The following is a 60,948-nucleotide window of genomic DNA, read 5'->3' on the forward strand; positions in this document are numbered from 1 at the left end:
AAAAATTTTAAAGAGCGCCACCTTACAGCACTCTGGTGAAGCAGACCACCAAAGCAACAGGTGGGTCTCTCAAAAAGTCTGAAACAAAATCGAATCAGTAAACACACCAGGTATTCTATGCATCTTAGGCGTCACCAATGCACTACGTCAAGTCGAAGTCAGATTCCTAACTTTACATCGGTGCTTTTCTTATTTTTTTCCATATTCTGCGTGAATATTCTATGATTCTGATGACACGATCAATAAGAAATTTTACGAATAGCTGAAAATTATTCTATTTTATTCATTCAACTGAATTGGATCTGAATCGCCACGGAAATATTAGTATTTATTTTCCAATATCCTTCTTGAAATTTCTGTGTTTCTGATGACGTGATCAGCTTGGAATTTTCAAGAATTTTGAAATTTTTATTGGTTTTGTTGTCAAAGAAATTTTTCTTTTTCGATAATACTCTTGAATTTTCTATGGTTTTGGTTTCGCGATCCACATGAAATTTTGGCCAGAAACTTAAAATTGTTATTTTATATCCGAATTCAAATTTTCATCTCGAATAATTTTGCAGTTTTCAAATTAGCAATTCAAAAAATTCCCCAGCGTAAAAAAAATATATAAGACGATAACAATATGCGAAGATATCGAAACTATGCAGTTGCTATGGTAATGTTTCGAGCAAAAATTTCAGCTTCAGAAAACAAATAGAAAAGGCATTTCTTTGAATTTTTACCCCTAGGTTTTTAGACGAAATGAAATCCTGAATATGCTCATGGAAAATTTATATTGATAATAGGATTAAATGTTCAAAAGGGTTCTCGGTTTTTAGCGGCACTTTACAAAAGTATAAGTGCGAATAATTTCACGATTATGACGTAAGAAAATGAACATACTTTTGTGATATAAAAAAAAAGTTTAAATAAAAAATTTTTTTTAATCTTTAATGAATTCTGTGTTCAATTATTATCATTGATAGAGAAAAGCTCTTTGTTGCACCTAGAGGACTGCAAATATAAATATTCTAATGAAATTTTTTATTCCATCGAACTAAAATAGATACTAATTAAAGATCAAACAGCATAACTAATTCAATGTTATTTGTTATTCCTACAGTAAACAGTGTTGGATAGACTCTTCATTCAACAAGTATGTTTGAAAGATAGATGGTATTTATTTCCATTCCATCTTTAAATTTCAATAATTAACTATTTCAACACGCGATTTATAGTGTGTCTTTTCCTATTTTGAGATAAGTTTCAACCTGTATAAAGAGATTAATTGGGGCAACATAGAAATGCCATTAGGTAGATTTCAAAATTTTCATAGTTAATGTGTGTCGCGTCTAAAAAATCATTTTATATTTCTATTTATTTGATTTTGATAAATAAATGGAATTGAATTAAATTTTTATATTTGAAAAATTCATCTGCAAATTTGAACGTGGGAAATATGAGTTATCATTTAAGTTTCATTATATGTTGAAAAGAGATGTCAAAAGTACTTCATATTATAGAAATCCTCCCTGATAATTGGTTTATTTTGTAGTAATGAACCTCCTAGATTCCTTGGAGGAAAAATCCCTCCCAATATTTTATAGTTTATTACTTTCGAGATATACCTATAGAATCCAAAAATTAAATGAAAAACAATTCAAGGACGGCGCGAGTAACTTTGGCGCCTGAAACAAAGAATTTTTCGGCGCCCCTGCTGAATAAGCGTCAATTACAATATGACATCCCTAATAACCAACCCTCCAAAAAAAAAAAAACCCCAATTGCTCCGATGATAATACAGAACTTTCTTCTTCCGATGAAGAATCTTGTGGTAGAGCATGCAGAGTTTCAGCATTGCTTTTGAAAACTAATTGGGATTACAAACATTTGGCTGAAAACATTTGGCATCTAACAGTAACTCGTTTCAAACGCAAAAATCGTTGAAATCTTTCATTTGTTGAATGTGTGAGCATTGGCTTCCAAATAATTCGAAGGTACCTAGTGTTGTTTTCCGTCTTTGTGAAATAATAATGATTTTTTCCCTCTTGCGATGAGGGTTATAGGGAATTCTAATTATATTGGTTGGGCTGCCATGTGTCATTTAGAATACAGGCGGCTTAAAAGAGGCGGTTTGGAGATGTTTATTGAAGGGAATGTTGACAAACTCAGCGAAGCGGAACAACCTTGTGTTGTGTTTGAGAATGAAGGATCAAATACGGAAAGGCGACCTGCAAACTGGTCCGAATTGACGCCCCTCAAATAGAGGCGGACGTTTCTCCTCTAACTCTAAATATTCATATATGTAGTTTACGTTTTGGAATGTCTAGAAACAAAATCTGAATGAAAAAAATCCGTAAATCTGCCGTCCAATGTTTTTCTCGAAATATTTGACAGATGTTTTCCATGAAATTTATCACAATAATCGACTGCTACTCTGATACTCCTGGCTTGAGATGGATTTTAAGAGGCAAAAAAATATTAAAGAATCAAATTTCGAAAAATTTATATTTCCAAAAATGGAAGAAATCGAAATTAATTTATTGATTCTTCTTGGCGAACTTGTGTGGATAGTATTTGCTATCATTCAACGTTCTAAGAAAATAATTCAAGGGATCTTTTTTTTCAATGAAGCTCTTTTGATTTGAGAAATAAAACAATTTTTTCGAAAAAAAAGTGGTGTAGATTTTCAATAAGAAAAGGATCATTGCACCTCTTTATCTACGCCACTGGATAATTTTAGTAGGTACACCTAATTCGAAACATTACATTATCAAAACTTCAATACAATACACACTCTCAACCTCACGAAAATAAAACAATAAATGTAATAATACCAGAGTTATAATAAATAAATAAATTTTTTTTATGTGATGCCAAAGTTATTTCACTAAAATCTGGAACACATTGTATATTCATTCCACGAGTGGAGACATTTTCCTTCAAAAGAAAAAAAGAACCTTGATAGATAGTTCATAATTTGCTTGGCTTGGATTCAAGAGTGTGAAAAATTCAAAAAGTTCATTATCAAAAATAATAAACTGAAACTCACGAACCTGTAAGTCTAGGTATTATTTCTACTAGTATTATTTGTGTTTTTCAGTTAACAACATGTAGGTACCTCCTCATCATTCATTTGCTTCTTACGTAAACGATAAGTTTGTTGAATGAAAGATACCTAAAATTGCATAACAAATTATATTGGCCAACCAGAAAGAACTTAATTTAATTGTTCGAATAACCTCAACTGTCTTGTAAAACTGAAAAAATAGGATCATCATTTGACATACAAACAGCGGTCAGTTTATACAGTATATTGATCTTGATATTGATTCAAATATTTCAAATCATAGCAAAATCATGATTTGAAAGTCAGGTGGTTTTGAACGCTATCTTATTCATGTGCCAATTGCACCCTTGGAGACCACGTAACTGCATATAGGTTTAAGTGTTCTCCAAGGATGCATTAGCTCACGAATTAACGAGCGCTCAAATTCTCCTGAATTCACTTCTATGCTCTACTCATTAGTCATTTTTCTTCAATATTCTGCTATGGTTCTGATGGAATTATTATTCATATATAGGGTGTTTCTTGTAGTCCTACTTTTTTGTGATGATTATACCAAGTAAGTCCAAAAACTTAATTAATTTATTCATCATAGTTCACTAACTGCGTAATAATTTGGATTTTCCTGATGATTCCTACTGGAGAATTGTTTGAATTTTTTTTCTCGCAATTGGGAGCAGAAATAACAAAACTACAAGAGAGCCAAAAGTGTATTATTGAATTATTAGTGAACCCAAGTTTCTTTTCAAATTTTTCTAAACTTCCATTGTCCGAAAAAATAAAGTTCTGTAAGAAAGAAGTGGCACCCTGCAGATTTGCATTCAAAATTGGCATATCACATGATGAAATCTATAAATTAGAATATCTATGCCAAATTTGAATTGAATATATTGTGAAGGGTAGGTATTTCTTTTCCAGGATTCTTCTTGAGTTTTATATGGTATTGATCGTAAAGACAGAAGAGATGACGCATTCTTCAGTAAAATTCTTATTTGTTGTGATACAGATATTCAGTGTTTGAATGAAGATGAATATACCGAGAACTGATGAGTAAGAGAAAGATAATTAATAATAATCTTCCCATCAAATGCTGAACAAAATATTAGGCAGATTTTTTTTTAATATTAATACTGATTTAATTTTATTTCTATGACCTTTTACATGGTTGTTCGTTTTTGGCTTAGAATATAGATAGATAGATATTAATGTTCTAAGGTTTTTGGGAATAGGACCCATAGTTTACCCAAATTTGATCAACAACTCAGTGTGTGAAATAGAATGTCGTAAAGTACTTATATTCAATATTTAACTAATAATAATAATAATAAACGCAATTTATTGACCCAAGGGCCAAATGGCCATCGACAGTATTAGTCCTACAGCCAGGTAAATTTACAATAACTGAAATATAAGATTAAACAATGTTTGTAGATAAATAGTTTGGAGATTTAACATTTGGACGGAAAGCAAAAAAAAAAAAAAACATTATATTATAGTGGTGAATCAACTAGATTTTGAAGTGGTAATCATTGATTGGCATCTTCAGTGGGCAGGACTGTCTCTGAACTCCTCAAGATGTTCTCTGATGGTCTTTAGAGGATATTTTGCTCTGGGCATGGAATGCTGGTTTCGTTGGATTAAGTGTGGTTCCAGGATTTCCCAGTTGTTCGGCCTTTGGGCAAATTTCATGGACAGTTTCCTGATTCTGTCTGCTATAGGCTCAACCTTAAGCAACTTATACAGCAATGGGTTTGGAGGATTGTGTAACGGATTATTCGGATGGCGAATTTTGGTTATTTTTCTCATTGCTGTTGTTTCTGCCGTTTCAAGTGGTCTAATATTTAACTATTTAGTTGTGAATTAAATTATGATTATGATCTGTACAATATCCTCATGCAAGTACCTAAGTCAATTTTAACCTGGTTTCGGTTTTTGTGGTATTTATCATTCACTTTTTATAGGACAACTCAATCAATAAAATGAGTTATCCACAAATTCAACTATGTATGTAGCTTGACTGAAAAAAATAATCAAATTTTTCTGATTTAATACGACGGAATATCTTGGAGGCCGGACTTGTTTTTTTCGATTTTCTTAATCATTTATTTTAATGATTCAAAGTATTGTCCATCGCTGGCTACTACCTCTTCCAATCTTTCGGGCAGCGTACGAATCTCGCGTTGAAAAAGCTGGTCATCTTTTGAAGCGATCCGGAAATCGATCCAATTCTTAACTTCTTCATAAGACCGGAAGTGCTGGTCAGCCAGGCCGTGTGCCATTGATCGAAGCAAGTGATAGTCCGAGGGAACAACGTCTGGAGAATACGGCGGGTGGGATAGGCCTCTCCATTCCAACATTTCCAAGTATGTTTTGACCACTTTCGCAACATAATAAAATGTGGAAATGTTTTCATGAAATGTCGTGGGATTGAGATTTTGACTATACTGGTCTGAAAAATCAACCGGACGGAAAAAAACGCTTAACAAACCTAGAGGAAACAGCTCCAAACGATTTCCGATAAATGAAAGGAAAGTTCAGTTTTTTTTAGAGTGACTAAAACATAAGTTTGGTTCTGAAATGTGATGAGGACACATCAAATCGCAAAAAATACTAATTCGTACCTATTCTATTCGATTATACAGAAAAGTCAAGGAGAAGCTGAAGGAAATTGAGTCGGATCGAGTCTTTATAACTGTAAATCCCTCTTGGAAGTCAGACAGAGAATGGTCTAAGAATATTCCTGTAGTGTAGGACGGAATACAATGAGCTCCTGGCAGCCCAACAAGCAACCATGCCCAAAGGTGTCATCTAGCAACATCGAATTTACTAGTCAAGCAAAATGGAGTGAAATCGACCAGATAATTAATTAACTCTGTAATTGTTTCGTTACACAGTTACTTCTTCAGATTTACATTTTAATAACAATCGAGTCTCCTTTGATACGTTTGTTCTGATAATGCGATCAACTCGAAATTTTGCAGGGTGCTTGAAATTGTTATTTCCTATCAACACCGAAACTCTAAACTCGGTTTTGTATCCATAGAAATATTAGGTAAATTTTTTCAATATTCTTCTTGATACTTTCATGGTTTCGAGGTATGAACTGAATTTTCAAGTTTCTAGATCTTTCCATTCAAGAGTTATTCGAGCAAAAGTAAAAACAATCTGGAAAACAATTTTTGTACCATAGACTCCATACCTTTATTGTTACTGAGAAACTCCCTGTATGGTCAGATTCTTTATTATAAAAATCACCTCGAATAGTTTGAAGAATATTCACAAGTATAGGTACAATTATTCGAAAAATTTAGCAATTAAGTAAGAATGTCTAACTAACTCATAAAAATAATTGTTTTTTTAGACTTTGAGTGTTTTTCTATGATCATCTATTTCAGTTGTTCGTGAACTTTTAAGGCATTAAATGAACATATTCTCTAATAATATATTGTGAGATTCCTTTGTTTCAAGGAAAATCGAATTATTTTATTATCTAATAATATTCCTTTCAGGTACGATGTTACAATGATGCCTTAATATCTCTTTCAGATAATTGGAATGATTGAATGATATTCAAATATTTTGTATAGCATAACTTTGTTTTTCATTGAATAGAATCATTTATAGTGAAAGAAAATATATCAATAGGTATCAATTATGACATTGTAACGGGATACTACATCTACTATTTTATGATTTTGTTTAATACTCACATACTAGGTATACAAAGGTTTTGAATTGAAATGGTAAACAAGTATCAACAAAATATTTCATAAGATTTATAACCAATTTATCATTTCTGTTTTGAATAATAATGGAGAAAAATACAATATCTATTATTTGCGGTTATCTAATTTAGGTCCTTCACTAGACGAATTGCCTCAATGTTCCTATTATGTGTAAGCCATTTAAGATACTTATGTTATTTAAAAAAAGAGATAGTCGAAGTAAATTTTTCGAGAAATTGGATATCAAAAAGTGTTTATAAATCACTTTTGGTAATAAATTATTGAAACTATCGATTTCCTCTTTATTTTAAAATTATTAACTATTATTAAATACATAAGCTTTCCTTTTTGTAACTTTAGACCAACCCATTAAGTAGTCACTAGGAAAATACGCCTACTTGTAATTAAAAGAAGAAAAATTGGCGTGAAGTCCATCCTTGGAGATCACATATCTGTCTATACTATAAGTATACAGGGTGTTTCCTAAACATGCGGCAAAAATTCAGGGGGTTGTTCCTTGGACTATTCTAAGAATATTTTGTCCTTTGATGATTTTTGAAAAACCTATTTGTTTCGAAGATATAGGGGAAACAAAATTTCAGATAATAACATTTTATTATGAAAAATTACATGAAAATTCAACTCAACCTACAAAAACTGTTGAAAATGACCACCTCTAGCCAGCATACAAGCAGACTATTTGACTATTATGAATCTAGCGATTCATAATAGTCAAAGATAAAATGTTAATTGCTAATACATCACAAAACGAATTCAAATGAAAACCGTGTTTAATCTGTATTCCTTTACCATCTGCACTTATCAATTTTTAGCCAAAAAACTGGCCGTTTTTAGTAATTGGAATGTTGTTAAACAAATTTAAAAATAAATTGTACCTACTTAGTAAACACAGTGCGGTACGCATTTTTATTTAAACTATTATTAATTTTAAAAATATGAAAAATGTTGTTCGCCCTGTATCTTCGAAACAAAGAGGTTTTTCAAAAATCATCCAAGGACAAAACATGCTTAAAATAGTCCAAGGAACAACCCCCTGAATTTTTGCCGCATGTTCAGGAAACACCCTGTATATTTGGTCTCCAATGGTGCAATGATGCATGAATGACGAGAGCTCAACAAATCCTGACTTCACTTCAGTAATTTCTTTATTTATAAAATAAACACAATCTCAGAACAAATTATTTTGCTTTTCACCATTTTAAAAAATTACAAGGTTATGCAACAAATCAAACTCACATTGCACAAAGGACAAAGCATTTCATTGGTCAGAATGGTCGATGCAAAATAGAAGTACCTAGCTTGACATGCAATTTTTCTGAACCATCCCGAAAAACATATGATTGACATAAACAAAGGTTGTAATAAAGATTATTCTGTGCATTAGTGAAGAGCAAATCAGTGATTTCTAAATCACTTTCGTCATTTCGTGATTTGTTCAATAACTTCTCTTTTAAACGGTGATTGTGATCACTATTGACCTAAAGCGAAGCAAGAGAAATAATAGAGAGTTATTGCAACGCACAAATAAGCGATCTTTTATTAAAGGATCCTGTAATAAAGGATCCTCTATCGTGGACGTTAAATGTGAACTATTGCAAGGTGCTTTTAACGAGTCAGTAAAGTGACAGATCTTTAAATTTGACATATTTATATTTTGTCACCTTTATTTTGTATTCTGATAAATAAAATAATTCATTTGGTAAAAGTTCAAAATCGAAAATGAAAGAACAAATAGCGTTAGCAATTTTAGCTGGGACCATTATTGAGGAATTGATTTTTCATAATAGATACAGTTGGTGTAGAAAATATATCAAAACCAATTCAAACAAATCGACTAGTTGACTTGGAAAATTTTTACTACAAGTCTCGCAATCATTATCGAAGTTTATTTTTATAACTGCAAACTTCATTGTGGAAAATCATGGACACTTCTAAGATAATTTGAATGCACATAAGTGGCTTTATAGAAATAGTTATCAGCTCTAGTTATAGGTAAGCTATTAGCTTAATTGAAATTAAATTATTTATTATATTACCTTAATTCGTTTTTAGTCTACCAATTCGTCATATGGGAGGAGCTGTACCAAACTACTGGGGTTTTATCGATGGAACTATTAGAGAAACTTGTTGACAAAGTATCATCACTATGTAAAATATCAGTCTACTTTATGTACTTGTTTGAATGGAAGTCAATCAGGTATTTCTTTTCATGTAAAACCACCAGTATTGGAAGATTATTTTGTTCAACAGAATTATGTTATGTATTTTTGTACCTTTTCCTACAATAATTTTAAAAAAGTGTACTTAACGTATAATTTTATAATAACATTACTGATAATTAATTAGGTTCTGCATTGTGATTTGCTTTTTTTATGCTATGTTGATCCGATATATAAAAAAGTACTTAGGTAACAAGTTTATTATTTTTCTTTCAAAACAATCCCATTGGTGTTTCTATATTACAGAATAAATTACTTATATTCAATATAAAAAAATAATATTCAGTATGCAGTAGCATTCTGTAACAATACTACATTATACATATAGGTAAATTCTTATTTCTAATAAAATTCAGGATTTATCAGTATTATTTTTAATTCTTTTAGTAGGATCAAATTAAATATGATGTTTTGTTGAGAATCGTATAAGTTCTTGAAAAATTCGTTATTGAGAGCACATTTTTTCCTCGAATGAAATGGTTCCCACAGATGCCGAAAATCAAGAAATAAAATGCAAATTTCTCAAAAAGTTTACTTTGTTTACCTAAACAGCTACCAATATTTTAGGTTAGTTCTTGCTGCATAACGACGGCAAATATTCGGCATAAACAGATATCTGTCAAAATAAAGGATCCTTAAATAAAAGTTGGTCGCCTGTATTTAAATAAAGTAAGGGACGCCTGTATTTTAGATTTAGCAATCCTTAATATCTGACTCAGTGCGCATGCGTACATGTCAAAATAAGAGATCCTGTAATAAAAGATCGCTTATTTGTGCGTTGCAATAACTCTCTGATAGAGAGTTATTGCAACGCACAAATAAGCGATCTTTTATTAAAGGATCCTGTAATAAAGGATCCTCTATCGTGGACGTTAAATGTGAACTATTGCAAGGTGCTTTTAACGAGTCAGTAAAGTGACAGATCTTTAAATTTGACATATTTATATTTTGTCACCTTTATTTTGTATTCTGATAAATAAAATAATTCATTTGGTAAAAGTTCAAAATCGAAAATGAAAGAACAAATAGCGTTAGCAATTTTAGCTGGGACCATTATTGAGGAATTGATTTTTCATAATAGATACAGTTGGTGTAGAAAATATATCAAAACCAATTCAAACAAATCGACTAGTTGACTTGGAAAATTTTTACTACAAGTCTCGCAATCATTATCGAAGTTTATTTTTATAACTGCAAACTTCATTGTGGAAAATCATGGACACTTCTAAGATAATTTGAATGCACATAAGTGGCTTTATAGAAATAGTTATCAGCTCTAGTTATAGGTAAGCTATTAGCTTAATTGAAATTAAATTATTTATTATATTACCTTAATTCGTTTTTAGTCTACCAATTCGTCATATGGGAGGAGCTGTACCAAACTACTGGGGTTTTATCGATGGAACTATTAGAGAAACTTGTTGACAAAGTATCATCACTATGTAAAATATCAGTCTACTTTATGTACTTGTTTGAATGGAAGTCAATCAGGTATTTCTTTTCATGTAAAACCACCAGTATTGGAAGATTATTTTGTTCAACAGAATTATGTTATGTATTTTTGTACCTTTTCCTACAATAATTTTAAAAAAGTGTACTTAACGTATAATTTTATAATAACATTACTGATAATTAATTAGGTTCTGCATTGTGATTTGCTTTTTTTATGCTATGTTGATCCGATATATAAAAAAGTACTTAGGTAACAAGTTTATTATTTTTCTTTCAAAACAATCCCATTGGTGTTTCTATATTACAGAATAAATTACTTATATTCAATATAAAAAAATAATATTCAGTATGCAGTAGCATTCTGTAACAATACTACATTATACATATAGGTAAATTCTTATTTCTAATAAAATTCAGGATTTATCAGTATTATTTTTAATTCTTTTAGTAGGATCAAATTAAATATGATGTTTTGTTGAGAATCGTATAAGTTCTTGAAAAATTCGTTATTGAGAGCACATTTTTTCCTCGAATGAAATGGTTCCCACAGATGCCGAAAATCAAGAAATAAAATGCAAATTTCTCAAAAAGTTTACTTTGTTTACCTAAACAGCTACCAATATTTTAGGTTAGTTCTTGCTGCATAACGACGGCAAATATTCGGCATAAACAGATATCTGTCAAAATAAAGGATCCTTAAATAAAAGTTGGTCGCCTGTATTTAAATAAAGTAAGGGACGCCTGTATTTTAGATTTAGCAATCCTTAATATCTGACTCAGTGCGCATGCGTACATGTCAAAATAAGAGATCCTGTAATAAAAGATCGCTTATTTGTGCGTTGCAATAACTCTCTATCATCGTCATACATTTCGTTAACCTGTTATTATATTGAACGTGATCACGACTCACGGTAATTACTAGGGATATACGGTAACGAGACTCTGTTATTTGTGGTAACGAGTGGAACTAGAGCGCAGTCGTGAAGCGTGGAGGTGATTTCCGTTATTAAGAAAGAGTGAAAATCACAGTCACCGTTGTTTTCAAGAATTTGATGATTGCAGTGATCGGTGATTTAAAACTCACATTATTTGAATCACAGGTGGGAAAATATAGGGATGGGCAAGGGACGGAAAACTATCGATATATGTATATATTGTATCGATATTTTTACTCCCGTGGACATGGACTTTATCGAAATATTCAGTGAGAAGTACACATTGGGCAGTTTTAAGATTATTTTTATCATCAAACACACAAAAATGATTAATACTAATATTTTACTGAAATTGGTACCTATTCATCCGGTATGAACATGAGAAGCACTCTCTGCTTGATGTGTTTTCCTGTCAATCTCTTCCTATTTTTCAGTACTGCTTCTGCTAAATTCACAGCTGACGCAATTCTTTCTGACGACACTGAGGAAGCTTGCCATATTAAATATTTCAGAGCTATTTATTGAAAAATCACCCAGAAAATTAATTGGATCAGACTTATTCTCTAGCAATGGATGGAGCCATAACCTGGAATTTTATGGGTACCAGAACTACGAGTCCGAAATATTTCATGTCTGCTCCAAGACTTATTAACCCCTTCTGTGACAACTTTATTGAATTTATTTGGTGAACATTGGCATCTATTCCTTCGTTTTAAACGAATTTCCAATTTCGCCATGCTATTGGAGAATTGAAACGGATCTTTTTGAATTAAGAATCCAAAATGGTAACTATAAAGGGAAAAAAATCTCTTATGGCGCTAATTTTTCTGGGATCTTCTAATGGAGCCATTTTTACTGAAATCAATCTGATGCCAATATTTTCGATCACAAGGAACTATGTTTTATGTGAACGAAATCATAATGCGAAATATAAAAGAATATCGATAGTATTCGAATTGAAAATATCGATATTTTTTGCCCATCCCTAGGGAAATAACCTCGTCTCTACTGTGTTCAAACTTCAATTCCATCTTCCATTAAAATTTGTTATTTGTTTCCAGGGTAATATTATTAATACAATAAAAAGTGAAATAAGATGGCTGTAAGTACATAATAAAATATTATTTTGTTAATTAAAAAATATGGGAGACAGTAAAAAAATCCTGGCATAGCTTGTTTTCGGTAGAACTTCAAGATAACCTATACGTTTGCCGCATAATATCTCAACATGTTTTTCTGATTTTCAGGCAGTAGCAGCAGCGAAAATCGCAGAAGTGCGTGAAACAACTCGTGTTGAACGTATTGGAGCCCATTCTCATATTCGAGGACTAGGATTAAATGATAGTCTTGAAGCTAGAAATGTAAAAATTCGAACTATACAATGATTTCTGCTATATTAATATTTTGGTATTTTTTCAAGGTTTCTCAAGGTATGGTTGGACAACTCACAGCTAGAAAGGCTGCTGGTATTGTCCTACAAATGGTTCGAGATGGAAGAATTGCCGGAAGGGCAGTTTTACTCGCTGGACAACCTGGTAAGGCTTTAATATTATTGATCAAATATTCTCATACATTTTCTACATTGAATTTAATCACTTAATTTTCATTGCTATAGGAACAGGAAAAACTGCCATAGCTACAGCTTTGGCTGCATCTCTTGGACATGATACCCCATTCACAAGTATGGCAGGATCTGAAATTTATTCTTTAGAAATGAGTAAAACTGAAGCTCTCACACAAGCAATAAGGAAGAGTATTGGAGTACGAATAAAGTAAATATTTTTCTCATAAACCATTTTAGCAAATGGATAGAATAGAATAAACAAATATATGATCATGATACTAATGAGTCTGCTACATCAAATTTGTTGCTAGATCGAAAAAATAATATAATCCCATCATCAATAGATTTGGGTCTGGTAAATATGAGAATTCAATGATAAAGTAGTTTTATTCTTTCAAAATTGGAAATGCAAAACAAACTCTGTTCAGTTTGATTCATGTTCTGCATCTACCCACAACTTTGAGTTAAAAGGAAATTCAGAGAGTGGATATGCATTTGTAGAACATCCTCATCATGTGTATGTGAAACTGCTATCCAAGGAATTACATGGTGTGTGAAAAAGAAGCTTGTAAAAAACTTTACCACTTATGAGTTCCATCAAAAGAACAACTTCATTAATAGATCGATGCATGTGGTCATGCAAGCAATGAAAAATGTTTGTAACCATAAGGAATAACTTCTTCTTTAGAAGAAGCAAATTAAGTTAAAAACTGATATTAATACTGATACACAGATTATTGGATAAATTATCACAGAAATTGTGAAACAAGCCAGAATTGAAGGATATAAATCGACAATTGATTGAAATTTCTGTAGATAATTGCATGAAACTACTTTATTGTGAAACATATGATCAATTATCCAATCTGGCAACAAGTGCAAATTTGATGTAGGAGACTTGCTGGTCTTAAGGCTCTAAATTTTTACCAAAATTTATATTTAATAACTTATACTATAACAATAATTCCAATATTTTTATAGAGAAGAAAGTGAAATCATAGAAGGAGAAGTGGTTGAAATTCAAGTAGATCGGCCAGCTACTGGAGTGGGATCAAAAGTAGGAAAACTTATTTTGAAAACAACAGACATGGAAACAATATATGATTTAGGTGGAAAAATGATAGACAGTATATTAAAAGAGAAAGTACAGTCCGGAGATGTTATAACTATTGACAAAGCCACTGGTAAGTAAACTCTCAATTTAAATTTCAATCTCCACAGCAAACCAGCAAACTGTTTTAGGTAAAATCACTCGTCTTGGCCGTTCTTTTGCTAGAGCCAGAGATTACGATGCTACAGGTCATCAAACCAGATTTGTTCAGTGTCCAGAAGGAGAATTACAGAAGAGGAAAGAAGTAGTACATACAGTAACTTTACATGAAATTGATGTTATTAACAGTAGAACCCACGGGTTTTTGGCCCTGTTTGCAGGAGATACTGGTGAAATCAAACCAGAAGTTAGAGAGCAGATTAATGGAAAGGTATATTGTGAATTAATAGCAAATTGATTATCAATTATGGAAGTTGATGATTTTGATAAAGTGTTTTATCTTTCAACTTTTTAGGTAGCAGAATGGAGAGAAGAAGGGAAAGCCGAGATAATCCCAGGTGTTCTTTTCATAGACGAAGTTCACATGTTGGACATTGAATGTTTCTCCTTCTTGAATCGTGCGTTGGAAAATGAAATGGCACCAATAGTCATCATGGCTACCAACAGAGGAATAACAAAAATCAGGGGTACCAATTATAAGTCTCCACATGGAATTCCCTTAGATCTTTTGGACAGGATGATTATTGTGCCTACTAAGCCTTATGAAGAAAAGGAATTAAGGGAGATTTTGAGGTATATTTAGAATAGAGATGAAAATTGTTAATATTTTAAAAATTAATAAATAATTTATTTTGATGTACTTCAAAGTTTAATTGAATCAACTACTTTCAGCATACGCTGCGAGGAAGAAGATTGTCAGATGACAGACAATGCATTAACTGTTCTCACTCGCATTGCTAAGGAGACTTCCTTACGTTATGGTATGCAGCTTATAATGACATCCCATTTGATCGCAAAAAGAAGAAAGGCTCCTGAGGTTGATGTTGATGACATCAAAAGAGCCTATACCTTATTTTTTGATGATGGAAGGTCAGTACAGTTCTTGAGAGAATACCAACAGGAATTTTTGTACAGTGCTGGTAAGTTTAAGTATATTTATCTCTTTTCCTCAACCTCAATTTTCATATTATTTCAGATGACGATTCACAAATGGAAATTGAGGAATCTGATCAGTAATGTTAAACAATTATTTGAGAACAAGTTTTCCCTCATATTAATTACTTTTTTTGTAAAACAGGCATTTATGTGTAATCTCAATTCAAAATAAATTTCTTATAAATTGAAACAGGCCTTCAATGAATAATTAGAGTCTAGTCCCAACCTTCAGGTTACAGTGTAAATCTGTATACACCGTTCTCTTTATATGTATGAGTACATGTTATGTAATTATATTATGGCAGCAATTCGCCTTTGGCCTTCAACAAAATAATCCCAATTGCTCTGATCAGTTCAAAAACTATTTATTGTGCATCTTTAAACATTTAGTATTGGTATTAAATACTTGACCAACATTAGCAATAAAGCTTGATTTAAGTTGCACTGTACTATTGAGTTGTTAATACTATAAAACTTTTTGATTTCATTCATTTTTTTTGTACATTCTACCTTTTTTGAGCAAAAAAATTTTGAAGGATTTTCTGGAGTAATCAGGAAAATGAAATCTTTCACAAAAAAAATATTTAAGCTTCAGCATTTTGGGATAAATTAACGTTCCACCATAATATTTTTTGTAATTCACTCATTCTGTAGCAGAATGATTTATAAAAATTTGAAACACTAATAATCACCAAAGAAAATGTTATTTATTTATTTATTTACTTCTTTATTCTTGACCTCTAATACAGTACAAGTACTGGTGACAAGGCCTATTTAACAATATACAAAAAAATAATACTATATAATAATCAAAACAACAACAAAGTTAAACTAAACAAAATAAATCTTTCAGGTACAACTTAAGCTTAATATTAAAGTTTTTTTTAGTTCTTATATACTTTATTTCTGGTGGTATTTGGTTAAATGCTTCTATTGCTCGGTAAATTGGGGACTCCTGGGCTTTCCTTGTAAACCTGAGTTCACTTCTGATGGTACCTCTATCTAGGGTGTTATGACTATGCACATCCTGTACTAGTGTAAATATATAATATGACTTTATATAATTGTTCGTCATGCCATGAATCAGTTTAACTTGTTCCAATTTCTTTAGGTTATGAATGTCCAAAAGTTTAGTGTCCTCATATAATATTGATGTAGGTGTTAACATGCCATAGTTCAATGATATTTTTATAGTTCTATTTTGGAACACTTGTAGCCTTGTTAATAATGTATTTGATGCATTTCCCCAACAATTAATGAGGTACCTCAGTCTGGAGGAGATCAAGCTGTGGTAGATCATTTTTTTGTGTTGTGTACTGAACATAAATGAGCATCTTCTCAGTGAACCCACCACAGGAGTTAACCTACGTATCATGTATTCTATGTGTTTTTCCCATTCAATCTTTCATCAATATACAACCCTAGATATTTGTGCTGTTTCACCTATATTATACCTACTCAATTCAATGAATAATCGAAAAATATAAATAAAAAACGAATTATAATGGAAAAACCTTTCAAGTCTTTCATTACTCTTATCTCTCATTCTTCGAGATATTCGCTCTCTACGATACATCTCCATTTCAAACTGATGTACTACCTATTCTTAAAAATAATTTATTCTTCACAGAATATATTCAATTGAGATATACTCTGTGCTTTTTTCTTGATCCGTTCGGTATTGACTGAAAACAGTAATCTCTGACTGACTGAAGTTACAATTTCTACAAAAAAAAGGTCCAATCAAACGTCATAATTTATCACAACCTCACCCATTGGGTCGTCCAAACATGGACGAATACATTATCTATCATTTGATATGATAAGAGTTATCAATAATCATCAACCAATAACCGATTATTTAGTAGGATCCCTGCACAGATTCGGTATTATTCTAGAGCACTTTATGAACGAAGTGGACCTACATTTTGTTATCTCAAGATAACAAGTATTCCTCTACTGATTCCTATCTTTCAATCAAGAGCATTATACCGATTATAAATAATGGGGAATGAATGAGCTTCAAAAGCTTCCGACTTTCTTCAAAGCTTCTCTTTTTTATAATTTTTACAAAATTTTGTAGACTTTTATGCCTTAAACTTGTTATTTCAATAAATTGTAATTTAAATTTAATAAATTTCATTGTTACATTATAACGGTAATAAGCAACAAGAGGCATTAGTGAATCGGATTTCTCATTAAGGAATATGATACAGCTTTAAATATTTTGCTGATGAACATGATCACTGTAACCATTTTATATTGAATATAACCAAACAGTTTTGAATAAGAAAGGAAGAGGAGGGTGAAATGATGGAAATATTTTTGATTGTCATCAATTAGTACAATAGCTATGTACAGGGTGGGCAAATAAGTGAGGTAAGCGGCTATATCTCAGAATCCACTCAGATAGAGACTTGCGGTAAAAAATTTTACCACTAAAGTGTACAAGAAAACACACTGGAAATTGTTTTCAAGTTCATACATTCTCCGCTAGGGGGCGTAATAGCTATGGTCGAGTAGAAATATGAATTTTACTCGAAAATGTTTCATATCAAGTAGCTGAAAAAATATCATCACTGTAATCCTTGGAAAATTCTGTATCTTTTTAAATTATCACTTTCGATTTCACGACATCAAATAAGGGTAGGGAAAAGGGAGAAATCTGACTGATTGAAATGTCTGTAACTTCAGTTTGGCTTAACATTTTTGAGCAAATTAGATCTTGTTTGAGAGATAACATCTTGTTGTTTTAGCTGCCTCCGATAAGGGGCGCTAAGTCAGAAGTTCATTGTTTTGTTCATTTTTCTCCGAAATTTCAAATGTAATGATAGAATTTTCTTGAAAGAAATAGAAATTTCATTGAATTTGCATGAAAAAACCTGGAGGTCGCAAAGCGATAGCTTCAGGCGTTCTGGAGTTATGGCCGAAAGAAAATATTCTTCAACGGATGCACTGAAAAACCAAATTGTCGATTGAGGTTCTATGGCCCCGCATCCCAGAATTAAAGAAAAACTAATACGTAATTCCAATTCATTGTCTCAAATGTTCAAACTGTCTACAGTCTTTTTGCACACAATGTTCCCATCAGAGGAGGAATTATTTTTATTCTGTTTTTATAATTTTATTTGCTATATTGGAATTGTCTTTTCTTAAGTCAAACTCGATCATAGGTGGGGTATCTAGGTCGCTGGAGTCTGAACATATGATGTGGCATTATCAGATAATCAAATTATTGAATAAAACCCTTTTCTGCAATTGTTGTTTAGAAGATGGTGATAAAGAAGTATCAGATGATGGTTCCCAACACCACAACAATGGATGCTACACCAAAACAGCTCCGCATAGTACTCTGCATGGGCATAACTAGGTGCACCACCGCTGGCCCCCACTGTAAATAGGCTGGTGTGATGTGCTACGCAGTATTAGAGCACTTGGGTACAGCATGCTAAAACAGCCCTCAGCCTGACATCTACGACGTTGATGCTGATGACGAGTGAGGAAAATCTCACTTTTACACCTCTTCTAGACATGTCGATGGACCCCGAAACATAGGCTATGACGACGTGCAACAAATTGTGGGTGGCTCCAACATATTTCTGTACATGAATTGTATATACCTATGCTTGCATAATTGTATGTACTACCATTATTCTCATTCCAATCATTATTTTCAATTAATTCTTCATTATAATTTATTGATTTCATCTAGTTGATCTGATTATTCAAGTTCGAAATAATTATGGGTTGATAGGAATTTACAGTAAGGTGATAACAGCCACAATAACATTGAAATATCTACACTTCACAAAAACATAGGCTCTTAGTCAAAGCCACCCCTTCTCCTCCTCCCTATGTTTCAATATGTCGATATTGATGGGTAATTACAATACTTACCGTAGAACCGATGGTACTTAATAGTTAGAGGGTCGAAACCTTAATTTTTGCCATTTTGAGAGAATTCCTCTTATTTTGATCGGATGTATCTTGGTTAATATTAGATTTAGAAAAAAGTTTATAGATACAAAGTTATAGGGAATTTAATTATCTTAGTACAACTTTAAAAATGAATGTTTCGTCGAAAACTAATTAGGTTAGAAGTTATGAGCAATAAACCGAAAATAAAATAGAAAATGTTAAGGTTCTTCGGCCCTCCTCAAGTTAGCACAAGGTCCTCGTGTTGGATAACTTGACAGAGTCATCCCTCAATACAACCTGTAAAAGTTTCATTAAGTTCGGAATTTTTTCCAGCAGACCCACCTTTTTTGTATTTGTCTACTGGACTAAAATAACGAGTACAATTCTGTCGTCGCGGACGTAGGAGCCATTTTTTATAATGACCTCTGAATGAAGAGACCGTATAAGGCGGAAATCTAGTTCTCCCAAAGAAATAAGCAAATCAGAAACCAAATATGAAAATTATCTTTCGTAAAGTTCTTTTTGGTGTTTTGGTACTGTGATAAGAAATCAATAAGACCAATGATTTCATGTTTAAAATGAATCGTATTGAGGTCCCTTGTACTCCAGGATACTCGGACAATGGATGTAACATGGCTCCATCATTTCACTCCGGAGTCCAATCGACCGTCAGCTCAGTGGACTGCACACGATGTATTGAATCCAAAGCGAGGAAAAACACAAGAGTCAGCTGGCAAGGTTATGGCATGAGTATTTTGGGATGCGCAAGGTATAATATTCATTGATTACCTCCAAAAGTCCAAGACCATCAACAGCAATTATTATATAGCGTTATTGGATCGTTTAAAGGATGAAATCGTTAAAAAACGGCCCCATTTGGGAAAAAAAGTGCTGTTTCATCAATTAAGACAATGCGCCATGTCACAAATCAATGAAAACAATGGCAAAATTGCATGAATTGGCTTCGAATTGCTTCTGCATCCACCATATTCGCCAGATCTGGCCTCCAGCGACTTTTTCCTGTTCTCAGACGACTTCAAAAGAATGCTCGTTGGAAAGAGATTTAGCGGAAATGAAGAAGTAATCGCCGAAACTGAGCTCTATTTTGAAGCTAAAGACAAATCGTACTACAAAAATGGTATCGAAAAGTTGGAAGATCGCTGTATCGCCATCGAAGGCAACTATGTTGAATAATAAAATCGAATTTTGCCGAAAAATGTGTTTTACTATGGGACTTTTCAATTGGCCTGTTAGAGAAGAGTGTTGGGGGATTATAAAGTGGCTGTCTACAGTGTCTCATCTTAGTCGTGGCCGAAGTTATGGCTCTCAAGGAGGTGGTTTCGCCTGATTGAAGGATCTTTGTGGTAGTTTTATTAGCCAAGAGATATATTGGGTGGTAATACTCCAAAAGTGAACGACATATTGTTTTGTATATGTGTGCTGCTGTTTTCTGTTAATTCCTGAGTTTTTATAAGTTCATTTCCTGAAGAGACTACTCCTGCTAATACATTTTCTCTTCACGACATTCGCGTGTTTTTTCAAGGTAATTTGTGATCAATTTCTACACCAAGGTATTCTCTCTTATACTTTACATCCTACCGAATATTTTTCTGCCAATGTCGAATTTTTGTTCCTATAAAAGTGTCCGAAAAACTTATTAGTCCGAAATGTAGCCTGATGAAGCCACAGTATGGCGAAACAATTGTTGCTAACAATTAAATATTTCAGTCGAAATTATTTTGTCTTATTTATTTATGATGAATTTCCGCTAAGTAAGGACCGAATCCATTTTATATTTATGTTTAGGATTTACTTCCAAGAATAGCACGTAGAATGTTTCTTCACGGGCGGGACGCACAGTACTAAATTAACATAAAGATGAAAAAAAAGATTTTTTTGTCAATATTGCAACATGCCTCATCCGGGGGGGGGGGGGGGTGTGCGCACGCCCCTGCAATTTATTTTAGGAATTAATGTAAGGAATAAAATTGCATTTGATTGGTTTTTTATTTCTATGCAGTGTGTATTCTTTCAAAACATATATTTTTCAATCGATTGGAATACCTTAATTATTTCAAAAAGTCCACTTCTACGTCTTCTACTTGAACAGCAAATCATATTTTCGAGTCTTCATTTTCGGGACAAATTATAATTATTTTTGAATACCAAAGAACCGGAAATTCCATTAGCTAATTATATCACTTGATTGAGGAGTTTTAAAAATGGTTCTCACCATGATATCCAGTGGTCGTATTTTTTTCATATTCGAACATTAAAGGTTAACAGATTTTTGAAGTTTCAAAACTGCTGCAATGTAGTGGTTTCCATGGTAACTTTCATTCCACAGATGTGAATAGTTCGGAAAAATCGCTAGTCAGCAGTTCTCAAAAGCGAAATCGCGGTCATATAGAGGTACAGGATGTTTCACGTAAGCGGGAATTTTATTGTGTCTTATTCTTTGAGCAATTTTGAAAAGTGATCCAACACAATGATAGTATTTTTCACGGGCTATCCAAATATGTTATTGAAAAAACTATCGAACCGAGGCATAGAAAGTTATTAAGGAAAAACCACTTTTCCAACAACATTTTTTTTTCGCAAATTGACTGGTTTTCAAAATGAGGTCTAGAGACAATTTCTCACCAACGGTTTCTTCATTTGAACTTCCGATTTTCTAGAAATCAGAAATTTTTCTTACAAACTATACTTCATAATATTTTCCAAATATTTGCTGAATGTTCAATGGATTCTGAATCTGAATATGTGAACACCTATAGTGGTAGTTCTATATTTATTTCAAGCTATTCGATTCAAAATCAAGCCGAGTAAATTCCATATTCGGAAAATATTTTGTCTATGGTTCTACAAATACTTGATTGTCAAATTTTGAAGTTTTCAATCCCGATTATAATGAAAGCTAGAATATGTAGCATGAATTTTCATTCGAAGTTCTCAATATGTTTAATCTTAAAAACAGATTTTTGAAAAACGGTTTTTCCTCAATAACTTTTCCATGTATTGGTTGGATAGTTTTTTATTAGATTTTAATTTGGAGAGTCAAAAAATAGCTAGATCACAAAAGTCATTACATATAAAATAACTCCAGTTTTATTGCAAAATGTAGTATGAAATATTTTAAAAATTTCCATAAAAACTGAACTACTTCTTCTTTGTTGCTTTTTCTGCGGCTTTCGTGACTTTGCCAGCTCCGGCATCTTTGAAGCAAACGCTCTTGATGACACCTACAGCAACTGTTTGCCTCATGTCCAATAATATATTTGGATAGCCCGTGAAAAATACTTTCATATTGATGGGTCACTTTTAATTTTGCTTGAGGAATAAGCCACAAAATGCAGTGACCCGCTTACCTGAAACACCTATATGGACTTTTAAAAAAATGTGAATTACCAAAGATAATGATATTTACGATGAAATTATTACAATATTATTAAAATCATTACACTATTATTATTACAATATCAATAATATCCAACATTTTATTAGCCATAAAAACTATCAAACACTATTCAAATTCCATCAAGGCAAAAATAATTCATCTTCAGGTATTTTCCCGAAAACTTGGTTACCAACCGTCTTGTGTACTTCCCCATAAACTTCATCGAAGGCTCCTCCCAGTTCTTTGTAAATTTGAAGTGCATTCTCATTCATTGTATTCATAATGGTTTTGGATAACTCTTCATTACCCGGAATTAAATTGTCGAAAGAGTAATGTAAAGATGTTGGTTTATTCTTGATTTTCCAACTGACGATTCTGATGTGATTTTTTCCGTTTTTTTGGAACCTCTCCATTTGGATATGGTGTTCAGATAGAATATTATCTGAAAACCCGTAAATTAACCAAATTTATAAACTACATGACTACAACACTGCATTCTTTATTAACCATGTTCAAACATGTCACAACATTTGACCTTTATTTGAAGTGAATCTCGTAACAAAACGTTTTTGGTTATTGAAGTAATTTTCAAATGTTTAAGAACGTCCTATTATTATTAAATTTTTAATATACATAGGCGTACTTACAACTTTTCTTCTGCAATTTTTTTACTGAAATTCGAGGCTTTATTTAAAAAAACTGATTCAATATTTAATATGTTTATGATTCAAAGTATTATGCATCGCTGGACACTACTTTCTACCATCTTTCGGGCAGAGCACAAATCTTCCCCACCCTCGTTGATAAAACTGGTCATCATTTGAAGCGATCTACGAATCGATCTAATTGTTCACTTCTTCATTAGACCGGAAGTGCTGGTCAGTCAGGACGTGTGCAATCGATCGAAGCAAGTTATAGTCCGGAAGTGCAACGTCTGGAGCATATGGCAGGTGGGGTAAGACATCCCATTTCAACGTTTCCAAGTATGTCTTGACCACATTCACAACATGGGGTCGAGTATTTTTATGCTGTAAAATCACTTTATAATATCTCAAACGCATTAATTGCGTTCGATAACTATCGCCTGTTATTGTTTCAGTCGGTTTTAACAACTCATAATACACTACGCCTTGTTGGTCCCACCAAATACTGAATATACGTGAATATTTGGTTTGGCCGTCGACGTGAAAGCATGGCCGGGATATCCTCATGATTTTCTGCTCTTGGAATTATCGTAATGAACCCATTTTTCGTCCCCAGTGACAATGCGATGCACAAATCCCTTACGTTTTTGCCTTGCAAGAAGGTGTTCATAAGCAAACAAACGCCATTCAACATATCCCGGCTTCAACTCTAACGGCACCCAATTTACTTATTTCTGAATCATTCTCATGACTTTCAGGCGTTTTTAAATGGCTTGTAGCGTCATTCCCAATGATCCTGACAATTCTTGTTGCGTTTAACACAAGTCTTCATCGAGTTATGCCCCCAATTCTGCATCCTTTTCCACCGCCATACTGGTTCTTTCACTAATAGCTGTCTCACCATTGAGAGCATTCGATGAGCCTCAGCCGCAAATTTCTTCATATTGAAGCAGAAAGTTAATACTAACCGCAAATGACGAGAATTTGGCTCGTATGCTGACATGTTTAATCGAGGATAACTTCCTGATGCAGACACAAATCGACTAATATTTCGAAGGCGTTATGTAAACAAATACTTGCTCATTGTATGCCATATACGATCTTTTCATTTCGACTAGCACTACTACAGTGACTTAATGAAACACAGTGGCGACAATACGTTCAAATTGAGCCTGAAAATGGAGAATGGGACGGGCCTTAGCCATAGAACTCAAGAATATTGTTAAGTGAACTGTCACTTCGTCAAAATTAAAATTTTTTGGTCTGATTTGATGTGATTTGTATATAGAATAAGTTTATTCAACTGAAAAATACCAACTAAAGTGACTTAATAAAATGGGCCTTAATTTTGAATACATCCCAAAAACGTAGAATGTGAAGAAAAAGTCGCCATATTTAGGCTCAGAAACCTACAGCCAATTAAAAACGAGACCACTCGTGCCGCCACTATGGTCATTAAGTCACTGTAACTACACTTACCGCTACAGCCATCTATTGCAAAACACCTTATAGTATTTCTTGGATAATAAGAAGATTTATATCTTACCCGAAACTATCTTGAATTTTCCAGCACTGTCTATAGAGAAAGAAATTAGTGTTCCTTTGAATGAGTAATCACCTATCATTTCAGAATGTGGTGTGAATGATTCGATATATAACTCCAATTTGTCCCAGTCCATCCTGAAAAATCAATATCTAATACACTCAACACCCAAAAACAATGTCTCCAACTTGACTTTTAGTCATAACTGAATAATGTAAATTTGGATGTGGTTACCATGTACAAGTTCTATGTCTGATACTTTTCAAATAAAATTGTATATTTTAGTTTCTCAAAAAACCGGTTTATGAAAGCTATCTAGAAGAGATTTTACTTCCGAGTCTAACAAGGTTAGAGGAAGAGGTGAAGTTTGTAGTCACTTTTTTTAGTTTTAGTATAGTGTATACTTGTGTTACGCATAAAAAGATCCCTCGAACTCGGAGATGTTATCATTATGTTAGCGACTTTGATAGGAAAAATTTGAAAAATGCAGACATTGTGACGAAATTATGGAGAGATCTGTTTGGTGAACTAGCGCTCAAAAAAGAGGGAATCACTGACTTGAAGTCTTGAACTTTTGAGCTGTGCTTCATTCGTTCGTGGAGATCACATAATAGTTCACTGATATACAGGGTGTTTCATATTATACCGGATAAACCTATATAGTCATGTAGATGACACCGGGAGAATCATTTTTGCCTCATGACATATACCTCGTTTTCGAAGCATAAGCGAGATACAGTCTGTGCAACGTTATTTCTGAAAGGACATCCAAAATGGCTTCCATAAAAAACAAAAATGGCTATCGCTTCTCTGAAACAATGGAAAATTGAAAAAATATGGCGGCACCATTAAAATCTCTATATATTGGATAATTAATAGCTACAAACCGAATTTCGTAAAGTTGTCTCCAGAAACAAATGAGTTATACAGAAAGGAAATCTCGATTTTTTGTTTTTCCAGATAACTCGGGGACAATTGGAGATATTTTGGATCTGTTGTCACCAACACCCTAATCCCTACCTAAATAACTCAATATTTTTGTAATTTAAGCCACCCAGTATTTCTAACGGTTTTCGATATCCCTGTAGTGTCCCTCTATAAAGTTCTAACCCTGTATAACTCCACCTAACTTATTATTCGATATCTTACACAAGCTAAATGGTTCAATCATAAACTTACCTAACTTTACGGAATTTGGTATTAGTTCCTCCATGAATCTTAACATTCTTAAAGAATTGTGAAAAGCCCTCGTTTTCACTGCTGAACTCTGTGATGGTTAAAGGGTCAATCTCTTTGATACCCAGTGGTTTGAAACCTTGAAAAAACTTTTATCATTGCTCAAATTCTACATCTGATCTACTTATATACCCTTTGCAAATCTCCCGAGGGCATCTTCAAGAGCATCTTTGAGGCATTCGTTGAAATTATCTGATTTGTGACATAATTTCGTACCTTCAGCTGGAAAGTGTTAAAACAAAGTGATGATCTTACAAGAGATATAAACATTTTGTGAATGTATTATAAACACTGACAGCCAGCTCTTATGAAACGCTTGTGGCTCTATGTTTATAGGGCATTTTTTATCCAAAGAATCCCCCTTTTTCGTTTTCTCGTGCCGTTAATATTTTAACAAACATTTTTGACTGAGAATTGTTTTATATAGTTGGGTAAAATACAGAATATACCGGGAAGAATGCGACAAACGGATACACAAATGAAGGTCATCATGGAGGACTCGTATCATAATCGCCTGAGTGTTTCGTTTGCTATATACAGGGTGATGTTAATATTATAAGTGAAATTTCACAGTTCAATAACTTTTTGACTAATCGACCTAATAATTTCGAATTTTGAAGTGCAGTCACTCTAGTGTCACCTTCCTTCAATATTTCTGAAATCGCGAACAAATCAGATACGGACTTTTTCTACAGGGTGGACAAACATATATATTGGTGTAGATGACACTGGGAGAATAATTTTTACCTTATGACATGTACCTCGTTTTCAAAGAATAAGCGAGATACTGGGTGTGCAAAATCATTTCTGAGCAATATTCTATTAAGTGTGGTCAGTTATGTATAACCTTAGAAGTTACGATTTTTGGTCATATCAGAGTATTTTTGAGTGCTCCATTCAGGAAAGGTGAAAAACCCTGAAAAATAAATCAAAATGGCGGAAAACCTGCAATGTTCGAGTTTTTTTTCTCGGTTGTCAAATTGAAATTATTTTCTGAATAAACTCATTTTTCTGAGAATTTCTGTAAAACATTTTTTTCAAAAATCGAATACAAATTTTTTTTTTTATGTCTACGGCGAAAAAGAAATTTCTCCCGAAATTGATGAAATTTATAACAATTATACTTCTTTTTATACCTAACACAAATATGAAAACAGAATCGGAAAATATCAAACGGTTCCTTCAAAACGGCCATCCAAAATTCTTCTTCGGTCATCTAACATTATTGAAAAAAACTACTGGTTGGGCTATGGGGGCTAAAATTTTGAAATTGCACTTTCGAAAAATTCCGGATGGTAGTATAAAAGTATCACAAAAAAGGATATTGAAGGAAATTTGCAACTGTTGGGTACTTCAATAATTTTCCAGATATAAATGGTATTTTATTATTGGAGAAATTTTGAAAAATGTTGCATATTTCACAAACGTAAGAATTAACTGCATCTTAGATGAAAAATCGAAAAATTATTTAATTACTGTGAAAGATAATTCACATAGAATAATTCGTTTTCAAAAATATTCCCATTTTTCTGAATACACAGAATAGCTCTTTTCTTCACACTTTCCATCGCTGAACCAATCATTTACGGGATTCGACGAATTTCCTCGCCAAACGATTTAATACGATTCAATATAATTGAATGAGTTCTTCTTTTGAATTTACCGGAGGTCACTTGTCATAGATAATATTTTTCATATTACCCTACAAATAATAATCTAGAGGTGTGAGATCCGGAGAACGGAGAGGCCGTTCGACAGGTCACATACGACCAATCCAGCGCCGGGGTAATTTTGAGTCTAGATTCAAATTTTTTTCAAATTTATTCTGATTCCAATTACATGGTGCCTATGTACAACTCAATTATAACATTACACTGGATATCAACATCGACGATCGGAGACTCATCTAAGCGCAATGCGCTTGTATTATGTACCGCTCCCCGACGAAATTAAGCACCAAACCTATCTGAACAGAAAGCAAAAAAAAACACAAAAAACAAAGTAACTGGTGTAGATATTCTCGTACATTTCTCACTGTGTGTGCAGGGCAACCTGACTCAATGGAATATCTTCCATAAGATAGGGCAGAGTCTCTCGCAAGAATTGATAATAGTCATTTCCAGTTTTAGGGAGAATACAAGGTCCAATAATAAATCTATCCTTCATTTCCGCCCAAACATTGACTGAAAACATCTTCTGGCTTTTCATTGGTGCCGTAGCATGTTAATCTCTCTTGGTCATAAAATATTGTTTTTTCTGTTAAAGAATCCATATCTATGGAATATAGCTTCATCGGTAAATAAAATGAGACGTAGATCTTTATTCGCACGTGGTCTTCTTAGGATTAATTGGCAGAATTTTTCCTTTTATTAAAATCACCTTTTAACGTTTGACTTCGTTGAAAATGATATGGATGGTATAGTTGTGTCTTTTTAGAACTCTCCATACAGATGATTTTCTTTTGTGAATACCCGGTTGATTCGATATAATTTAAGTGGATATCAGTAGAAATGCGAATATACTATAAAATTCTGTGAATTACCGTTGCTTTTTACAAAAATTAATATTGTTGGATCAGTTCAAGGTCGAGAATTCGACTCCCCCTCAGAGATTCATTGAAATTACAGCGAAATTTTTTTTGTGATTATTTTATACTATCATCTGGAATGTTTCGACAGTGCAATTTCAAAATTTTGGCTCTCATAGCCCAAACAGTTGTTTTTTTCAATTAGGACCGAAGGAGAAATTTGGATGGCCGTTATGAAGGAACCGTTTGATATTTTTCGATTCTGTCTTCATATCCGTGTTTAGGTATAAAAAAAAGTATAATCGTGAGAAATAATCATCAATTTTGGGAGAAATTTTTTTTTCGGTGTAGACATGTAAGAAAAAATTTTTGTTCATTTTTGAAAAAAATGTTTCACAGAAATTCTTGGAAAAATGAGTGACAACCCAAAAAAAAAATATCGAACGTTGCAGGTTTTCCACCATTTTGAATTTTTTTTCACGGTTCTTCACCTTTTCTGAATGGATCACTCAAAAATAATCTGATATGACCAAAAACTTCAAAGGTTATACCTTCCGATTCAGTTTTCATATTTGTGTTAGGTATAAAAAGAAGTAGGTATAATCTTGATAAATTTCATCAATTTCGGGTGAAATTTCTTTTTCGCCGTAGATATGAAAAAAAAAAATTTATTGGGTTTTTGAAAAAAAATTTTCACAGAAATTCTTAGAAAAATGAGTTTATTCAGAAAATAATTTCAATTTGACAACCGAGAAAAAAAACTCGAAGGTTGCAGGTTTTCCGCCATTTTGATTTATTTTTCAGAATATTGCTCAGAAATTATAATGCACACCCTGTATCTCGCTTATGCTTCCAAAACAAAGTATGTATATGTCATAAGGCAAAAATTATTCTCCCGTTGTCATCTGCACGACTAATTATGTTTGTCAAGTATAAAATGAAACACCCTGTATATATAATGAAGTCGAAACATTTTTTCTTTCCATGGAAGAGTAGTAATACAAAAATTATATCTTATTCCCTGCTCAAAGTTTAATAATTTCCGAAATTGTGGCGGAATGATAGAACTACCGTTCAAAAAGTGTACTGTATAATGTTAAATATGAAATCTCAGGTAGGTATACTGAAAGGGAGATATTGGAAGATAGAAAGAAGTTGATACACCTATCAATAAAATAATTCAAAACTACTCACGTAAATTTGCGCTTAGAGCAACTGAAATAAACACTAAAACAACGAAATATTTCATTTTGGAGATTGTTCAGCTTCAGCATCCGATAGAGATCTTCAATGGTTGTCCTCGCAAAAAGATTTTCACGTTAAATTTTATATTAAATTCAAACAATAGGAGGAGGGGGGTTAATGTCGGTCTCAATCGATAATGTTTTTTGGAATATCGTCGAGTCATTAATTGAAGCCTAGGTATCATGTAAATTGTTAAATAATTGATCATGATAAATGAGAAGTTGTGAATATGCTTAGATGTAATAGATATATTATTATTTCAAGTTAGCGCTCGTCCTTGAACAGATCGCTTTATCAATCAGATACAACACCTGCAAATTTCAAATTTTGAGCCAGGAGGGGTCTCAAATGATAGCTCCTTCAGTTTTATGTTCATAGAAATATCGGGTGAAAGTTATACAGGGTGAGCTTTGTACCTATATTTCAACAGAAGATTCCTGAGGTCAAAAGAAACTTTTTTCCAATTTGGCTTGGTTAAAAAGATTCAGTCCATAATAGTATATTCTAAAACAAGTTGCAGAATGGGCTCCTATTTCAACACGAATGCGAAATTCGAAAACGAGCGAGTTTTGGAACGCATGAGTGTTGGAATTGCCTTCTGCAACGAGTATTAGACGATATTTTCTCTATTTCAGTCAAGTTTTGTGAAATCTTGTCGAAATTCAATGAAAAATTCAGATTATACATCCTAGTGACATTTGTATTGTATCTTGGCAGTTGGTGTGACTGTTACGAATATTGACAGATTACGGAATTTCAATTTGAATCGTACGTTTCGAATTTTGAAATAATTTATAATGAGGCATTAAATTCGTGAGTTATACCTGACGAAATCGATTTAAGACCACCAGAATCAAGAGAAATTTCGAATAAAGTTGCAAATTATTTTACTATATCCAAATTATATTATATTCACAATTTGATGTGTATTGAATTTTGATAGGATTGGAAGTCTGTGTAGACAACCACAGAACGAAAAATATAACTGAAAACAATGCTGTAATGAGTTCATTACAGCACTGTTTTTAGAACTGTAATGGACTCATTACGATACGGAAATAGAGAAAAAAATGTACTTTTTATATCTATACCTCGCAAATGGTTTTATCGAAGGAAATGATGTTAGGAATCTAGTTTTTTATTGATGTGATGAATCTTCTCGGAAGACAAAATTCCATTATGACAATTACGTTCCATAAGAATATAAGATATCCGAAGAACCCATCAAGTCTTAAAAGTGAATTGAACACTGATTAAGTAATATTTGAACATTTTGGGAAGTGGAAGTATTCCTCAAATTACCTCGTATATTTTCGAGTAATTTGTTCTTGCAATAATTAAATAACTGTGAAATTTTAAAAATTAGGTGCTATGGCTGAATGCAACTCTGTTAAAAAGTACCTCCAAAATGAACATTTGCTACGTTATCACGTCTAAAAATTAGAAATTAAAGCACAGGATATTATTTTTGGAATGACAGATAACGGTTTTCTGTGTTTGTTAACTTGACAAGATGAATATCATTTATTTATTTGGTAATTCTTTAAAAAAGCGCCCCCTCGCATTTTTCACTTTTTTGTTATTTTTCATTGAGAATGAGCATTTTACTACTACTACTTCATTCACTTAATGGAATGGAAAAAGCTAATGCTGTTTTTTTTTTAAATTGTAGCTCATTTCCAAGGTTGAAAAGGTATATCTTATGCTTGAAAAAACTTGGGTGGCATAGCATGAAATATTAAATAGGCTGAAAATTTTCAACTGAGCCGAATCGAATAAAAAGAAAAAACACTGTTCCTTTTGACCTCAAGAATGTACTGCTAATGTACATCACTCTGTATATACCTAATATTTCCCTGATGAATGATCGGGTTGGGATTTTGAGTGTAATTATAGAATAACCACTTAAAGTTTCGTGTTGATAGCGTCATTAGAACAAAAAATTATTTAATAATCACCTAGGTCCAAACAGATCCGATAAATTTGAGATTCTGCAAATGAAATAAATCAAAAAAATAGGAAAAAAAAAACATGAAGTTGGCACTCTAGCGGAATGCGGTATTTTTTTACCAGTATCCTTGAGGTACAAATGAAATTATCTATCTTACAAATAGTTACTAACGAGTTACTTACGAATTCAAAAAAATTCTTGGTGGTGGGGGGTGCTAACTCCACGGACACTTTGATAACTGGTATTTGTTTCAGATTCGTATGTTGTGCGTGATTATCAGTCGAATGTTCATTGTTTATATTTTTTTCCTGTTCATTCGAATCTTGTTTCTATGAAATAACAAAAAACTAGTTGTCTTGAAAGAAAGTTTATATTTGTTTAGCTATTTGTTTGAATGCAAGTATTCAGAGTGGTGCGGGGAGGGGGGAAGGATATTCAATTGTTATGAAACGTTTCTCGGGAACGAATCGTGCTTACCCGAATTCGACGAAAAAGGCAATTGTACTATCAAAACATGAAGAAATTTCTCGAACAGTCGAGGTTTCATTCGAAAATGAGTAAAAAAGTTTGAGAAAACCGGATCAACACAGATACACCGAAAACCCGGGCGTCCAAGGTTATTGAGAACGGAAGATGAGGTAAAACGAGTAAATCGGTCAGTTCGTGATGATCCCGACCTCTCCATTTGAAAGAGTGTAAATGCTTGGAATGTGCATAGATCAACGCTTCACCGCATTTTGCACAAAGTTTCAAAGCTGCACCTCCATAAAATTCAGTGGCGGATTGTGCTATAGGGTATGTGCCTCACCAAATAAATTACCAAATTCTAGGAATTACATTCATATTTTATTAATCCATTTCAACCTCAATTTTACATCATTCGTTACGGAACTGGGTTTCTGTTCCATAATACTCTATCTCACGATGCTTATATATTCATCTCACTTCCTCTTCAAGAAGTAAACGGTCTGCGGCATGCCTAACGCGTTTTCTTGTCTAGCTCATTACCTACATCGGCGCGGCGAGAATGGACTTGTTTAGTGATGTTGATAATACTATATTTGACACGGTAGAATTAAAATATAGAGCAAAACTAATAAATCAGTGAAAAAATTTTGGAAATCCATCAATAAATGACTGAGAAATAGATTATTTAAATTTGCGTATTTTGTCGCGGAACGTCTTTGGTCTCCGACTCGTCTGTGACGTCACGCCACTTGCCTGTGATCGCTACACCATAAATTACGTTTAAATACTTAGCCGCGCCAAGGCTCTCGCGCCGTTTGTAGTTGTACAGTGTAGTTTTAACTCGAGTTTTCTTTTTATGTCACCATAATGGAAGAAGGCTTCGTGAAAGGACAAAGTTATTTTTACTCAATAACTTATTTCAAACCAACTTACACCTTAGTATTTTTATTATCAGAAATAGACAGCTAATACTGATAAGTACTTACATCAAAATGATCTTCACACACATATGAAGTAGTTTTAGGTCCAATTAAGTCACGCCTCATTAATTTGCACCACTTCTTCCTTTGATTCATGTCATTTGGTACATAAAAAAACAATTTATTGGGGTTTTTAATTGTCGTGCTTGCACACATAGGCACAATACAATATTTGTAGGATTTTTTTTATTTCAGCCATCATGTAACGAACAAAACACGACACGAACGGCACAAGTGATTGTACACCAATGAATTCGTAAGCACTCTGCGAATACCAGTCGCCTCGTGTAAGTGGCGTGACGTCACACACTAGACCATGAAATTATTCTTCCAAGCGCAACTTCAAAGTCCCATAACTTTTTCATTTCTAGAGATATTTCAATGATTCTTCCACATTTTTGTTTCATTTTACTTACATTTTCAGAATTGATCCTCAACAAAGAAATGAAAACTAGTCCGTTCGGGAATATTCCAACGCCTATGAAGGATTCTAAAAAAATCTTTGAGGCATGTTATGCTGCACGGCGAACTTCAATTATTCTGCTCTATTTGGGAAGCGGGAAATCGGGTTAGTTTTCGCTTTGTTGTGATTTGATGAATCTCGACTGTCTCGTGTAAGTTTGTCTTCGTGCTAGCATGAACTTTTTTCGATAAGATTTTTCATTTTGTTAATCGTCTTAATTTATATCTATATACCACCAGAAGGCGAAATGGATTTAGCTGGACCGAGTGAGTCGTCTCAAGTTTTGTAATTTTTGTATATATTTGTGATTTTGTAATTTTTCGAGTCATTCCTATACAAAATTGAAGAAGTAGAACCACCTGTTGCAGATCTATTATTATTATTATTTCACTAATAACAATAATAATAGATCTGAAAAAGGTCGCTGTATAGCTTTCAATAAATTATTTTGTTAGCCGTGCATTTGCAATGTTATTAACAGAAGATCAGTTCATCCTGATACATCTAAAACCATACAAAATGAATTAATCTATTCGGTTCTTTTGTTGTGAATAAAAAAATTGAAGAAATTTCAAAATCTTTTTTCCTGAAAAGTTGATACAACAACTGACAAGCTGCCATTCACAATTTAACTAACTTGTTGAGCAATTCATGTGATTTTATGATGTAAGTTCTAGGCGTTCTTCTAAAAATTTATTTCATTTTTCATCTGCCAAATTCGGAAAATTTGACTCACATTCAAAATGAGTGGTTCAAATCAATCATATGATGGGGCTAGTGTAATATCGGGGGAAGTAAACAGTTTGCAGGCAAAAATCAAATCTATATCACCACAAACGATGATTACTCATTGCTATAGCGATGATTACTTATTGCTATACACAAGTATTCAATTTGCTGAAAAGTAATGCTTGCAGTTCAAAACACAGGTTAAAGTTTTTTCTCAACCCCTTTAGGATTTAATATCATTACCTAATAAAAATTTTTATGATGATTATCATGCAACTGACAAAGGTAAAGTTCACTAGATAAACTTTGTTCGTAAACTCAAAATATATATGTATATTACAATAATAATAATTTTTTTTAATGTGCCTCACCATCTTATACTGTCACCAGCCGCCACTGATAAAATTCAATTTCAGGTGACAAATCGTCTCCTTCGAATTATCGTCCAATAAACTTACTGCCCAAAATATGTCAACTGTCGGAGAGAATTATTTGTGGCTAACTACTGGATTTTGCCCTTTCTCATAAGGTTCTACTTGATGAATGACAAGGCTTAATGACGGGTCGTTCAACCTTGACCAATGGACATTTCTTGTATTGATGATTAGATCAAAGTCTGGATCCACGGATTGGACACCGACGTGACTTACCTGGATTACTCCCATGCCTTTGATTACTCAGTAAGTTGAAGTATTTTGTATTCGTGGGAGCTTGCTGAACAATATTAGAGCTTCTATTACAGATTGTTCCTTCCGCGCAAAAATTGGTAAAACATATCCCCCAGAGGAATGGAAGATAACCAGTGGAGTCTCACAAGGATCTGTTCTGGAGTCTTCCTTCCTGATGCAAAAGTGTAATTTCCCACAGCTTAATCATGGCAGTCTACAACCAGCCGAGACTACTTGAGTAGTTGGTGTTATGATTGGCTTCTCAATATGAAAAAATATTGTATGGTTCCATTGGTATAAGAAACCCAAATATCTACTTCTTCTTGAATTAATTCTTGCATTGTTTATTGTATTGTCAGCAGCAAGTGAAAAATTCTCAAAAAACATATTATAATATTTAAAGATGGCTTATAAAGAGAACAATATTGCTGCAAATTTTATGAGGAATATTTATGCATTATATAATGCAAATGTTAATCGTGCAAATGCTCTTAAGGTTGTAGACTACTTTGCGCTGAAACTGCAATTCCGCTAGATGGAGCTACCCGAAAATTTTTGGTAGATTTGTACCTGACACACCCATTCAACTTGAAGAACCGCCTGTTTGGTATTTATTGCCCCTAATAAAATCTCAACTCTCGATGAAGCCCAGCAAAGAGTAAATTTGTGTTTCTGTAAACTTTAGAAATTCAGTTCAGTTTAGATACAGTGGCGTATCCTAGGGGGGATAAGTGGGATATATACCCCCAGGAGGAATATCCATTATATGTAACAACCTTATATATCACAATCTTATTATGAGTAAGCAAAATTCTTTGGAAAACTTCTTCAAAAGAAGGAAAATTTGATATTTTTTCCTTTATCCCCCCTCCAAGGCTTATGTCTGGGTACGCCACTGTTTAGGTATATAATACTAAATAAGAAAATCGCTGAAAATATTGTGAAGTTAGAAATGACAATGAACCACTGTCATGGACTTATTTTGAGTATGGATAATAGAAATAGCAATTTATTCGAATTGAGAAAAAATATATGATCATCTCTGGTTGTATGATTTCACAGAGAAAATTAGAAAAATTTGGATATTGAGATTTCTAGAATGTAAAATTCGAAAAGCTTTTGAGTTCTCATTTTATGCGCCTCTGGAGGCCACAACACTGTGTATAGGAATATAAGATATGCGATTTATTAGGTTATTGTTGTCGGTCTCTTTATCTAGATGAGAATTTTTGATATTCTCCTGAAATTCAGAATGATTATTCAAATGATTATTTGACATTTGACACGTATTATAAGTCGTGAAAAAAAATTAGTGAGGGCAATAAGAAAAGAGTAACAGGATAGGAATGAAAAGTTGTATTTTGTTCTGTCTATCGGGTGTCACTTTGGGTTTTTACAGATATATTCAGCTCATCTAAGTTCAATATTCAAGCTTTGTTTCATCGCAATCGGATGAAAAGGGTTATTGCCAAATAAAATTCACACAATAATTTGTTTTACTAGGCGACAAAGTAGTGATTGACTACCTTAGCTGAATTCCGAGCCACGCTACGCTCAGCCATGTACAGTATAACTTCAGTAGTCCGGGCAGATTTCGTTCCGGTACCTGCCCGGATTATGGAGGCGTCCGGATTACTGGAGTGATTTTAATTTATGAAATGAAGCAACTTATAAATTATCAAGAAAAGGTTTATTAATCAAGTCACAAAAAAAAATATTATTTTCTCATAAAATAAAACAAAACTGAACAAAACACTCAAGTACATGTAACACGTTATGTAAATATGTACATGTAGGTATTTATAATATTGTATACATACATATTATGTATGTATGCAAAATGAAATATCTTCTACTTTCTTGAAAAATACATATCAATTTTAGTTTGGACCTTTTTGGATGCATCTATATCAATTGCGTTGTCTTTAAGCCTTTTCAAAAGCTATAAATGTTCAAGGGGAAGGTTATTCTCCTTTGTCCACCTGATAGCTAGACTTTTCTGTGAGTGTAACTGTCTTATGTGATCGTTTGACTGCAACCATTGCGTCCGGCGGATTTTTTTTGGATTAAAAGATGTCATTCGCTGATGGAGAAACGGTATATGATGATGAAAAAGAAAAAAAGCACATCACTTTACATTGCATTACATATTTTTTTCATTTTTTGTTAACGAAAAAAATTATTTATAAAAAAATTTTGCAATTTCTTAAACTTTTATGACATGAAATTTTCAAGGAGGTATGTATACAAGAATGGCTTCACGAAGCGAAAAATGTTTACTATAAATTTTTTCAAGTTAATATTAATGGAGGAAGTACGAGAAAATTTTCTTAATCAAGAATTGCCTATTTTTAGGGTTAAATTAAATGACAAATATTGTAGATAGAGTTTCGGGAATAGGGAGTTTTTCAAAAGAAATTTTTTTTTTTTGAGAATTTTTTTTCAGATTTCTCAAATATTAATAATTTTCCATATTTCGGCAAAAATCCAGATACCTTTTTTTCATCTTAATTTCTTTATGACTTTTGAAATTTTCTTTATGATACTAAGCGCTCAAAATGTTCTTCTCCAGACATCATTACGAATAAAATCAGCTAGCATATATATTTTAGGAACAGTATCGTTTGTAATTCTAACAATGATTTCATAACAAGTTTTCTACATATCCCTATTCTTCAGTGCAATATTGTCGTAAACTAGTAATGTACACAATTTTAGCCAATCAGAGAAACCCTACCCTCGTAAATCATAAGAGTGTCATTCATCTCGAGCCATAAAATACAGTCCAGGATTCTAGTGGCGTTCATGTTGCAAAAAGGCGTAAACCTTTGGGAGGCGTTCCAAAAAGCATAATTCTATTTGAAAAACATCTACAATTAGAGCAAATCAAGCAATTTTAAAAAAATGCTTGCACCAATTCAAAACTCATAATATCACTGAACATTTGTGGATGAGTTACCTGAAATGAGAAATCTCTCTAAAGCTGAATAGTCATTTAAAGAAAGTGTTTAATTTCAAAGTTCAATTTTCGGAATACTATCGATTTTTTTCGATTTTTTTTTGAAAATCGAGACGAGACCTTCAAGTTCACTATCACGTCATTGTTCACTCAAAAAATGAAATGAATCCGACCTGTACTTTGGAATTGGAATGCACTGAAATTAGCACTGAAATAGCAGTGGTATGAACAAGGTATTGAACACCCTTAATGTGCCAAAAAAACCAAAAAGAGAAACGAATATTCACGTAATAGGATGCATCGAAACCAAGGGGCTAATTCATTCCGAATTCAGAAAGGGTTCTCTCAAGAAGACGAAAGTCAACGAGTTTATGAGTGTGCTTGAGGAGAGCACAATAGTTATTTATTTTACTAGGCAGCAAAGTAATAGTAATAGATTGACTGCGTAGCTGAAAATTCAGCCAAGGCAGTCAATCTACTTTGCTGCCGAGTTAAATAAATAATTTTTTCTTTGATGATTTATAATAATACATGAAGGATATTGTATTTGCAAATTATTAAAATTTTCAGAATTTTTTCATTTTTCCTGTAGTGATAAATTAAAACGGAATTTGATAATTCGCCATTAAAACCATGAAATTTTTCGAAAAAAGTACCACAAATAATAATGAAAATTAGAATTTCGTAGATATTATGAGTATAATATAAAAAATTGGCATTCCCATTCAAAAAAAACAAGGTGGTATCATGTTTCACCACTTTCAGACCATCTTGTAGAGTTAAATATAATTTCAGCTTATGCGCTGAGTGATTTCGATTAAGTCAAAATTTGAATCATTCTCCTAGCCCAAAATTTACCGGATTCACCCTCATAAACATTTTTCATTTATTTGTAGACTTAAATCTAATTATGTCTATTGGATAATTGTAATTCTCATTTTTATCTCTAAAACGGTAATTAATTTCAATAATCTGTTATGAGTATCATATCAACCATAAAATTACTGAAAAACCAAGGTATTTAATTTTTTATTTATTGCAATACAAAACAGTAAATCAATCAATGTTTGTTAACACAGAGTACAACTATCAATTAATATTATTTATCTACTCCTATTGAATTATATATTCATATTTATTGCTTTTGAGCAATCAATAGTAATTATTAACAAACAGAGTGAATTAATAACTCACTAGAATACATCTGAAAAGATTAATCTGTTTCTTCTATACTTCTCTGCTTCTATTCGATTGGCCGAAAGGAAACATTCCATTATTGTTATTGAGGGGAGGAATGTCGTTTTTAAATTAAATTATATTGTGAAAGTTCTTCTGAAAAATATTAATTCAGATAGTGAAGATGAAATATTATATACAACAAGATCTGAAGTGTTGATCCAAAATTTAATTTCACTATAGATTGGTGGTGTAGGATCAGAGAAACAGGAAAATGTAATGCTCATCTTTCCTTTTTTTGTAAACACCTTCATCAATGTTGCAAATGATGTTTTCCGTAAATTTTGTAGAGCCCTGAGGATGGAAATAAATTTTTCCGAAACGTCGGCGAACTAACAGAGTATCATTTTCCTGTTTCTCTGATCCTACACCACCAATCTATAGTGAAATTATATACAACTCCAGAAAACAAATAGCTAATGTTACCATACAGAAAATATGAAGTTATTTACAAAAATTTTCAAGATTGATGTATCAGTAGGAACATTAAGTAATCGTTTATAAAGAATGTGTTTTCAATAAATTTTAGCACTCCATGCTAAGAAGAACACTCAACATGAATAATGAAATCAATAAAAAGAATTTTTTTAAATTACGTGCGTTTCTTAAACGTCAATCGGAGAAACTAATAGGGTATTCGACTGGCAGCACCAGTTTTTGTAGAGCTAAATGACATAATTAGCTCGAATTGATTCGAACTGGTGCAGCTAGTCGAATACGCTATATCAAGGAAAAATTTAATAATAACTATTAAGGTTTGTTAATAAAGTTCTTTCTCTGTACTTGTATCTTAGTACTGTTAAAGTCGTAGATAAAGTATAGTATTCAACTTGCGGCAATGGTCATAACTCACTTGATGAATTACAGTACTCGTCTGCAGCTCGCGCTGCAAACTTCATCTGCGTGAGTTATGACCTACATTACCGCTCGTTGTATAATATACTATAATCCGACGTTTATATTTATGCCATATTGCTGATTGTCTTAGTCCCGCCTACTGGTAATTTTTTTTTTCTAGCACGATAGTATAGCTCATAGCGTCTCCTCTCTTTTCTATCTCGATGGCTTTTACCCTAATGATGTCGCGACCTACCAGGCCTTCAATTCTCAATAGTTATTTTGGCGATTCAGTTGGAAGCGTGAACAGAAGAATCTTCCTAGGACATTGATCTGACCAAGAAGAAATTCAGTGTTCCTTTGCTCCTGAAATAGTGAATGTCCCAATAGTGAATATTTTCATGAATCGGTTTGGTATTTTGCGTGCTTGGAGTTCGTGTTTCTGTTTTTGAACTCTAATGCCTTACGTTTAATTTTTCGAGAATTTATTTTTTATATTGATTTTATATTCTTCGTCTCACACTAATTTTCATCAATAATAATATTTGATAATTATGTATTAGTTTATAAACAATGAATTAAATAAAGCTTGTATATCAATGAACTCGTTAATGATTAACCTCTACCAATTTTCTTTTCACCACAAAAGTGAACATTATGCTACATTCATTAAACTCGAAAGCAAAAACCTAAAAATTTTCAAATCAAACAAAATCTTCAATAATATCGTATATTTTTACTTATAGGTAAATGTAATATGTATCAGTATAAATGTTTCAAATAATTCAAAAAGTACTTCTGTAAATAGCCCTCTCTACTATAGTCATCGGTCTGATCATCAACGACAAATCTTTTTTCTCGTTATTTTCTCCTGGCAGCTCATTACCATCGACATAAAACTGAGTTGCCCTAAAAAATCATCTTTGGAGCACAGGTTTTCTCTATCCCAAATTAGTGTCTTGGACATCATCATGTAAATTGAAAATATCGCTTCTCTACATGTTAAGAACTCCTGTCTTTTCTGCTTCATCTTGTCCATGATATAGATGTAGAAATTCTGTTTGTGAATCGCTTTGTTCTTAGCTGCTATGTATTTTTGCTCTAGATCATAAACCTGCATTTTGAGGTTTTGGATTTCAGTTTCTGCTACTCTTTGGAGGTCCATCTATAAAAGAAGAGAGAGAGAGTGAAATGAAGCAGAAAACGTTCCGGTGTTGTCATTTAAAGTCGATTCAGGTCTTCTGAAAATATTTTATATAATATTTAGGTATCTATTTCAATAATTTTGAGTTAATATGAAACGTTGATTCACTAGCACATAAAAAGTGCGTTCTTTGTGAAGAAACTCGCGAATTTACTGAATTACGTATCACTGATATCTTTTCACTATTATCAGCAAAGCCAAAGATGGGACCTTCGCAGTTCAAGGTCAGTAGACTGTTCACATACAAGGAAAACAAAAGAGGACCAAAAACCGTACCTTGTGGTATAACATAAGGAACTTCAGTTTATGTGCTCTGGTCGTCGTTGATCCTCACTGTTTGCTTACACTCATTCAGGAAGCTCTCAAATAGCTTTTGTGGGCCACCATTTATACCCATGCAACTCAAAACTTCCAGTAGTTGGGTCTGATCTACTATCTCGAAAAATTCGGCTAAGTCTAAGAAAACACATATTGCTGGTCTTTTATTATCCATAGTAGACTGTTCACATACAAGGAAAACAACAGAGGACCCAAAACCGTACCTTGTGGTATAACATAAGTAATTTCAGTTTATGTGCTCTGGTCGTCGTTGATCCTCACTGTTTGCTTACGCTCATTCAGGAAGCTCTCAAATAGCTTTTGTGGGCCACCATTTATACCCATGCAACTCAAAACTTCTGATCTACTATCTCGAAAAATTCGGCTAAGTCTAAGGCCCAGTTTCACCAAACAGCACTTGATCCCAGATTGATTAAACTCCGCTTGTTACTAAAGCAGGCTTAACAGTGTTTTCTGTTTCACCAAGCATCAACCCGTCCGAAGATGATCGCGATTAACCAAATCGCGATTAAATAGTCAAACCATTTGGCAACGTTGTGAACAAAAAGTTATACAGTGTTCTGTATCGTATAAGCAGTGATGACCACCATTGCCGCTAGGTGTCAGGTGTCATTCATACATAACTCATAACATTTCAAATCATTTGTCATCTTGTAAACAAAAAACAAAGTTAATTTTTGCCGAAAATGTCGAGTGATGTGCTTCGAAATGTCGGAAACTTGCAGAAGTTAAAAAGAAATTATCCCATTTCACAAAACCACACAGTCTGGAAAAAAAACTATATAAGTAATTTTATTAACTTATTTATTTTGATTAACAAGTTTAACTGCTTCTTGAATAATATTTCAATCAAACATATCAATAAATTATTCTTTGCAATAAATTTCATAAAACACAAAAACAAAGTTTACGTGTATTTTGAATGGGAAATATTGAGCCTATACATATAGTCATATTTCGATAAAATTGACCCAAAAATTAGAAATTTCCAGAAAAATCATTACATAGACAAGAGTTCCATACTGATAAATAATTATTAATCTCAACTTGAAAGGTTATAATCCTCCAAAAATGGCCGATTAGTGCTAAATCGCGATTGGTCGATTAAATGGCGCTTTGGAGTGTGGTGAAACGCTACATTACATTAATCGTGATCTAAGGCCTCACTTAAGAGCTAAGTCAAGATTAAAGCATTTGGTGAAACTGGGCCTAAGAAAACACATATTGCTGGTCTTTTATTATCCATATGGTCATATAATTCACCCGTAAGAGTAACTATCGCATAGCTCGTTGACAAACCCCTTCTGAATCCATACTGGCTTACTGGAAATTAGGTTGTACTTAACAACAAATTTTATTGATCTACACTCTAGTAATTTCTCGAAAATCTTAGCGGAACTTGTCAGCAGTGAAATCCGTCTATAATTATTGACTAATATAGGATCACATCCTTTCAGTATAGATGTGACCATATAGACTTCTTGAAAGCACTCGGACAATGCTTTGTCCGACTATTTTATCCATAATGGCATTAATCAGCAGAGTTACTTCTATCGATATTTCCTTAAGATGTTCAGCTATGATGTCGTCAAATCCCGGGGATTTTCCACATTGGAGCGAGTCAATTATAGCCGAAACTTCATTTTCTTCGACTGTACTCAGAAAAAAAAAGTTCTCATTGACGGCTTGATTAGGGCTCGCAGTCCACCAACAAATGAATATTACACTTTTTTTGTGTCGATGACCATCGTAATAGGTACGTGAAAATCTAATTTTCTGTTGTTGGCGACATCTGACTCATTATTTAAATTACTATTTAATGATGCCAATATGTATATTCTCAGGATTGGAGATTTTTTAAAAAGCATTAATTATATTTCTACACGTGATGATCAGTTTTTTATGTCATCTCCATTTTGGATGTTGATGCATCGGTTCTAATGATGTACAGGTGTTCGCTGGCAAACTAAATTTTTTGAAAGCTAAGTTTGCGCCAGAATCAGATATGTTCTTTTCCCGTGAAATAGCAATTTCGAATAGCTTAATTGATTAATGCTCTTCATTTAAGGACATACTCAATTTTATGGAAGTTAATTCTGAGGTGATGACTGCAAAAATGCTTCTAGATATAATACGTCACCCATTCAATTTTGCTTGAATTTTTATGTCATCAGATGGTAAATACTTCGAAACCATTGAGCGGATTAAGCCTAAATTAATCGGCGCATATGAACTTTTTTATTTGAAATTTATCATATTCACGAACCAGCAGAATTTGACAAGAAATTCTTCATTAATAAAACTGATCATTTGAGGCCATTTTTAAGCACACAAAAATGAATATTCATAAACTTATGAAAATGCGATACACCTCCTGTATTGCGAAGAGCTAAAGTGCATCTTATAGAGTTGTCCCATAAGAGGTTTCATTTCGCTATCTGGGCAGCTGTCACTATGGTAGCTTTCATATTTTGACATTTGACAAGTAAAAACTACTCTATTACTAAAAATGGAACGATACACGCTCGACAACGCACAGAAATTGTTAAAATTTGCTAGAGAAATGGAGAAAATTTTGTAGTCACCTCTTTTTGGTCGTCTTGAAGCACTTTTTCGACCGACAATAGTGAAACTGATGGAAAAATTTGATCTGTTGGGACAATTTAGTGATGTGAAAAATCGAAACCCTCTGCGCCGCTCAAGAGCAACTGAGAATATTGGTGTTGTAGCCCGTAGTGATAATGAAAACCCATATTTGTCGATTCCTCATCGATCTTTGGAGTGAGTCATTCCACCAACGACATTAAACTGTATTCTCATAAAGACTTCGGTCTTAAGGCTTTCAGAGTTCACTTAACACAAGATCTCAAGCCAGTCGATCACCAGCAACATCGTATCTTCGAAGATTGGTTTATTGAAATGCTACGTTAATAAGTAGACTTGACGCATTTGAGAGACGGAAAATCCAAGAATGATTGTTAACAAGCCTCCCCGTCCTCAACGTGGTTTTTGGGAGGGTGATGTGATTGGACCCTATTTATTCGAAAATGAGGCTGGTCCAATAGTTACGGTGAATGGATTGCGCTAGGGATCTATGATTAATAATTTTTTATGGGTGGAATTGGAAGATTGTTATGTGAACGACGTTTATTTTCAACAAGACGGCACTACAAGCAACGAAACAATAATAATGTCGCAAGAAGAGTATACTGGCCGTGTTATTTCTCGAATTGAAGAGGTTATCACAACTGGCCACCGAGATCTTGTGATTCAACACCTTTAAACTTTTTATTTTGGGTCTTTCTTGCCATTGGTCCACAATTGACAAGTCCTCAAAGATGGAACTGGTGAAGTTATCGAGGACATACACGCGAAAATCTGCGATTTGGTTATTGAAAAATTTCATGAAAAGGATATGGTGCTGCAAAAGTATCCGTGGTGGCAATTTGGCTGATATCTTTTTCCATCATTAATGCATTACCTTCCTCTTTATAATGAAATAAACATCGATTGATTTCTCGTAAAATATACTCGTTTTGTATATCAAAATGAAATCTCTTATTGGAAAACCCTTTATATCCGAAAGAGATTGAAGTTTGAGCATTTTCAAGGCCATACTCTCAATGTTATTTGTCCAAGAACATTTGCAACCTGAACAGGATACCAATACAAAATTTAATTAGGTAAATGCGAATAATAATTGTAGAGGTCAAGATTGTTAGGTACAGGGTTGGCAAATTTCGATGTTTTAGCACTACAACTTTTAAACCAGATGAGATAGACAAAATCTGATACCCCATTCTCGGTCTCTTTTTCTGAGAAACTAACAAGAGTATTATTCATTTTTTGGCCACCTTCTTTTTTTTCGAATTATAAGCGAAAATTGGAAAAAAGGCGATATCGAAAAATATTTATATCTCCGTTAATACTGATGATAGAGCTCTGAAATTAAAACATTATACAGGCACTTTTTTACGTAGAATCCAGTGGCGTGCTTGTATTTCCAAGAGGGTTTTTAATAACGACACTATGACCCAAAGTTATGTTTTTTCAAATGGGAACACTAGATTTTTGTGCCATTTTCTGGAAGCTTAATTTTTCCTGATTTCAAAAATATATAACATCGTATGATTCGTATCAAAATAAATAACAGAAAATGGTCAAAAACCTTTTTTTACTTAAGAGTCTCAATATTTCTATGGTTTCAACTGTTGATAAGCACAAAAAAATTGAGCTTTCTATAACAAGAGCAGTGTCCTTCCCTCAATGTCATTATTTCTATGCTTTTGACTTATTTCTACAAAATTCGAATCTATATTAATTTTATACAAATAGTTTCGAAAATATAAACGAACTTGGAAAAAGTTTCCTAGGTAGCTTGAACACAGTTTCAAATATTCATCTATTGAAATATCGAGAAGAGGTGTCGACTGTACATTGTGCAATTGTTGTCATTATTAGGTTAAATATTATTTCTTGTTTGTCCCTTCGTAATTAAATTGTTGAGTTCAATCATATATGCATTGTTTCATATGCTGTTTAAAATGGATTGGTACTTGTGCGTATTGATTCTGGAGATCTATGTAAATAATCTTCTGATACATGCATCTCAATACAACTCTTTCGATTGAAAAATTCGATTATAAAAAATTTATAAAACATATCTAGATTCGAATTTTGTAGAAATAAGTGAGAAGCATAGGAATAATCGGATTGAAGGAAGGACACTGCTCTTGTTATAGAAGTCTCAATTTTTCTGTGTTCATCAACAGTTGAAACCATAGAAATATTGAGACTCTTAGGTGAAAAGAGGTTTTTGGCCATTTTCTATTATTTATATTGATCCGAATCATACGATGTTATATATTTTTGAAATCAGGAAAAATTAAGCTTTCAGAAAATGGCAGAAAAGTCTAGTGTTCCCATTTGAAAAAACATAACTTTGGGTCATAGCTTCGTAATTAAAAACCCTATTGGAAATACGAGCACGCCACTGGATTCTACGTAAAAAAGTGCCTGTATAATAATTAATTTCAGAGCTCTATCATCAGTATTAGCGGAGATATAAATGTTTTTCGATATCGCCTTTTTTTCAATTTTCGCTTATAACTCGAAAACAAAAGAAGCTGGCAAAAAATGAATACTACCCTTGTTAGTTTCTCAGAAAAATAGACCGAGAATGAGGTATCAGATTTTGTTTATCTCATCTGGTTCAAAAGTTGTAGTGCTAAAACATCGAAATTTGCCCACCCTGTACAAGCAATAGTTTGCACATGGATAGACTGACAGACACAAAACCAAAGTAATTCAAGACAATAATTACATAATTCAGAATGATCTGAAATGCACTGTTCAAGCGGAAATATTAAAACTACGGACCTTCCGCTACCTCTGGTAAAAAACTATGTAGGTTTCTGTCGGAGTTGTGTTATCTAATGATTAATGATTTTTTTAATAATTACCATCTCTCTGATAGAACTAAGAACTTTTTGTGAAGTATGGGTAGCCTTGTCAACCAATATAGCTTTCCTTTCAATGAGAATCTCGAAATGGTTCATCATTTCATCTATACTCTCGAACTGACTCATACGGGATTTCACAACCAACTGTAGAAAATTCTGAAAAAAGAATTATATTCTTCTTCAAAAGATTTGATTAAAATGTTCTAATAAAATTTTAGCATTGGATTATTATTTGTACTGACAGTAATACCTCAGTTGCTAAATAGATACTGCTGTAGAGATTATAAAATTATAATGTTCAATATTTCTATCCTGACTCTCCCAGGTTTCTGTGAGAGCTCTCATAAGCTTAGAGCTTGTACGAGTTGAGAAAAACCGTGTTCTGTATAGGTTTTTTTAGTGTATCCTATCGCCATTTCAGGCACGGCACTGTCAAGTTTTTACCAAACATGATCTAGTTAAAGGATACCCTCGAGGATACCTCTGTAACTTAAAAATGTCTTTACCTTTAGAGTCGAATTTTTTTATATGAATTCCTCTTAAATGCTCTGCTTCAACGGTAATAGTGGTGGTCTTTAACAATGAAGGTACCAATTTCATACAAAAATGAATATCACTAAATATTATCAAAACATAATAACATATACAATTCCGAATCACGAGGTCATTGCATAACATATACTAATAAAAAAAATCAATCGAAATTTATATAAAAAAAAAAATAATTATATAGTGACGCAAGCACAATATCCCCTCACCCACCTTTAAATTTTTGAATGGTTTAACATTAGCCCTGCGAACAGGTGTACGTTTCTGATATTTTCAATGCCTCATAGATGAATTCTGCCAAACTAATTTGTTTCCTTTTGTTACCTTTTGCTTTTATACAAATATGTGAACAAGAACTGATGATTTTTGATGATACAGAGTATTAATTAAATTAATTTTTCTACTCACTTCATAAACAACCAGGAGCTGTATATTCTTCCTTATATCTTCAAGGACTTTTCTCAATCTTGATTTCTGTTCCAGTAAAAAATCTACTTGGTCTTCTCTCGATTCTCTCAACTTTCGGAATTCGTATATTTTCGATTGGAGTCTTTCAATTCTTTCATTTCCTAATATCAAAAACTGTAAACAATAATGATATTTATAGATGAAAATATAGTATGAAAAACCAATTGAATACTTTGTACCAACCAAAATCGAATAAAGATCAAAATTTTATTGTTCACCTCTCTGAAAGATATCAAATACTTCTTCAGCTCGTATTCTTTTTTCTCAAGCTCCTTCCATTGTTCTTTCAAACTATATTTTATCCCGTTTATGCTTTCCCTCATATTCATCTTCCTCATCATCAGAGAGTATCCTTGCTGCTTCTCCTTTTGCAAACCCAACCTTCTATCAAGAACTTCAGTGAAGTCGTAAGAATTCACCTGAAACAGCCTGTATATAAAGGTAATTATTTTTTTGTTCAATTTTTTATCTATGACTTATTTTATGGTGGGAGAATTAAAATTTGATTTGTCTTAATTATCTAATCCAGAGGCAAAACATTTAGATTACATGAGACTAGAACATTTAATTGCTTATTTTTTAGCACTTTTTTTTCGTACATCGCTATATAATTTCGTCTCAATATTTCTGCTACAATGCAATGCGGCTGTCCGTAAACACGATCACTATCAAATGGAAAAACCTAGGCTCTCCTTAAAATTATCAGGTTCGGTTCGAATCTCGAATATCGCGATTAAGTTCATTAATCGTAAGATCCGACTAGGGGTTTCTTGAATATTTGTTGTCGTGATTCAAATATTAGAAATTCAAAACTGCCTTTTCGATCGAGATGAAATTCTGTGTTTATATATAAAATAACTGGAATAATAGGTTTGTGGTATTATATAGTGGTATTATATAGTGAATCGGAAATTAAGAAAACATTCAAAAATAGGATAAATCGAATCCTTTGCATATTGGGAGATCTAATTTATTCATAACTCATAAATATCGTTCAACAGTTTTTTTGTTGTTATGGACTCCAAGCATATGAGACATAAATGTCTCATAAATTGAGTGGTTAACATAGTTTTCAAATTTTTCTTCCAAGTTTCAAATGCGCAGTTATGATGGTCTAATAGTTTCGAACTGAATAATTCTTTCAAGTAAATATTTGTAAATAACATGGAATTGCTTTCAATTCCATTAACTATACTCTTCTTCATTAGAAATCAGTTTTGAGAGAAAAAATAGAAAAATGAGACGCGATAGTGAATTTAAAATTCCGAAAAGTGATCATCCTCCACGTTAGAGAGGGTTAAGAGTCCGTTCAAGCGGCGCAAATTCAGGCGTTTTCTTAACTAATTAGGTCTTGATTTTCTCAGGAACGGTAAACGCTATCGAGATGATTCAAAACAATATTGGAAGGTCTTTATCCCTTGTATGTTCGTTAGGTAATAATTTCACTTTAAGTTGCAAATTAATTGTTTTATTGAAGTAGAAAGTACGATTTTCAATACCAATTTTGAATAATTTATTGTCGCTTCAGTTGACCTAAATTCGAAAATCTAATACAATATGGTCATAGCCTATTTCTTCTTCTTTCCAAAGATACCAATTAGAAATATATTACATCATAGTTACTCCAAATTCTATGTGACGTTGTAAATCTGTTTCAAGTGCCAGAATTGTGAACTAAAAATCGTTGCTCCTCCCTGAGGGGCGTGGCTTGTAGCTATCAGGACCGTCTTTTAGGAAATATATTCTTGAAAACCTGAATTATTTATCACGAACAAAAAAAATATTTTGTCGCTTATACCTGCATGTTTCTATTGTAGCATTGATTATCTTTAGAGCCATACGACCGATTTTCATGTAACTTTCTCGAATGAAAAAATGGATTTCTGATGGAAGGTTTTGGATAGTCAATTAATTACTTCGGACCGAAGGTTTCGTAAGTTTGGGAAAAAGTAAATGTCTGTTATTATGAAGGAAAGCGATTCGGATGTAATGATGGTTAGCAAATCAACTTGTTTTAACCATATTTCATATAATACAAAATTTGGGAAGTTCAGAAGCTCTCTTAGATTCGGTATTGTGCTTGAGGATAATACTTTGGAAGTTAACAAGAAGTGATTTCGTGTGAATTTATTTGAGTTATTTCACGATTTTAGTGCCACATCAGATAAACAGCAGTTGTAAATAAAAGGTTATTCGGTACTCTTTTGTGTACCGTATTATTTCGTTGCTGGACAATTAGACAGTTTCTAGGTAGGTTCAGCATTGCATAGGTACCTGAAAGAAGGCAATTTCGGAGTAAAGATTCAAAATGGTCTATTTTTGTACCGATACATATATTTCTACTTAATCAATGATTTTATGTAGAAATGAAGAATACTAACTACTTATACCTGACATTAAAATAACGCATTTTCAAACTGAAATTTCTAGAATGGTATTTTCAATTTGGGGTCGAGGTACCTATTACTAGAAGTTTTCATATCTATTTGGCCTGTGCAGTTCTTCTTATAATTTTGTTTATGTGTATTGAATCGAACCTTTTTTGCTGGGAAATATCTTTGGATGAATTCCGAATTGTTTATATTCTGCAATTCATAGATTCTCTGAAGGAACTTTCTAATCACTCCGTTTTTTTTAATGAAATTTATCTAATATGCGTTTGGTGAAGGAAATAAAAATTGGGTTTCAATCGAAATTAGTTTTCGTACGTGATATGTGTAGAATTTCGAAAACAATATGTACTTGTCCAGAACATCCAGAAATACTTGATATAAGCACATCCGCCGTCAGTAGTGTCATGAATCCTTATGATGGTTATGCACAGCTGAAGAAAATAGGAATGATATGAATATTCCTTGTTTTTCATTTTCACTGTAAGAAAGAAAGAAGAAGAAAGAAAGTTTATTCAGAAGTAGTTAACAGAAAATCATTCAAAATTTTTTACAATGATCATAACTATAATAATTTCAAAATAAAAAAGTAAACAATGAAGTATGTAATGCCTGGGAACAGATAGCGTTGAAATCTATGGAAGAAGCCGCAGCAGAAGAAGTGAACTAAGCGATCGAATGTGGAAGTATCGACATAAATGGTACACCTTCAATAACGGTATTTTGTAATGGTAGTTGGGCTAAACGATCTTATCGAAACTTGGGAAATTATAATTCACTCTCCGGAGTTCCTAATTGTTGGGATGCAAACTGGAAAAACTTTTACTTGGGCGTGAAAAAAAGTATTGCATAATATGTCAAAGAGTTCAAACTAACAATGACACACCAACAGAGCATACATGTTATAAAAATTGGAATTCATCTTCGACCGCCATGGAAGCTGAAGGATTTTGTTCCAGTTCACCCATGTACAACAAAATGATTGCCGATGGGGACAATAGTTGTTATAAAAAATTCTTGATAGTAGATCTTATGAACATTGTACAGTTCAGAAAATAGAATGTATCAATCATTTACTGAGGAACTACTGTAACAAATTACGAGAACTCTCGAAAGCACGTAGTGTTCTAGGGCCGTTGAAGAATGTGATCAGAAAAAATATTTCACGATGCAGAACGGCTATATTAAAATCTGTACAATTCAGAAAAGGAAAAAACGCATGAAGATAAAATCAATTTTTTGAAGATGGATATTATTTATAGCGTCAGTCATATATTTGGTGAACATAAGAATTGTGCCACATTAGGCTACTTTTGTGAGAAAAAAGTAGCTGATTAAGACAAGTATATGCAAGATTTGTGACAGTTCGATATAGAGGAGAAAATTATGCAGGCGTTGAGATATTTAGCACTACATGCCAGAAGTCTCATAGAAAAGGTAACAACGAACATTGTGGAACAATTCAATGCTATGATCAAAGAGTAAGAGGTAAAAGAATTAATTACGCTTTGAGAAGATGCTACCAAAGTCCTTGTTAGGCAGTAGTTGTTGCAAAGAATAAAAAAAACCGCTATACGCTATACACAAAGATATGATAGGTCGTAGTCCAGGACAAACGGTGAAGAGAATGGAACGAAGTAGTGTCTTCAAAAAGAAAAAGAAGAAGGGGCTGAAAGCTATAGTTCTCTGCAGGGCCAGATAATAATTATTGAGAAAATTGTGAAAACCCAGACATGGATGAGGAAATAATCCAAATATATAGGACTGAATTCTTGAGGGGTTTAATCAAAACAGAAGAAGTTCATAAAGAAATTGAGCTGAAAACACGCCTTCAAACTGATTCCGCTGATTGGCATCAGCAGAGGAGGAAATTTTTGACGGCTTCAATATTTGGAAAAATATGTAAAATGCCTCCTATGTCAAGTTATTGCTCAACAGTAGAAAGCATTTTAAATAGATAAACATTTTTCTGCAAAAGCTATAGATTGGGGAAAAATAATGAAGATCGAGCGAAGCGTCTATTAGAGAACAACAGTGGCCTTTTTATTAATAAAAAAAGGTCTAGGTCCTTCTCCAGATGGCATTTTTGAAAAAAGTAATCATTCAATTGAAATCAAATGCCCTTTTTCAGCAAGAAATAATACGATAAAGGACGCTATTGAAAGGAAACAAATCATATATTTGGATAAAATGATGATCAGGAATATCGATTAAAACAAAGTCAGAATTATTATTTTCAAGTTCAGGGACAATTAAATATAGCTGAAAGAGAAAAATGCTTTTGTCGTGTGAACTTTGAAGAGTTTTTCGAAGGAAAATTTCATTAGAACTGTGTTTTACCTGTAATAATTGACCTAAGACATAGAGGCTTAAAAATAAGGATCCTCAATACAAACTAGATCTTCAGGATAAGAAAAATTGAAGAAAACAGTAGGCAATTTGAAATATATCATTATGAACCAAGCTGATTTTTTTTTAATTATAACAAAATACTATTCCTTAAAACTGTAGATATTTATGAAATGAGTTCATCAAAATTCTCAATGAATCTTTTTTATTTCGGATTAGATATTTCAAAATTCATTCCATTTAATTCATAAGGGTTTTTAACAATTCAAAAAATGGGGATAATGGTATATCAAAGCGTATTTGGATTCTCAATTCGATATCAAGTAATTATGGAAAGTAGAGTCTTTTTCAAAACGTAAAAAACAGTTCGTGTTTCTCAACTCTGTTCTTATTATAAAGAAACCGTCTTTACAACCATAATCATAGGTGACCATTTGACAATCATTTCATTTAATCAAAATGTCGAAAATGCGGCTGCATATTCCGACACGCACTAGTAGAACTCGAGAAAGAAACGAGATCATCCCAATGCGTTACAAATTCATTCAATCTGGGCTGAGGGCCTAATACGTTCCCTATATTTTTACTACGATAGTCGACGCCCACCCGCTCTTGCCCCTTCACGTTGCGACCCCTCTGCTTCCCAAGCAGTGTGGTGTAAACAGACTCTTAAGTGGTTGAAAAGAATATTACTTGTCTAGAACTGCTTTCATTAATTTTGTATATTCTTTTCTTTCATGTTGGAGGAGTTTTGTATCATTATTACTCATTTCTTCGATCCCCTTAAGATTTTTGGATAGCGGTTTCTGTTTTGTGAATCTACTTATTGTTGTTTTCATAGTAAAGAAGGAAAAATACCATACTAATTTATAGTATTTCTTTTGGATCTATCACAGTTATAATATTGAAGGTAGTTCTAATGCATTACATATAAACATAGGATATGGTCCATGGACAGTTTCAGATTGAAGGGAAATTTTATCTTCTTTCTGGATTAGGTTCAATATTGAAATGTGGTAATGTCAATACCGGAAAGAAGGACTACTGGACTAGCTTAAGTAAAAGTTATGGCAACCGATGCCAAAACTTTTTCGGAGGAGGAAGTAATGTAGTAAACCGGAAATTAGGAAAACATTCAAAAATAGGATAAATCGAATTCTTTGCATATTGGGAGATCTAAATTATTCATAACTCATAATTATATCGTTCAACAGTTTTTTTTTGTTTCGGACTAATTCCTAGATATTCTGAAAAAACTCTGAGTTTTTAATATTCGGAATAGTGACTTTAATCGAAATTTTACTCACTTCAGTTCCTTCACACTTTGATATGTCTTAGGGAAAAACGCAAAAAGGTCTTCATATTCTCTATGGAAATCGGTTTGAGGCTTAGCAAGTTGATATCTGTTGGTGTACGGACTTCTCAAAATAGAAAAATTTTGAACTCTAACATCAGACTGATAATGATGCTTTTCATCCATTTTATTTCCCATAATATTTTCGATGTATTTCAAGGTATCAATGTTAATCTTGAGTATAGACTGATTGTCAATTTGATTAGATTTGACATTTAGTACGTATAGGTACTATTCATAGAGTAATAAACATGTTTATGAAAAAAAAAAGGGTGATCACATTGACTTGGGTAGATAGGGACCATTTCGTTTTTATTCTTTTTGAGCGCTCGTCATCGAACGAATGGCTCTATCATTTCGTCGATTCTGTCCATCACCCCGATCGTGAACACAATAACTCTCGAAAAGTTCGGATCTCGAGTGTAGCGGCGGAACTGCGGGAGTGGGAAAGAGAAAGAAGCTTTTGCGGGATAGAAATCAACGGCGGGATATGAAGGAATGCATACCGATACGAAGAGAACGCATGCGATTTGCGGGATGTCTGCGAATGAATTTCGGTTCGCAGCGTGCAGCGTTTTCATGCAATTCGTACTGTAGTTTGTAATGTTTTGTAGTGTTTTTGGAAGCTTACCACGTGTTTCGAGTATCACGGAAACCATCACTGAAAAATTAATAGCAACCATTCAACAGCATTCTATTTTATACGATCTTTCTCATCCTGACTACAAAATTCTCTAATGAGTATATTTTTTCGAAAACCTTTCAATCTTCTGCAGGCCCTTAAAGCAGTAGAGCTTCCTCTTCCGAAGAACTGTGACTTTCACACATAATTTTATATTCCTACTAATAATCGTGTCTTATTATTATAGCGTTGGTGTGCATGTTATATGCAATCTGCTTAAAGCCGCCCGCCATTATTTGCCGCCCCTCTAGAATATGCCCCACAGTTTCAGGTTCCTAGCCCAGTTTCGATTTTAGAAAAATCTTGAAAATTTGTTTTTTTTTTGTTTAAGATTATCGAGTTAAACAATCGAATGATGCGGATGCACCCACGCTCAACACTAGATAATTTGATATAAAAAATGAAGATTATTACAAAATAATTGAATTTGGTATGAAATAATAAAACTTCTTATATATCTTAAGAAGGATCAGTTGGAAGTGATGAAATGGAATTATTTTCTTATATTTTGCATTTCATTCTAAGGAAACAACATTCTGATTTGAGAATTGAAAATAAAATAATCCAGAAACCCGAGTTGCAATAAAATTCGGCAACCTAAAGCGCCGACAAGCCTGATTAGTGCATGTGTTTTTTGAACGTCAATAACTCGTAAACAGCACGTAAACGCCACGTCTGGATGTTTATGAATATAATGTATAATGTGGCACCTTTGATGGTTTTTGATGTTAATTAAATTTGTCGGTATTCCTTCATGTTGTTGCTGACTGAATTAAATCTCATTTGGTACTTTGAATTTCTACACATGGAATTTCTTTTTGATCAAGCTTGAAATGCCGCCCTTGAATTTTGCCGCCCTAGTCGACCGCCTACCCTGCCTACCCCCTAGCGACGGCCCTGTGACTGTAGAAGAATAGTATTTCTAACTATACTTATAGTTTAACTAGTTTTTTGCATACAGAATGGACATGCGGGCATCATTTCCTCTGATCGAGATATATTCCCATAAATCTTTCACTTTTCTGAGCCTGTATAACAAAATTCAAATACCGCAACGTTGATCCATTGGAATCATCATTCCTTTTTTTAAACAATAGTAAAAGTATTTTGTTTTGCTGATATTGAGCATTATGGTATTTCGATGACATCAGTCTATATAAAACACTGTAATACTAGTTAACATCAATCATCAACAAACAAGACCCATCCCAATATGTTCATGAAAAGATTGAAATTAGTGTATACAGAAGACAAAAAAAAGGTGTTCTTTAAATTTACAGGTAAGTCATTGATACACAATAGAAAAAGAAATGGCCCCAGTACAGAACCCTGAGGTACGCCCAAATTAATATTATCTTCTTGCGAGGAAGAGCTATCAACCTTTACAAGTAGGTATAGTTTTACTCCCTAGATAACTTCGAATCCATGTTAGAAATATACCCCTGAATCTCATGTTGTAAGATTTATCAAAAAGGAGCCCATAGGAGGGACTATGGAAATCTCGTAACAAATCAAAAAATAACCCCACGACGAAGAAGTTGTGGTGAAATTGCTCATATCTACTCAAAATCAAAGTTCATAAAATTTATATACTTACATGATTTTCCTCTACAATTGTTCATAAAAATTCAACAAATACTATGTATTTTTAAATTAGAAAAAGTTCAAGAAATTTATATACTTTACTCTTCAATCATCCATGAAAAAACTGTTAAAAATGAACCAATTTGATAGAATTACTACACACTCAAAGATACATGAAAATATGTATATTTTTCAAGCAAGAATGGTTCTGTAACTATTCCAGCACCAATTTCTGTACATAAGGTGGACAATTGTTGTTAAATTGTACAATAATGTTTGAGAGTAGGTAAAGCAGATGATGTTACTGCAGGCAAAAGCTAGTTCTGCAATAATTATGCTTAGCCCTAAATCCCCCTGAAATTATTTTTTATGAAATATGAAGCCAATATTCCAATATAAACTTTATATAATACTTAAAATTATAAATTAAAATTATAAATATAAAATTTGACGTGATCGATAGTAGAAATATATTACAATATCGTTCGCTCCTTTCTACTGCCTTCCAGACCAATATCCTCCATAACGCTAACTAGAAGCCTCATCGTATTCTTAATGGCCACGACCTGGTTAATCACCTGTGGCATATCCTGTTGCTCAAGAGTAGAAACACAAAACTTCTTCCGCAACAGAGGTGTTTTTTGCATCATCTGGTTCAAATTATCTATCCCTTGAGTAGACAGAGTTATGTCCTCAAGTCTTCCAGCGCAGCACTCCCACACACTGGTCAGGAGGCACTCTAATTGAGAAGTCCTTTTCGAAGCTTTTTCATATCTCACTTCGCATAGAGATATGTGACTCATCATGTTCATTATTTGACTGTAATAATTCAAAACTAGCTCCACCTGAAAATTAAGGACTTGAGTCAATTTATCTGACAGCAGAAGCAATTTGTTACACATTGGGCGCTGCGATAAGAAGCTCAATAGGGCTTGATAGTTTTTTCAACATTTTACAGCACCCATGCCAACGAAAAAATTTCACTTACATTGTCATGTCGCGTTCTTTGCAGCTTTTCAATAATGGCGTTCTTTCTTGATGTTAAATATCTCTTCTTGGACTCCAAAGATCTGTATCTGGTCAGGATATCATTCAATGTACCTTTCACGCCGAAATCATACAGTGTGGATTGAAGGAACTCCTTCGAAAATTTGAGAATAATAATATGAGAATGATTTGATGGCTCCTAGTGATGGATTTTCGTATCAAACTTTTTTTCCATTTGAAATCGTTAATACAAATCTGAAGTAGAAGCGCCACCTAGTTTTGGAAAATGTGAGGGGTAAGGTCTCTTGAAATTGAATAATTGATAAAAATTATGCAATATAAGTTGTCCAAAATTAAATTTTAAGGGACAAATGAACACCATTCAATAGTTCACTCAATTTGAAAACATGAAGAAATTTGTATGATATGGCTTTGCCCATTGTGCCATAATGTCAATGTGAAAGCTCAGTTCATGAGTCTGCCAATAAGAAGGCAACAACATGTTGTTCAGTTGTAATGATAATCAATCAGTTCAAAATATAGAGGGTGTCCCGGGAAAAATTCGACAAACGGATACCATGAATGAAGGTCATCATGGACGACTCGTATCAGAAGGTTTCAATAGCCTGAGTGCATGGATATACAGGTTGATGATGACTTTAACACCGGTATCTCAAAACCAAAGCGTTTGCAGATTCATGTTATAGGACTTCTCAAAATGATCCGAGAAATCTGTCATTTTCATATGTACACATTAGGAACACCGTTATGATATAATCAATTCAAAACTTATATCTGCACAATTAAATTGCAATTTGAATGATTCACAATAAATTGTATAACACATCCCAGACAATTTTTCGATGCGAATTACTCAGTTCAGTACTTTGATAACTACAGTATTGAAATTTTGTGACGAGAATAAAACCGAAAACCACGAGTAAGTGCATACCGATTACGAATGCAAAATTTACAGATGGCAAATAAGGGGCGACACCGACAAAGCGGATAATTATAGCAAAATAATAAACCTCGGACATAGATGTGCTCGTAGTGCAGTAAAAGTACTCATCTTGAAAGCGATAATAAACTCATAAACCGTAAAAGGGTCCGATTTTGTACTCCGTGTCGATTTCAGAGGATAGTTAAATGATTATTGGTTCTTTTTATGGAAAAAATTTCGTTTTTCGTCTTAGCGAGAATTCTGAAATGTTATATTCCGGAAATAGTGGGGGGTGAATTAATTACCACTCATTTCTACGCCCTTGCTGGGAACATTGTAAATATTGCTAGCCTTCCCTAGAATTTGCGTACTAAGCATAAAATAATCACAAAATATATGATAAGTCATATGTTATGAACAAAAAAATACTATAAGAAAATATAATCGATGAAAAAATCTTCGAAAATGGGGGGCGCTGTCTAAGATATTGCCACAGGCGCAATAGTACCTAGATACGGCCCTGGGCTTCGAACATATTTTGAGATGAAAAATTTCAAAAAGAATTTCTAAACGATAAGAACCTCAAAAAATGTAATTATTTAAACTATTTTGCAACTGATTTCTCAATTTCAGTTTCGGCCGGATGGGTATTTCTTCAGTTATTGAGTTCAATAGTTATTTTTTCAGTTATTCATATTTAGTTAAAAGTTTGTAAAATGTACGAATAATGTAATAAATTGCGCCTTATGTGAAATTTGCATTCTTTACATGAGGCAGTGATACAAGATAACGTTGCGTCTAACTTCAGATTTGTATCAACCAAAAATTATATCTTGCTTAGATCTGTTACCTACCTCGTAAATACAATGTTTTTTAATTTCTTTCACATAATTGTCCTTAAACTGTCTAAGCTTCAATACCCTCTGTTTCAATTCTTCTACTCTAGCGTTTTGTTCCTTAACAGTGATCCTGGTTTTGTTAATTCGTGCTAAAGCACGTTTTTTCTTCTCGCCATTCAAAATAACTTGCTACACGAGAGAAAAATTTATGATGAAATTGAATATTTGCTGAAGAAACCAATCTACCTCAGCGGACGTTATGAAACGCTGTTGGAATGCCTCTTCTTGCTCTAAAAGTTGCTTTATTCTTGTAAACAAATTGTTTAAGGTGATCAGAGCATTTTTTTTGCGTTCTGTTAATTTCTGGCTTACATGCGAAAATGTTTCGTTGCACGAGCGGAATTCTGTTCGAGCGTGGTCTCCTTCTTCTAAGACTGGAGCATTCCTATAAAAATGAATTGATTAGGAGAACTTGCTGGAATTTCTGGAACTGCGGTCTTAGGCCGTGAAGTTGTAACTAGTGATGAAGAGAATCGAATACCAGTTCTATTTCTATTTATTTTTGCATTTTTGCAGAGTCAAATATACGCACCGGAAAAATTAAGAGAACAGACAAAATCTCAAGAAAATTCGTAGTTCAGCTTCTCTTGAACCCTTTGGCAGGTTTTAGTGATTATTTTTTCAATTATAACTTGATTCTTCCGATTCTTCGGGAACATGCCATTTCAGATGCAGTTTTCAGTAACTTCGTTTTTTTGTATATACAGGGGGGAACAAAATTAATGAAATATTGAAAAGCTTTCATTCAGGACACCTATGGATTGAAGCGTTGATAGACGAGAATGTTCACGAACACTCAGATGTTGCCTCATCTTTTCTGAACATTTCCTCTATTCACTAATTGCGATATATTGATCTTGAGAGAAATTACAGCACTTTAAATGATCCCAATGCACTAAAAAAATTTGTACATTACGTTCATTCATGGTACCATTTGAAGTGCTGTATTTTTTTTTTAATTAAGATATCGCAATTAATGAAGTTGGGGAATGATTAAAAAAGATGAAGAAACATATGAGTGTTCATAACAAATGCCACTATGAAATCAATGAAATCATAAGAAGAAAATAGTCGGTGAATTTTTACAATTTCAGTATTGAATGTCAAAAGAAGACAGAAATTTGAAGACATGGGCACATTTATATCATTAAGAAAACAAAGCTTACCGAATCAAAGTGGTGAAATTTTGGGATGTTTTATATGTTCCAAAATTTTCTTTATATACATCTGGGGGAAAATACAGTCGAAGTTTATTGAAATCTACCATTTTTCAGTAATTGCTCCTTATTTTGACTATTTTGTCAGAATTTGTTTGAGTTAACTTGATCTGAATGACAAAGAATTATAGAATTGTTAGTTAATATACGACGGGTTTCATAAAACTTTGATTGACAGATCAACTCGCTGATTATAGTTTGAAATCTATGAAAGTGCCAATAATTAATCGAAATTGAAAACAGAAATTATTTGATCAAGTAAATCACCTCGATAAAAATTTTATTAAACCCACAATTAATAAAGTTGAATTCCTATTTGCCATATTTCATGTTTGAATACTCAAATCAATGACCATAAAATAAATTGAATTAGAGAAAAATGAAAGATTATCCTAAAATGAAGATCCGAACTTCCATCCGATTTCAATGCAAGTAAGTCTTAATGTTTGCTAATCTTAATCTTAATGAGTTATGGACTGTTGATTTGGGGCAGTAGTCAAGAATCTAATTGTGTGTTCCGAATTCAAAAACTCGCCATGAGGTGTATTT

The 60,948-nt window shown here is 33.1% G+C and overlaps 4 protein-coding genes and 2 long non-coding RNA genes across 6 annotated transcripts; 3 read left to right on the top strand and 3 right to left on the bottom strand.

The window, feature by feature from the left end:
- Positions 1-8,698: 8,698 nt before the first annotated feature.
- On the top strand, positions 8,699-8,985 carry LOC123675839. The gene is made up of 2 exons (XR_006746815.1): positions 8,699-8,787; positions 8,848-8,985. It is a non-coding gene; the product is annotated as an uncharacterized LOC123675839 (long non-coding RNA).
- A 1,226-nt stretch (positions 8,986-10,211) lies between these two features.
- On the top strand, positions 10,212-10,498 carry LOC123675842. The gene is made up of 2 exons (XR_006746816.1): positions 10,212-10,300; positions 10,361-10,498. It is a non-coding gene; the product is annotated as an uncharacterized LOC123675842 (long non-coding RNA).
- A 1,873-nt stretch (positions 10,499-12,371) lies between these two features.
- Positions 12,372-15,361, top strand: LOC123676305 (ruvB-like 2). Its single transcript, XM_045612120.1, has 9 exons — positions 12,372-12,503; positions 12,649-12,762; positions 12,822-12,936; positions 13,017-13,173; positions 13,947-14,149; positions 14,208-14,446; positions 14,531-14,808; positions 14,908-15,155; positions 15,212-15,361. The coding sequence occupies exons 1-9, from the start codon at positions 12,498-12,500 to the stop codon at positions 15,250-15,252; spliced, it is 1,401 nt and encodes a 466-aa protein (XP_045468076.1). The 5' UTR covers positions 12,372-12,497; the 3' UTR covers positions 15,253-15,361.
- Positions 15,362-22,179: 6,818 nt separating this feature from the next.
- On the bottom strand, positions 22,180-29,762 carry LOC123676440. Its single transcript, XM_045612320.1, has 5 exons — positions 29,631-29,762; positions 26,042-26,131; positions 25,853-25,988; positions 24,677-24,810; positions 22,180-22,928 (listed from the first exon to the last, which is right to left on the bottom strand). Exons 1-5 carry the CDS (start codon positions 29,683-29,685, stop codon positions 22,627-22,629), a joined length of 717 nt encoding a protein of 238 aa, XP_045468276.1. The 5' UTR covers positions 29,686-29,762; the 3' UTR covers positions 22,180-22,626.
- Positions 29,763-40,688: 10,926 nt separating this feature from the next.
- LOC123674916 (coiled-coil domain-containing protein 42 homolog) lies at positions 40,689-54,311 on the bottom strand. The gene is made up of 5 exons (XM_045610074.1): positions 54,041-54,311; positions 48,213-48,423; positions 47,935-48,108; positions 46,978-47,133; positions 40,689-41,137 (listed from the first exon to the last, which is right to left on the bottom strand). The coding sequence occupies exons 1-5, from the start codon at positions 54,223-54,225 to the stop codon at positions 40,811-40,813; spliced, it is 1,053 nt and encodes a 350-aa protein (XP_045466030.1). The 5' UTR covers positions 54,226-54,311; the 3' UTR covers positions 40,689-40,810.
- Positions 54,312-56,741: 2,430 nt separating this feature from the next.
- Positions 56,742-60,527, bottom strand: LOC123675093 (coiled-coil domain-containing protein 42 homolog). Its single transcript, XM_045610337.1, has 5 exons — positions 60,349-60,527; positions 59,369-59,567; positions 59,138-59,311; positions 57,342-57,494; positions 56,742-57,198 (listed from the first exon to the last, which is right to left on the bottom strand). Exons 1-5 carry the CDS (start codon positions 60,447-60,449, stop codon positions 56,827-56,829), a joined length of 999 nt encoding a protein of 332 aa, XP_045466293.1. The 5' UTR covers positions 60,450-60,527; the 3' UTR covers positions 56,742-56,826.
- Between the last annotated feature and the right edge of the window lie 421 nt (positions 60,528-60,948).

This window comes from Harmonia axyridis, chromosome 3 (genome assembly GCF_914767665.1).
Source record: "Harmonia axyridis chromosome 3, icHarAxyr1.1, whole genome shotgun sequence".
In the NCBI taxonomy this organism is placed as follows: Eukaryota; Metazoa; Arthropoda; class Insecta; order Coleoptera; family Coccinellidae; genus Harmonia; species Harmonia axyridis.

Coding starts and splice junctions, on each gene's coding strand:
- LOC123676305 (XM_045612120.1), top strand. Junction 14,150..14,207: donor AACTATTGACAAAGCCACTG/GTAAGTAAACTC, acceptor AAACTGTTTTAG/GTAAAATCACTCGTCTTGGC. Junction 14,447..14,530: donor GAGAGCAGATTAATGGAAAG/GTATATTGTGAA, acceptor TCAACTTTTTAG/GTAGCAGAATGGAGAGAAGA.
- LOC123676440 (XM_045612320.1), bottom strand. CDS start 29,685: ATGAAATATTTCGTTGTTTTAGTGTTTATTTCAGTTGCTCTAAGCGCA. Junction 26,132..29,630: donor TGCTCTAAGCGCAAATTTAC/GTGAGTAGTTTT, acceptor AACACTTTCCAG/CTGAAGGTACGAAATTATGT. Junction 25,989..26,041: donor CCTCGGGAGATTTGCAAAGG/GTATATAAGTAG, acceptor AGTTTTTTCAAG/GTTTCAAACCACTGGGTATC.
- LOC123674916 (XM_045610074.1), bottom strand. CDS start 54,225: ATGGGAAATAAAATGGATGAAAAGCATCATTATCAGTCTGATGTTAGA. Junction 48,109..48,212: donor ATTTGATATCTTTCAGAGAG/GTGAACAATAAA, acceptor TATTGTTTACAG/TTTTTGATATTAGGAAATGA. Junction 41,138..46,977: donor TTAGTTCTATCAGAGAGATG/GTAATTATTAAA, acceptor CTTCTTTTATAG/ATGGACCTCCAAAGAGTAGC.
- LOC123675093 (XM_045610337.1), bottom strand. CDS start 60,449: ATGGTAGATTTCAATAAACTTCGACTGTATTTTCCCCCAGATGTATAT. Junction 59,312..59,368: donor GTTTCATAACGTCCGCTGAG/GTAGATTGGTTT, acceptor TCTCTCGTGTAG/CAAGTTATTTTGAATGGCGA. Junction 57,495..59,137: donor AAAAACATTGTATTTACGAG/GTAGGTAACAGA, acceptor AAATTTTCGAAG/GAGTTCCTTCAATCCACACT.